Source organism: Pelobates fuscus, chromosome 4 (genome assembly GCF_036172605.1).
Source record: "Pelobates fuscus isolate aPelFus1 chromosome 4, aPelFus1.pri, whole genome shotgun sequence".
Taxonomy (NCBI): Eukaryota; Metazoa; Chordata; class Amphibia; order Anura; family Pelobatidae; genus Pelobates; species Pelobates fuscus.
In genome coordinates this window covers 178,827,389-178,899,477 of record NC_086320.1, presented here as the reverse complement: position 1 = coordinate 178,899,477, position 72,089 = coordinate 178,827,389, and the positions used below count along the sequence as shown (strand labels likewise).

Genomic DNA, 72,089 nt, shown 5'->3' with positions numbered 1-72,089 from the left:
AGGCTACTTGTGTGGTTGCATTTGTGGGATGTTGACACAACCGCATCGCCCTTATACACGCGACGGCCATTTATTACGCCTGTCGCTCGTTTTTTCCCGCCTTTCATTCAACGCAATTTATAGACGGACCTGTGGGCACAAATTCAGCTTTCCGTATTAGGTAAGCTTAATTCCTATTTACCAACTAAATCTTTAGGTTATCTGCCCATATCTCCTTTAGGAATTGCTGATTGCCTTATTTCTTCTCTTACAGATTGTTTGACGTTTTTTCAAAAGACCTGCCTGCTCATTAAGAGTTTGTTTGACTTGGGTGAACCCCCATTTCTTCTTCATTTAAGGTGTTTTTTCCACCTATACTGTGTTGATTTGTGGCTAACCCCACTTATTAAATTATACTTGTGTGGCCTACACCACATCTGTTTTATTCTGTGGGTGACCCCCACCTTATTATAAGATTATAAGATTATATTTTTGTGGCTATCACCACCTGTGGTATTTTCTGTGGGTGACCCCCACCTCATTATAAATTATTAGTTACACTCAGTGGCTAACACCACCTCTAGTTAGCTATTTGGGTGACCATCACTTTATGATTTACAGTGATTTTACCTCACTAACTGTATTGTGGGTGACCCCCACTGCTTACTTTCGTGTGGGTAACCCCACTGTTCTATTATTTTATCTGAGTTGCCCCATCTTAATTTCAATTACCAGTATTTTCTTGGTCATCACACTTGCCTTTTACCTTAAACTCACTAATTTACCTGCTACTGCAGTATTAATACCTATGATTCAAGTAATTGAGAATCTGTTCTCTCATTTATTATTTTCTATAATTTCTTGTAGACATTATGTCTGATCACCAGGACCCTGCTATTTCTGCAGAACTACAGGCATGGTTTTTCTCCACTATTGCGGAGTCCATACCCAAGGCTTTAGCGGCCTTTCACGAACAAGCTTCTACCGAAGCTCACCCTCCTGCACACCAACACCCTGATTTGGAGGATTCCCACCTTTCAGACCAAGAAGGCGCGCCGTGCAAAAAACCCTGGAGAGGGGATAGGGCTACTGCAGGCAAGGGAAAAGCTCCTGCAAAATTTTTAAAACTGTCCCTGCCACGCACTATGCAGAATTCCATAGACCCTCTAGAGGGTTCTACCTCTCGATTGGCTGGTCATATGATGAATGATTATGATGCTAACTATTCTGATGAGGATCCCCCGGTGAATGTGCCCCAGGATTCCTCAACATCAGAGTTTATTAAAGAGACCTTTATCACACCAGTGATGCTTAGGGTGATCCCCGATCTAAAGAGCCTTCTTCAGACATCCTCCTGAATGCTTCAGGTCTCCCATGTTTTTATCCAAGAGTAATTAGTCATCCACGATCTGCCGAATGGACCCCTCCTGATCATATTGCCAGTTTTTGTAAAATGTGGCTACGCAAGCCCTTAGAGAAGGAAATTAGAAATAAACTTTTTAGGCAAAGTTGCCTCCACACCAGAATTTGTTCCCATGCTAGTCACTTTCCTAACCAAATCTGGCAAATACCCTAGTAAGGGGTTACCCTAGTAAGGGGAACAAGGGTTGAAAGCTACCTAAGACAAACTTCTAGGTATTGCAGGTCCAAATTTTTTATTCTAGCAGATGAGGCACTCACTAGCGGTGATTTTGATCCGCACACTGTGCAAGAATGGGCTCAGAGAGCTTTATGCCTACTAGTCAATGCCAATGTGGCAATCTCTACTAAAAGACGAAAGGCGGCACTTTACAAAATCGATGCCAAACTAGAGATGCCAGCGATTGACAGCTGTATCCTCTCCTGTTTCACAACATTCACCTACTACGGGGACCCCTCACATTGGACCTTTTCGCGTCACATTTGAATCTTCAGCTGGCTCCCAGATCCCCTTTCCTTGGCAGTCGATGCGTTTCTGCAACCATGACCAAGATGAGACGCTTATGCGTTTCCTCGTTTCTCTATGATTCAACAGACCCTTCACCGGGTCAAAGTTCAGGGAGTCAGGATAGTGATAATAACTCCATTATGGAGAGTCCAGACTTGGTTCCCCACTCTACTGGAACTATCGGTGGATTATCCCATCCTGCTACCTTGATCAATCTATGTCCTCAGGGACCCAGTGGGCGATTTCCATCCACTCGCCCTACACGGCCATCTTCACCTTGTAGCTTGGACATTTTCAGGGGATCCTGGTGTGTCGCAGGACTTTCGCGCACAGCTCAAACACTCCTATGGGATTTATTGGCCCCGGGAACCAGACAAACCTATCTCTCCGAATGGTGGATTTGGATCAGCTGGTGTCTGGAAAGGGATATTGATCAATTTTTTCAATACCTCTTCCATCCATTTTAATTTTTTTATCCTCTCTCATTGATCAAGGCAAATCCTATCAATCAATTGATGTTTTTCGATCCACCAATTTGGTGACCCATGATACTATTGATAATTCATTAGTAGGGAAGCATCCTTCCATGTGCAGACTTCTACGGGATATTCGTTGATGTTTCTCGAGTTTTTACTGTTTCTCAAGATGTTTCTCGAGTTTTTACTCTGTTGGAATCCTGGCCTTCTAACAAGGTCTTATCCTTATGCCAACTTTCTGCTAAATTTGCCCTGCTTTTGTGCCTGGTGTCTTTCCGCAGAGTTTCAGACGTTCAGGCCTTCGACTTTCATGCTGTGGCCATCGCGCCAGACGGAGTTAGAATTACTATCACCAGACGTACAAAAACTAATTCCTCATCGTTTTTTTACCCACACTTCCCAGACAGACCGTCCTTCTGTGTTCCTGTTGTTACATTGAGAGCACAACCTCTCTTCGTTCCCCTACAGGGCCTCTTTTTGCTTCCTATGTCAGACCTTTAGAAACTGGTCTCTTCTCCCACGATTGCATGCTGGATAAGATGGCTGCTCACTCAAGCAGGAATTGACCAATCTTTTGAGGCTCATTCCGTCTTCGTGCAGGCAGCTCACTTTCGGATATCCTATCCTACACGGACTTGTCAAGAGAATCCACCTTTCCAATCTTTTATTTTAAACCTACACCCGCTGCTTTTTCTATTATAGAGGAGCGTTAAAATAGCAAATATGAAGCCTCCTGTCTTGCCATAAAATTAGGGATTATTCTAGTTTACAGTGAATGAATAATCTAAATTTTATTAAAGACAGGAGGCGAATATTTTCCCTCCCTTCGTACACTCTAATCCCACCCTTCAGGGTAAGTTTTCTTGACTAATCTTGCATTGTACACTCTCTCGCAGGTTGCTTGTTGTAATCATACAATTTTGCTTGCCTAGTGAATTAGTCCTACATCACCATTTTTTTCATTTATTATTATTTATACATTCCAATTTTAATATGTTAACTTAAAATTACTTATGAATACTTGTTTTTCTCTTGTCTAAGAGACCATACTTTCATGAAGTTTCTCTTCTTCTCTCCTAGTGTGAAAATATTGCATTGACATTGCGATGCTTTGGCACAGTCTACTTGATGACATGTTTACATTGTCAGGGTATTTATATCGGCAGACATTTTGTGCTATGATAGAAATTAAAAGTGTATATTCTGAAGTCACTCTGAACAGACCAGACTCCATTTTGTTATTTTCAAGTTAACAAAGAGACACAACATTTCTATCCTGTCTGTAAAACTAGCCACTTTCCCAGAGCTAAAGGAATGTATAGTATAAACAAACCAAGTGATAAGAGACTGTCTAAAATGCTAATGGAATAGAATAAATTCTAAACCCACACATAGGTGACAGAGAAGATTAAATAATTTAATTTTACTTTCTATATGTACAAGATTCCCATTGTATCGAAGGGGTCAGAAATAGTTTAAGAACTGTCATATTAGAAATTACAGTAGGAATTGGAGACACATAGTCTGAAGAAAATTCAAGAAAACGGTTTGATCTGACAAGTAAACTTAAATTATAGCAACATATAGATAAGCGAAAATGACGTCAAAATAGCCACCAGGAAAAGTTAACTCTTTCCTGGATAGGTATGTTTAGTGGGATGAGACTGCCATCTATAGTTCAAATACTAAAATGGTTATCTAGAAGGGAACCACACCCCAGTGTTCCTATTGGTCTATAGCCACTGACGAACAGAGAATCTGTCCCTTTAAAAACTTAAGACAAAGGGAAGAGAGGAGGCAATCAAAGATCAAGGCAGATGCAAGGAGGTATGCATTAATCAAGAAAATCAAGAGCAGAGAGAGCAGTCGGGGGCAAAAGAGTCGGAAGCAGGCTAAGAAAGAAAAGACAGAGAAACATTCCTTGACACTTAGCTACCTGAGAACATCTGGTGAGAATATTGATATATGACTGGATAAATCACAATCAGATTTTGATATTTAGAAATCTTAGTTAATAAGAAATACATTATTAAACTTTTTATTCTGCAGATAAAAACGAGAATTCTGTATTTATGTGACATATCACATGTTAGCATATCGTGATATTTATCCAGCTGTATTGATTTGCTCTAAAATAAGATTAAATATCTGTTTAGGCAAATTAAAAAAAATCAGCTTATAGAACATGTAGATTTCTTCTCATTGGATGGATCCAGGAAATGACTAATGACTGGTTTTAATGTAATTTTATTTAGAATTACATAAGAATAGATCTTAAATGCCTAGAAGAGGTCTAGCCAGCATTGAAAGGCTTATTTTAACCGTCAGCAAAGTTTTTACGACTTTACACTGCACTTTGAGGAATTCTGTTCTTTGTGTGAAACTTTCACTTTTTCTCTGTGAAGACAGTCATAAATCTTCTGGACAATTAAGACTGTGTTAGCCATTAGGAGATGCTTTTATATTACCATTTGCATTGCATACTCATGTTATACTGAATTTCCATTGATTATTATCACGCATGTTACTTATTATTATTATTATTTGAATAGAAAAATAAATTATCTATTTTTATAACAAATTGTGATTTTACTTATATGGTATACATTTCACTTACATGATAACGTTCTTTGGGATCTGAGAATTAAAATAGTGGGTAATTCTCAACTGTTTACTATTATTATCCCATAAATATCCCCACAACATGGTTTACTTAATTATGATTTAACTAAAGCTACGGTTCCTGATTCGTTAAAGTTCTTGTTTACATGGTTGACTCTACTGCTGATCGGCGTCATCAAGAAAGAGGAAGTGGGAGGAGTCTGGTGGCACTATGTACTTCTGTTATGTGTTCTGATCGGTTGAATTTTTACAATCTTTGTTAACTACATCTTTGCTGCTGGGCGTTTTCAGTATATAATAAAATTTAGATTATTCATTCACTGTAAACTAGAATAATCCATAATTCTGAAGTTTTAATGTGTCCATTGTGACATCTTTCAGACAGTACAAGTAGTTCACTAAGATTACAAAAGGAACACAGATCAGGTATAATTCAGTAAGGGTCACATTAACTACATTGGAAATATTCTCCAGTTCTGCTCTTTTTCCATTTGACCATTTTGGCCAATTATTTGCAATTTTAGCTCACATTCAATAAAATTAAAGGGGCAGTCTGAGCATCATACCCAATACAAGCTAATATAGTGATCATTTCAAACATTTTGATCAAAACCATGGATTCACTAGGCAGCTGTGAACTCTCATGTTCCACTTTGTTATATCAGTTTCATCAACATTTGAAAGCATTGATTGGCTAAGTGGGACAGCTGACAGCATCTGCACAGTGGTGTTGGTATTTAGATGCTCCTTTAACTGCTTAGTGAACATAGCCTTCTGTAATTAAAGGAACACTATAGTCACCTAAATTACTTTAGCTAAATAAAGCAGTTTTAGTGTATAGATCATTCCCCTGCAATTTCACTGCTCAATTCACTGCCATTTAGGAGTTAAATCACTTTGTTTCTGTTTATGCAGCCCTAGCCACACCTCCCCTGGCTATGATTGACAGAGCCTGCATGAAAAATAAAACTGGTATTACTTTTAAACAGATGTAATTTACCTTAAATAATTGTATCTCAATCTCTAAATTGAACTTTAATCACATACAGAAGGCTCGTGCAGGGTCTAGCAAGCTATTAACATACCAGGGGATATGAAAATCTTAATTAAACAGAACTTGCAATAAAGAAAGCCTAAATAGGGCTCTCTTTACAGGAAGTGTTTATGGAAGGCTGTGCAAGTCACATGCAGGGAGGTGTGACTAGGGTTCATAAACAAAGGGATTTAACTCCTTAATGGCAGAGGATTGAGCAGTGAGGCTACAGGGGCATGTTCTATACACCAAAACTGCTTCATTGAGCTAAAGTTGTTCAGGTGACTATAGTGTCCCTTTAAAAAGCTTATGGCTAGATGTTTCCACTTGTTAAAGTTGCAGTTTTTTTTTCTGAATTTGTTTACATCATCTTATTTTATTACCGTTTTTATTTTAACAATGAATGGGGTATATTATGGTTTCTGTGATTTGTGCTCACACACATGCAATAGTACAATTATGATAACAGCTCCTGGTAGATGGTATTGCCAGGAGCTGAAAATGTGTGGCGGCCACATGAAGTGGGCCAAGGAGGGACAGCCTAAGTTAAATATATATCCCTAAACTCCACCCCTCAGACACCTACGTACAAGACACGAAAAATGCAAAGAATTAAAAGACCCCAAAAGTTCTACTTAAGATAGCTACAAAACAAGGCTGGAAAAACAAAATACATGTATACAAATACGTTTACATATCTAATATCATAACATTTGTCACTTTATTTTATTTTTTCGTCGCACACCGTGAAGACCACACGCGAAACAATAATTTCTGTGTGTCAAATGACATCTGTAATTGATCATAGCTTTTCTCTAGGTTATTTTAATTATCTAAGCCAGTGGTTCTTTATCTTCTGGGTCAGGATGCAGAGAGCTGAATCCTTATGACAATGGTTCCTCTATGGTTGAAACAGACACATTATATTTATCAGGTGAAAGGCACCTACCTATAATCCATTAGTTACTGTAGCGATGCTGGTTTCCTAAGTGCAACAGAGACCACTCTGACCCTGGGAAGAAAGTAATTAAGATGTTCTGCATAATCGATTGAGTTATATTCTATATTACAGCTGAAGAATGAGTCTCTGATGTTAAAGAGACACTGTAGGCATCAAAGCAACATTAGCAAAATCAGATAGCTTGTAGCGCTCGCCATGCATGCATATTAGCTCCCATGTAGGATGACTTCAGAGGAGGCAGAGCACAGAGTGACATTGGTGCTGGAATCAAATAGATGACTAATGTTTTTTTATTAACCCTTTAGCTGCTGCCCCCCAGGAGGGTGTATGGGAGGATGTGACCAGAGTGCTCTACAGTGTAAGGAATACAACTTTGTATTCCTTACACTATAGAATCTTTTTAAAGGTTAAATCACTTTGTTTCTGTTTATGCAGTTCTAGCCACACCTCCCCTGGCTGCGACTGAGTTTCATTTTAAATCAACTGTTATCTAGTTGTAGATGTTTTGATTTTCTGCTCTGTAAATTGAACTTTAATCACACCCAGAAAGCTCCTCCAGAATCTAGAGGGCTTTTAAAAGAGCAGAATATAAGAAATTTGAAAGAAGACAGCATGTGAAATAAAGGAAGTTTAAACATTAGATCTCTCTTTATAGGAAGTGTTTAGGCAGGCTGTGTAAGTCAGACTGCAGCGGCATGATCTACACACCAAAACTGCTTTATTAGGCCAAGTTTGTTTTGGTGCCTATAGTGTCCATTTAAGCTAATGCCATATATGTAAACTGGGCTCCAGTTTTTAAATACAAATGTAAAACACATGGCCTAAGCTGTAGGTGTAATGTTGACTTTGACTGTACGTAACTGATGTCACCAGTGGGTTTTGCCTCTCCAGCCAATGTTTGCCTCGCCTATGCATATTTCATACAAATGACCTTTTTTAAGGAAAAATGTCCTGCCGCATTTCTTAATCTAAAAATTCCATTGTTTTCTTGGGATATTCTGCTGGAGATAAAATGTAAAACTGGAACACACAAAATTCTATGTACTGTAGCATAAAATTATCATAGTGTTTTCCTCTAGGGAATTTTTAGAACTGTGTATTTGTATTCAAGATGTAGAGTTCTTTAAAACTCTTCTGGGAACTACTCTTCTGGGAACTAATGCTCACATTCTTTAGTAACGGCTAAAAATGTGAATTTGATAAATATGCACTATTTGCAATGATTCAAATACATAAAGAAAATAGAAATATAAGAAACATAAATATGCTTTAATATTTATTTCCATAATGGAAAATTCAAATTACTGTTCAATGAAACATGCAGTAAAATCAAATATATAAAAAAAAAAATTATATATATTTTTTGGGGGGTTTTGTTTCTTTTTGTACATAACACATCATTATTTATAAACACATTAATACAGATCATCGTATCCATACATAACATTTCATGCTTTTAGTAACAGTAATGTCAGGGCCTATACAATAGTTCTAAACAACACACCTTGCTGGAAATGCATACGATGCTTCTAAACATCGGAACAGAAGGCGATCCATATTGTGGGCACTAGGTTACATTGCGTCCCTCATGATAGGCAATAAGCCCTTCTCATATTACTTATACCTTGTCTCCGTATGTGGTGTGTCACTCATCCCTTGCTAGGGAACGTCAGTGCAATCAGCGCAGTCAGCGCAGCATGTTTGTTGTCTCGACCATGAGAGCATGAGTGTAACCATGAAAATATAAAGGAAACATAACTAAAATTCTAAAATACTTAAATACCAAAATATTGATCAAAGTCACAACTTCCTACTCAGTATCTCAACTGTGTTACAGCTGTCTAATCCTGTGGTGTAATGTCCGCTAGCGACCCTGATCCATCGGACAGATGTCTTTATCTGGTGGGGTGTGGTTTGGGTCAGCTTATTGGGAGCCCTCGGCCCCTATCAATGTGTCTGAGCCCCAGGAGGGTTTAGTGTCCCTTTCATGAAGTTTGTCCATGGTTGCCATATGGTTGTGTATCTATAGTACATGTCTAGAGATCCCCATCTAAGTTCCTCCATTGTATGAAAGTATTTAATTTTCATGTACCAATCTTTCCTAGAGGGTTGTGTCATTGACTTCCAATAGCTCACTATGATTGACGTGGCTGCTTTCAGCATGAAGTATATGAGGGAGTATTTGAGTCATGTTTGCGGCAGTGTGAAATGGAAAAAGAGAATTGCCTCAGGGTTATGGGGGATATTCACTTTCGTCACTATATTAACGGTATTCGATACTTCTTTCCTGAAGTTCGATACCAATCTGCATATCCACCATATGTGTTGGAAAGTAAATTTATTTATTCCACATCTCCAACAGTTGGAGGTTGTGGTGGGGACCATGGGCGTCTGCAGGAATTTTTTAAGGGGGGGCATAATTGTAATGACATCCATGTTTGGTCCATTTTTGACAGTGTCATGAAAGGGAAGGGGCATAGTCATTATCACATACTGTAAAGCCAGGGTGAATAGCGTTTTCACAACTATGGTGTCAGGAATACATGTTTGTATTAAATTAAAGGAACATTCTGGTCACCATAAAAACTTTATCTAAATGAAAATGTTATGATGCCAGGAAGCCCCTGTGTGCTCTCTTTCCTTTAAGATGTTAAACCACTCTCCAATGGTTTAACCCCAAAGGCTTCCTCCAGCTCCAGATCTCCAGGTCGCTCAGTGGTATTCGGCTTCTGAAACGGAGTGTCAGGAAGTGCAGATTGACTAGAGTGGTCAGTTGACACTTTAAGCCAATCGCTAGTTCCCAGTTTATAAAAATGTTTTACTTTTTTATGAATGGGGAGCTACTTAGAGTGCCAGCTGACCGCTCTAGCCAATCAGTGACACCCCTACCTAGCGGCACTCTGTGCTTCCTGACACTCAGTAAATAAAAGTGAACATATTAACACTGATATTTGTCTTTTTTACATGGGGAGATGAGAAGGTCCAAAGTGATCCACTATATACAGGTAGCATCCTAACATGTAACAACATAAAGCCATACCATTATAAAATGTGGTTGATTATTATACTTTGCAGACAAGCTCTGATCATCAAGTGTATTTGTGCACATTTCCAATACACATTGATATAACTTTATCTAGTTATGTTGGCACCACATGTACTCAAAACACGTCTAGATAAGCCAATATATCAGATTATCAATAGCCAGAATCAAGAAATAAATTAAATAAATGACCAAGTAAAATAGAATGTTTAAACATGAAGCCAGTTGCCAAGAGGTAAAGCTTCACATTTTAAGTGAGACTTTAACAGCCCCTACATATGTCACCTAAATGTGAGTAATGTTGCTACCAACTAGGTGGATTTGGCTATGGAGCCTGTGTAGTGCCCTCTGTTCGTAGCAACAGCATTATGCACTACCTGAATAGCAAAGCTAGTTAATTTGCATATTCAGGTAGATTTGCATATTTCAAATTATGCAGGCAGGAGAGATCTTTTGCGCTGGTTATTGTCTTCCCCATCGCTTTATATGTTAATATGCTATTATAATTTTCTGTATATTTTGTGACATGTTTTGTTATTTGAATGGTATTATGTTTGTCACAGCAATGTATATGTAATGAGCATATGGGCTAGTCCAAAGTAAAACAAAGTTTTGTATGTTAGTTCCTTTTGGAATTTGTGTCCTGTGTGGATTTGTTGGGATCCCAGAGTCTTTGAACCCATTTGCTGGTTGCAGGATTCCTCTAGCCCTGGGATAAAGCAAGAGAGCTAGGCCCGAGAGCCTTGTGTGCCTTTGTAAAGGCAATAACTATAATCACAGTAAGCAGAGCTGCAGAGGAGATGATACCTGCCTGGAAGGAAATGCTGCAGAGGAATAGACAGAAGGGATGATCTCTGCCTGGATGGAGGGCTGCAGCGGAATAGGCAGAGGCGATGATACCTGCCAGGAAAGAAAATTGCAGCCTGGCCGGAAAGAAGAGATGTGGAGAGAGCCAAGTGAAGCTTTGGTGAAAGGGGCTGAAGAGTTCCAGGGTCCTTGCAACCGGCTAGGAAGTGGACTGGGCAGAGGTACTCGAAGGAACAGGAGCTCCATCACACACTGACACCCATATAGGATACACAGATAAACACAGACACACATACTTATACACAGATACAAACATTGACATACATACAGATACAGACACACACAAAGATACACATAAATATAAAGAGACACACAATGTTTAAACATGAAGCCAGTTGCTAAGAGGTAAAGCTTCACATTTTAAGTGAGACTTTAACAGTCCCTACATATGTCACCTAAATGTGAGAAATGTTTGCAGATTAGAATATCAGAATAACTGAAAGCTGATTAGAGCAGGGACTTCTTCACCTCTTGTCTCTGGTAGTTGTTGTATGGCAATTACTTGTCAAATATCCATTCTATAATTGTAAAGTACTTTAGAATATATTGGCACTATATAAATGCCAATAATAATTAAAAACTGCAAGGTGCATGGATTGGATTGAGAGTCTATATAAATTCAGAGGTGCCAAAAAAAATACTATAGGCATTAAGGTCGCTCTGGGGGGCCGGCCGCCCGGGCCCCATGTGTAGTGGCGAAACTGCCGCCAGTGTAGCTGCACCAGGGCCTGCCTGCTAATAGGGCCCATCGGGTGGCCCAGGCTTTAGGGCCACCCGATGGGCCCTATATCTTCAGGGGCCTTGTCTGTCATAGCACGACCGGGCCCCTTTAAAAAGGTCAGCTGCAAGTACTGCTGGGAGGAACTGATGGCCCGTCACTTTCTCCCAGCTCACTCTGCGCAGGAAGGAGGAGAAACAGCCAGGCCATGAAAAGGGAGGGCCCACACCGACTCCCATCAGCCCCATCCACCCTCCTGCAACGAAAAAGGTAAGAAACAGTATGTATGTAGGTATGTCAATATGTATGTTAGTATGTATGTCAGTATATATGTCAGTATGTATGTCTGTCAGTATATATATCTGTCAGTATGTGTGTGTCTGTTTGCATGTTTGTGTCTGTATGTATGTCAGTATGTATGTGTGTCAGCATGTATGTGTATGTGTGTGTATGTATGTCCTTATGCATGTGTGTGTATGTTAGTATGTGTCTGTGTGTCACTATGTATGTCTGTGTGTCTGTATATGTATGTATGTATGTCTTTCAGTATGTTTGCCTGTATGTGTGTCTGTCTGTTTCAGTATGTGTCTGTTAATATATGTGTGTGTGTGTCAGTATGTGTGTATCTTTGTGTGTGTCTGTGTCATTTTGTATCAGTGCATGTGTCTGTGTTTGTGTCTGCTGTGTCACTGTTTCAGTGTCATTTATATATGTGTCTGTGTGGGTATATATGTGTGTGAGTGTGCATGTGTGTGTCAGTGTGTGTACCTTGTGTCTGTGTATTTGTATGTGTGTCAGTGTATGTGTCTGAGTATCAGTGTGTATAGAAGTGTATACACTACACAGAAATGAACACCTGCATTCAAGCACCAACATTCACACACATACACCATACAAAGACGCAGTGGTGTATCCTGGTTTTGTGCTGCCCTAGGCATGACAAAAATCAGGCACCCCCGCCCTTCCCCCCTGCCCCGCCTTCTAAATACACACACACATTCACTGACAGACACGCATACACTAGCTAACAGACATACACACTCACTAGCAGACACACACCCTAACAGACACACTACCTCACATACACACACACACACACTAACAGACAAACATACACACACACACGCTAACAAACACACACACTAACAGACAAACACACACACTCACTAACAGACAGACACACACACACTAACAGACATTCCGGCTCCCGTCATCACCCTGCGGCGCGCGAGGGAGCTGAGCATAGAGCTCAGGGGAAAGTGCTCCCTCGCCAGCGCCGCCCGCATGGATTTTTAGCCGGATAACCGCCTGCCTGGATTGTTGGCCACCAGGCTAACAAGGCATTAGCCTTGGCATTTGGGGGCGGCATTTTTTGCCGCCCCCCTGGAAATTGCCGTCCAAGGCAAATGCCTGGTTTGCCTCGCGGCTAATACGTCCCTGCAAAAACATGTATATGTGTGTGTATATTTATTATATATATACACACACACACACACACACACACACACACAGACACATTGCATCCACTACACATGTACAAACACACACTGCAGCCAATACACAAACACACACTGCATCCACAAAACACACACCCTGTATCCACTCTACAAACACTGCTTCCCTGTGGGTGGATTTGGAGGCAGGTCCTGTGACTGTGATTTGGAGGCAGACCCTGGGCAGGCTTGGAGGCAGGCTCCTGGGGGGACTTTGAGCTGTATTACGGGCCCCAAAATGTCTGATGGCAGCCCTGATAGGCATCAAAACAAATGTATCCTAATGAAGCAGTTTTGGTGTTTACATTATGCCACTGCAGTCTCGCTGTTCAATTCTCTTGCTCTAGAAGTTTAGAATGTACTGATCTGTAAATTGGACTTTAATCACACACAGGAGGCTCTTGCAGGGGCTAGAAGGCTATTAATAGAGTAGGAGATAAGAAACTCCAAATTAAACATAATGTGCAATAAATTAAGTTTAGGCATTAGATCACTCTATAAAAGGAAGTTTTTAGGAAGGCTGTGTAAATCACATGCAGGAAGGTGTGACTAGGGCTGTAATAATTAAGTGTTTTAACTCATAAATGTCAGAGAATTGAGCAATGACACTGTAGAGGCATGATCTTTACAACAAAACCACTCCATTAATCTAAAGTTGTTTTGTTGCCTATAGTGTCCATCAATGCTAAATGGACTGATGAATTACAGCACAGCTGAATCCTCCCATAGCATATTGCTTGACAGAGACGATATAACCATGCAATGTGTGCTTGTGCCATACAAACCATAATAATAATGGATAATGAAGAAGTGAAATTTACTCGTTATAACATAACTAGCTGGGGGTAGAATCTGGGTGCTAAGGAATGCTCCAGCTTTGTTTTCCTAGAACAAGAGAGCCTGTATCCAAAGATGCAAGCACTTTAACCAATAAAATAATCTGCAGTGGTCATGGCACATGGCATGCCTTTTTAAATATCATCATATGATTGCATTTGAAGCAAAATGCACTATATAAATTTGCTAGGATGTAAAAAACAAACCTGGCCTGTTATTGGAAATATGCACAAGGAGAATCAATGTAAAAATGATTCATGTCTGCGTACGACATCTTAGTAACATGGCAGGAAATTATCTGGAAGTGGAGATGTGTTTCTACTTACCTTTACTGCATACCTCGTCCCAATAAATATTTTGTTCGTTCTCATTTGAGTGGATAAAAATGAGCTAGCCAGCCAAAAAGTGCCAGTTCCTCCTTATGAAATAAATTGTGCTTTTCCGATTTCTAAGGAAATGTGTTACATGATGGACAATCTTAGAAACGTCTGAAACAACACATATGCTGGCTAGGCATTGATACAAACTTTATTTCACACAAATTTGAAACATTTCAATTGTAATTAAAATTGATCAATGTGCATATTTACACATCATTCTCATAAACATATAGACATGTATACATTTTGCTTGGAACACAGGTGATAAAATAACTGGTATCCTAACTGAGCATGTTTATTTGTAGACATTTTAAATTTTTTGTTAAATATAGAAAAGTAAGTAGAATTATGTTCTAGGAATTCAATAATGTATGTTGATTATCAAAAAAAAAACAAAAAAACAACAAATCATTATTAATGACTTCGAGCTTGAAAACATGACATTTGGATTATGAAAATAATAGACACCTTCATTGGGTTTATTACATTGTACACCATTAGTAATATGGCCTGTGAGGGGTCACAGTGCTGTCAAACTTCTAACAGTCATATACACGTTGTAAGAGAAGATTGTGTGCTCAGATGCAATATTTGTCTCCTCTATATTGTAATATTACAGAATCTGCCTTGTAACTATCAGTCCATAAACTATACATATTTGAACATTATAGGGATGGATTATGCCTTGGCTGTCATAAATGTAAATCATTGCCACAACATTACATTTGTTTTGCAGTGCAAAGTAGGAAAACACAGCCCTCTTCAGCTGCACCAATGCAAAACACAAAAAGCAAACAATTGAAAAACACAAGGGTCCGTTGTGATTATTGGTTCAATGGAAACTTCATTAAAGATTTCTTTAGAAATATAGTATCCTTCAAGGTTTGCAAACTAATAACACTAAAGAGTCAGCATTTACCAATGTACACCATTAATATTATAGATGTACAAATGCATCTATAACCTTGGATTTTCCCAAGGCGATACACTCATGGTACTGAGCTAGAGAGAGTTAATTATTCTTTCAATAATTATGTAGGCAGATTTTAATTTTTCATGATGTGATGTGTAATTATTTTTTTAAGAATTATTTTATCTGGCAGAAGATGAGGAAGTGGATATGGCATAACAATGTCACGTAGGCTAAATTGATGTTTTTTAAAGACTACAATGTGGATTTTAAGTATGAGTGTTATTCTTTTTTTCTGTACTGATAGGAAACCAGTCTCCACTTAATTCGAACATGAAATACATAGGCAGGAAGAGTTTTTTTAAAAAAATTTTTTTTCTTATTTCTACGAATGGGGACCCCTGTCACAAATGGCAGCGGGCACTACAGACACCTACATATATTAAGTGCAATGGGTAGGCTAATATAATTCTTTATGATGAATGGTTATTTTAATTTTATTTTTTTTAATAATAAGTAATTTTGCTTAGTGGGATTACTCTTTCTGCTCCTCCTTCCAAACTTACAATGTTCATTTTCCTCCAAAATATTGATGTACAATATGATGTTAGAAAGCCAGCAACTGAACAACAACTCAAAAAATGCTGTCTATTGAATTAGCTGAATTACAGAAAGAGTTAAGAGAGAAGAGTCATCTGTCAGTTTGTTGAGAGCTCACTGCAGAATATATAATACACATTTTGCTATGTATGTGTTAAAGGATCTTGTGGCTCGAACCTCTATATGGAAGCTGAGAAATGGGCATCCCCTGTTGCATTAATATATTGACTAAGGGGTTTGATAACAAACTAGCTCACAAATGAATTACCATGATTTCTCCAATCACGTGGATAGGGTGCACTTATAATTTTCCAAAAGTTTCCAGAAGACGAGGGTGACCTAACCATTTGATAGCTTCCTCTTCTTCTGAAGAATATACACAGTTTTTATATTTGTTTTATTTTATTGTGGGACAACTGATAGCAGAGGCTATATATACAGCTTTTTCCATTGTCGTTTTTGTTGGCCTTCTGCATAATATTTAGAACAAGACAGACCAATCATTGATTAAATATATCAGAACTATATTCAAAATCGTAACATGCATTAGTGATTCCATTTCCCAATAAAAATAAAAAATTAAAATTTAGTTTGGCAAACGTGAATAGAAGGATTATGGGTAGTCAGAGGTATGCAAAAAGATTGCAATTGTAGACCCCACAAAACCCCTACCAGCTCTTCCTACTAGTTCTTACAACATGGGAAATGTGAGCACCAAGAACAAGTGCAATTAACATACTCTAAATACAGAAATACGTTTAGAAAACATGAAGGCAGCTTACATTTCCTACATATCAAGATTATTCTCACATCATTGTCTGAGCTCATTACAAAAAAATATTTTTTTTACCTAAGCAAATGAAATTATTCATTTTTTTCTTCAATTGTGACATTAAGAGGTTTAATTTCACTAAAATTATTACATACTCTTAACGTGGCAAAACAAAATGTCTAGGAGGATATGGAGATTAGATGCTAATTTCAAGCATGCTTGAATCAGTCTCACCAGACACAGCAGACTGAAAAGGTTTCAAAAAGTCAAAATGTTTATACGGTTATGTCCTCAAAATATTTTTATGCTTGACACTTTGTCTAAGCTCCAGGAAAGTGTGTTCACATGCTTTGAACAAAATAATAATAAAAGTAAAGTATTTGCATCTAAACTAAAACAAAAAAGAAAGTGCTTTTTTTTCATAAATATGGAGTATCGGACATCAGGCCCCAAGTCTTGCAGTTGGCAAAGTATAATTGGAATTTTATTTGAAATATAAATGGGGAGAGCCACCGTTTAACACTCCTGTAGTAAGCAATAAAAGGCCTAAAATGGTACGTGTCTAATATTTTATATAATTCACAAGTTCTTTTACTAATTATGTTCTAAATTTTTGGTGCACCTTTATAAAAAAATTATAATAATATTGACCTTATTAATTAGAACTTCAAATCACAGAATTATGGTACGCATGAAATGTCACAAAACAGATTTACATATTAACTTTAATTGTTGCCCAGCATTATAGAGCATTATATTTAAATAAGTTTAACCCCTTAAGGACCAAACTTCTGGAATAAAAGGGAATCATGACATGTCACACATGTCATGTGTCCTCAAGGGGTTAAAAAACAGAGGAATGTGTTCACGTTAAATGTCGGGTTTCATATTTTATAACTAAACAAAGAAATAACATCCCTATTCAATATGTTGCACATAACCCGAGCCATACAGTTGTTGGTCCAGATTCATTCATGAAGGCAACTTTATGACTTAAGGACACTGACAGGTACCTTGAAAGCAAAAAAAAAAATACAAAATAAAATAAAAAGTTTTTGAAGCCTTGGTTCATATGTATAAAAAGTGATAATTAGCTACCATAATAATTTTTTAAAAGTGCATTCTTTGGCCTCGGGTTATCAGTCATATTGAAGGAAATATTTTAATTCCTTATATTAAAACATTAATATCTATTAAATATTTAGCAATTTTCTACATCGTTTTAAACCCTCAACCACTAAATAGCACTTCTACACACTTACATTTCATTTAAAAAAAAATTATCTTCATAGACTTTGGTTTTAAATCGTAATTTGTCTGCACTCAACTATTTAATGCTGTGAATTTATTTTATTAACCATAAAACAAAAAACCCCAAGACATCCATTAACAATGTATTTTATTATATAGCTTATGATTATTACACCATGTTTTAGAACAAGGTTTTTGAAGTATGTAGGATATAAATGGTTTGCAGTTGGGTAAGTTCATAAATTATATATATTTTACAACACAATGTTGGTGTAATAAACATCATTATGATCCCTTCTCGTTAACTATTCAAGTTTGAGGCCACAGAACATAATTTTGTGTATAATAGACAGACAGTTAGAATAATTAATTTTTAACAAGATCAGTATTTTCCAATTTTTCAGGAAGGCCATGTGCTTTATTTTACGATACACCTAGACGGGAACGCAAATATAGGAACTGTGTTGCAAATAGGAGTGATTTATTTTTTTCTCTCAGAGGTTACTAATCTGATGTACAGAGCATGTTTTTTTTTGTTTTTTTTTAAAGATGGAAAATACTACAAACTGTGAGATGACATCATAGACTGTATGATTTTGAAACATTCCATCTCACCTCTTTAATAGGCACCTTAAACATATAATATAGTCTGGACATTTGAGACAATCCATCTATTGCAAGATAATTCCCAATGTATCACTAATAAAGATTACCATCATAAGAGGAATATGTTAATCATCAGTAGAAGACCTGAGATGTAGCAAGATACATTTGGCTGCATGTAACTTAACAATTTCTTTTTTTTTTTTGTTATAATTGCCTCTGCAATTTGAAATATGATGAATTACTTCTTCCCCCTTTTCTTAAAATGTCAGGGTTATTGTTTGTATTCCTCTAAATTCAAGGTAGGTACGTAAAATATTTTAAGGTTCAACGAAAACATTACTTGGTCAAGATGCCCGATGTATATGGCCATAGCACAATGAGCTAAGAAGAAAAAGTCTTACTACCCTACGCTCAAAAATACCTCACAAGTCCAGTTTGTGAAGAAATTATGGCTGTGCATGCAATCTTCATTAATTCGAACCATACTGTTAGGCATGGACAGCCCTCTCATAGGGCTTATTACTTATTATATATAAGTTAACAAGTCCCCACCCTGCTTTGAGTTGGTATTTTTCCCAGTTTACAATGCTGCTGTGTAAGTTTGCTCTATTTTGAACTTGCCCTATGTTGAGAAAACCAAAAGATGACATATAAGGTAAGTTGAGTCTGTTTCAGCCACAGGAAATCACAGTAAAACGCTTTGAAATGCAAGACATGTTGTGGAGGACAATTCCAAGAAGGAAGACCAATACACATGCTACCAAAATCACAGTGCAAACGCCAGACCATGTAGAACTTTTAACGACCCCTCTTCTTTCATGCTCTTCTTCTACAATATCCTGTTGAATGCTACCTTGTAAAGGATGTTGTTCCATTGGCATAGCCACAACAGTGACTGGTTTCTGTTGGTTTCCTGGTAGAAGACGGCATCCAATATCACCTGGCAATAATGCCCGTTCCTTGTTAACAGGCATTGGCCACATGTAGCACCCATTACTAGGCAGCTTAATAAAGACAGGTGTGTTCTCTGAAGTATGCGGAATTGCAATGACAGCAATTACATCTGGGTCATCGGGAAGCTGAGATACAGAATAACCAGGTGGCAATTTTGTAACACCTCTGCACCAGGGGCATCTAAGGTCTTTTTGGCTGGCTCTCATTTGCTGCAAGCAGATGGAGCAGCAGGTATGTTTACAATCAAGTAACTTCGGTCTCCTCCGAGGGCTATAATAGTTAAAGCATATTTGGCACTCCATTAGAGAATCTTGTGAGAGAGTTTCCATAATCACCGTTGTCAAAGTCTCCAAGCACACAAGGATAGTAATATAGATGGTCCAAACTGTTGCACAATATTGTCCTTTCCAACTGGTTTGGCGTTGGGGTCAATAATACAGATGGGAAATCAATCCAATTATATCTGCAAAATAAAGCAATACATAATTATACAAATGTTATACAAACGTAGCCTTAATGTAGATATTCTGTATAATTTACTGATCATCTTTTAATAGAAATTAAGCAATATTCATCTCAAACTAATGCATGTTTCTTAACAAAAATAGCTAACTTAACCATACACTATTAAACACTAAGGATCACTACATCTATGACGATGAAAACAAAATGTGAAGTTATCTGTAGATACAAATGTAATGGATGTTTGTGATATATACATACATAGATATAGATCGATCAATAAATATGTATGTCTTTCTAAACAGAGTGTTTTTTACTCACTCAGGAGTAACATGCAGTTATATTATTGTTAATATCCTGGCATGTCATTATTACAAAAGGGATTAATACATTAGTTTCAGAGAAGAAGTTACTCCCACATTTTTTTTTTAATGAAACACAAGTTTTTTTATTTATCATAAAAAACAGTTTCACATATTGAAACATTAAAAATGAAAAATAGCTCAACATTCAAGAACTTTAACAATTTCCATTTTTTTATGGTCATTGACCATGCCACAATACTCCTTCAGTTAATTAGTTGGTTGAAAGAATATATAGCCCAAAGGTTTCTCAAAACAATTGCAATTCTGTATACTTAGCATTCCAAAACTGAATTAGAAAATAGATTGTACGAAGAGCAGAAAATATTTCACTGACTAAAAATGCAACACAAAGATCATGTAAAAATAAAAATAGCAAATATTTAGAATATATTTGAAAAACTTACTTTTTGTTATTTAAAAACAATACATACCGGGGCGGAGCCTAACCGTGAGCCAGGACGGTCGCATGCCTGAAGAGCTCCGTACGAAGACACCGAAAAACGGCTAAAATTGGGGAGAAAGCCATCACCTACCCTCACAAAAACAGTCCCCTGGCTGAGAGTTCGGACATGGGTCGAAAAAATAAAAAGCCCAAGCCTGATAAAAGCCCGATGAACCGGGATATCGCCGATCTCTTCCGCAACTCCCAGAGGGCCGCGTGGGACAACATGGCGCTCGCGGACGAGGGCTCCTCTTACTCATCGGAGGACATGGCCGAGGCCCCGATGGTGAGTGCCTTACCTACCACTAAAAAAGCACGGGCCCCATCGGCGACGGACCGGGACCCCATCACAGCAACCCAACTCAAAGCAATGTTGGCAGAACTTCGAGAGAACATAGCGGGAGACCTTGCCCCATTCAAAAAGGCCATCGAAAGTGCAACTACCAAAATGGTCCAACTTGAGGCCACCCAGAGCACCCACGAAGGCCGGCTCACAGAGGTGGAGAGAGGCCTGGCTAACCTGACCCAATACCAACAACAAATTGACACCAGATTAGATGCCATGGAAGACCAACGGCGCAGATATAACCTAAAACTAAGGGGAGTGCCCGAGACAGTGGGACTGCAGGACTTACCTCATTTCCTCAGGCGGCTCTTTGCAGCCCTCCTACAGCCGAAACAGGCCAAAACCATGAGACTCGATGGCATGTTCCGTCTAACAAAGCCACCCAATGCACCGCCGACAGCGACCCCGGACCTTATCCTCCGTTTTGGCTCCATGCGGGACAAGGCCCTACTACAAGAAGCAGTGAGGGGAAAAATCCCCATCACCTTTGAGGGCGCCACACTGCACTTCTTTCCAGACATGTCAAGGGGCACTCTCCTATGGCGCCGATCCCTGCAACCACTACTCCAACTGCTCCGAGCCAAGGAGGTACCGTACCGCTGGGGCCCGAATCGCACAGTACTAATTACAGCCGGAGACACCGCTCTACGGGCAAGCACCGACAAGGAACTAGAAGACCAACTGCGGACACTTGGAATAACTCTGCCATCACCAATTGCAGGTGGGGACCTGTCACGGGTGGATTTGGCGAAAGTCAGGGATTTTACACCGCGAACCACGAAACCCACTTCCTCCACGGGAACGGGGACCTGAGGGGAAAAGAGCGGGCTCAAGGGTCTGCTGCGCCCTTATCCAGGACTCTCTTATCACCCATGGACTGGCCTACGGCCATCATTTCGGGGACTTAAGAATGCCATAACTGCTTTCTCCCCCCCCCCCCCCTTGTTGAAATTGTTTTATTGGTTTATTATGTTAATGTTTATCCACTCTTGCTGCACCTCACGTGAACGCAAAGTTAATCGAGAAACGACCAACGTGTGAGTTACTATAACCAGTAGTTTAAAGTTGCAGTCAGTTTTTAGCACTAGCCGGTGGTACTCACTTGAATATTTACACATGTATAATCTATGATGTCAATAGATCAGTGAATACGCACACTAAGACTAGGCCTAAGACTTCACTTTATACTTCTTATCTATGTGTATTATTGTTCTTATTTTTTATTAATTTACCAGTGAACGTTACTAGCTAGCTACATGTCAGACACACACAGGACCGCCTCACATCAGGTTCTGTAGCGGTATGTTTAATCTCTAACAAAACACAGCAAATGTGATGCTCTGCCTGTTATCAAAGTTAAGCGAATGTGTTACTCGTTATTAGTTTGAATCTAGCGAGGGTCAACCTGCATTACTTCTTGGCTTCCTTAATGCACTGAGCGTATCCTTTACCTTATTACGTATATTTACAGGGTGAGATAGTCTATCATAGTGTATCATAAAATCTAAAATTGTGCATAATGCCCACCTGTAACAATATATGCTGGAAGATTTACACTACCTTCCCATAACCTACTAATCGACCCACTATCTACTCATAGTCCCTAAAAAGCTATGATTCATAGATGCTACCAGCAAGTAGTTTAGTTAACACATGCATAATCTGTTTAATTTTTCGGCTCACAGCTAGTTTATCCAATGCCATAACGTGTTATCCAACCTGGATTGTGTTCCTTTACTTCATTTGTCTGTAAACTAATTGTACGCAACCCTAGCTAACCATATCATAGGAACGCTACCTTGCATAGACTAAACCTTGTCTAGATGGCATGTTGGGTTCCCCGATAAACCTGTTTATTTCTTATGTTTAAACGAACAAAAAAAAAAAAAAAAAGCGCAACAAATCCTCTTTACCACTATGTCATTGCATCAACTCCTGTTAACTGTCATAATTGCTCACTGTATCTGGCATTGCGCTTCAAAAATAAAGAATTCAAAAAAAAAAAAAACAATACATACCATTGAATAAGGAAATAATTGTATTAAGGGTGCCTAGAGACAATAGAAACCATAAATCCATTAAAACAGAATTTACCTTTTTTTTTTTTTCTTTCTTTTTTACGGAAACGGTCCTTTAAACATACAATAAAAATAATCACCTAGAACTTTAATGGTCTATTTTCTTTTAAATTTATATGAATATTTACCAAATTACATCATAATTCACTTCAGACAAGTCAGAACGCACATTGTGAATCAGGAGGAGAAATAAAAACAGTGTTTAAATTCTCTTCTTTTCCGTATGCTTCTTTACGCTGTCAACTGAAAAGAACAGCGTTTGTAACAATGATTGCGCTAAGATGGATGCACCATCTGCAGGATAAAGAGGTGTAGATTTAATTTAAAGTGTATCTTTCAAGTCCTACAAATACATATTTATTAAACATAGGGATAAGTAAACATACAGGATTATTCACTAAACACCAGATTTTGTCTGAATGGAAAAAATCCAGTGAAAATTACCGAATTACGACTGCAATGGCAATTTGCAGATTTATTAAAAAACAAAAATACAGTCAGTCGGTCCTCATGCGACCCAATATAAAGCACAGAATTGGACATTTAGCAATGACTGCAATGTGAACGCATATAAAACAGAATGCATACGTGAGAATGCACATTTGCAAATTATCCATCACTTGCTTTTTGCAAGTGCATGTATTACTTCAGCGCTATCAGCCAGTGGGCAAATAGTTTAAAAAAAACCTTGGTGGCATGGGTGTTAATTATGTGGTGGCTGGCCAGCGCCTGTTAACCAGTCTTCACATTAAAAATGGCAAAAGAAAAATTATAATAATAAAATAGAAAGCAAATGGGGGTCAATAAGGCTCTAAAATTACTATAATAGAGGTATTGTACCTCCATATGCCCCCAACCTGCTGCATGGCAGACTAGAAGTCTTCTCTCAAGACTTGGATGTCAAAGCGTTATGATTGTTTGCCTTTGAAGGTGTGACGAAAGCACCTTTGTCACTGGGATTTGGAGAGGCCTATCTTGCCAGCCTCTTGCCCTGTGACTATGGCCCCTGGGATGTATGGCCCTTTAAAACCCCGATTTGGGCTCATGGACTTTTAAAAGACTGTTTCTAGCCCTTTAAATACTTTGGGAAAAGATTGGTACTTTTTATATGGCACTTCGGATACAGCTGAAGTGCCGAAGTAGTCGAATTCAGTCGAACGCGGTCAGGTGTTTTGCCGTCAAACTCATGGAACTCAAAACGGCACGAACACCGCTGAAGTTTTACCTTCCCTGGAACTAATTGATTCGACAATTCGAACGCCATTCGACAATTCTGGGGATTGCTATAATCACTATACTTCCCAGCGTATAATCACTAAGCTCTGCTAAGAGCTTGTTCCTGTTCCTGTTCCTGCTCTCTGGAATTTGGAGAGGTCTACCTACTGGAAGCTGGACTCTGGTCTTGGGGCCAGAGTGGGTGGAGACGGCGAGTCCCCAACCAAGCTGCGGTGGTTCGTGGGGTCTGCAGTGGTTTTGGTGTCTGGCGGAGTGCTTGGAGTCCTCGGGAAGCACTAGGAGCATCCGTCAACGGAAGGTACACGGTCGGGGTGCAAGCGGTTCCGTTACAGAAGGTATGAAGAATTAGAAGAGAGAAGACTTTTATTAGTAAGTAGAATTTTTTTTTAAGTTTTTTTTAAAGTTTAATTATTAGGTTTAATTGTTGCATGGTAGGTTGGGGAATATGTAGGTACCATACCTCCATTATACATTATGTGCTTTATGAGAAGCATATTCTGATTATAAAAATAAAAATCACCAACTTTGATGACTTCACCAAATAAAGGTCAGACACCATTGTGTATACCAGGGGTAGTCAACCTTTTAATACCATCAGCACACTTTGTATCTTTGTTGATGGTAAGATTTCCTAACCGCCCACCAGTGTTGCAGTAACTAATTATGTACTTAAAATAATCTATTTTTTTCCTTTTTTTTTTTCTTATTTTCTATTCTACTTTATGTGTGTCTGTGAGGTGCTGTGTGTAAGGGGTGCTGTATGCATGTGAGGGGTGCTGTCTGTGGGTGAAGGGTGCAGTGTGTGTGAGGGGGGCAGTGTGTCTGTGAGAGTTGTAGTATGTTTGTGTGTGAAGGGTGCATAGGGTCTTTGCTGTGTGTTGGTGGGTGAGATGTGAAAATCTATCTTAATGTCTCTCCCTCCCTTCTTCTTACTTTTTACCAGGGAGGGGGACATAATGCTGCACTCTTCATCAGCCCGAGAGGGTTTACAGCAAGGTTGGCTCTGCATGGGTCCACAGCTATCAAGGCCCAGTGGGCGTTTTCTGCAGAATCGCCCACCCAAAATCCCAAACCGTCCACTAGTGGGCGGTAGGGACCAGGTTGACAACCACTGGTATATACTGTTCTAGCACTGGAATAAAAACACATTTTGTGGCTTTCAAATTGTATTTTTTTAAATAATGTACTAAAAAATGGAGGGCCCATGAAGCTAAAATACTTAAACTATTCAATTCTATTTCTCTAATGGAAAAAGTTAGCAAGGACATTAATGCATGTAGATTTGACAGTTGCAGGTTATGAGTGTAGATTATATATTTTTTAACATACACATATACCCCAGTGATCGAAAATAGATATGGTCCTTCCAATATCTTTAGAATACATGGATATTGATATAGAATATAACAATGCATACATTTTCTTCTCAGCCTAAGTGTCTGTGTCACTTGGCTATGAAGAAATAAAAGGTACATATGTTTCATTATTCTACCAGGACTTGAGGCTTTTTTAACTTGGCATTAACTAGACACATGGAGGGGTCTGATCATTGTAATATAGTGTATATTTGGGAGGTATATGGGATATATATATATATAAATGTATATACTTGAAACCTACAACATTTTTTTCTTAGGCTATATTCACATGCCAATGTTTATGCCGTGGAGAAATGAACCTCTTTAAAAACAACTGTCATAAAGTGTTCATCTGCGCACAATATGTTTAAAATGTGTCTACATTCCTCGGTTTAGGTTTCAAATGAGAAAAGAACTCAAGCAGTCATAAAATGTTTTATTCATGCTGTTACTAAAGTAGATTCACCAACGTCGTATCCCGAGAACCAGGGCACTGGTGGGACAGGCCATTTACATGATCAAGTCATTGGTTCTCCCAAAAGGGGATAGGTCTGCCCAAATTACTGGCAGATCAAGAAGGCCAGCCTACTATGGGTGCACCATATGGGAGCACTGTCTCAGTGTTCTCTGCCTTGAGTGTCTAATGATGAGTGTCGTAGTATGGTTTTTAGGGACCGTACCCTGGTGTGTGTGTCCCCTCCCCATTTATTTAAGAGTTACAATAATTCTACATTTAAAAAAGTCCCTTATTGGAGCTACTAATGGAATTACCCTAATCATAATAAAAAAAAAAAAAAAAAAATCAGCCTCACATACTACATGTTTTCTTCTCTTTAGAGTTGCAAAACTGCCCATTTTTTTAAAAGCAAAACATAAATTCTTTGCCTCCAGCTGTGGATTGATAATTTCCAGGCCAACCATAAGTCATCAGCTAATGCACTAAATTCTAAAATGCGGTTATATATGTTTAAAACCCCTCAACCCCTTAAGGACTGGACAGTTTTTGCGATGTTGTACATTTGCGACCAGACCTCTTTTTACACTTTTGTGGTGTTTGTGTTTAGCTGTAATTTTCCGCTCTCTCATTTACTGTTCCTATAAAAATTATATATTGTTTTTATCAGGACAAAAAAAGGCTTTCTTTACATAGCATTATTTATATAATCTCATGTAATTTAATTTAAAAAAAACAAACAAATATGATGAAAAATAAAAAAAAAAACATGTTTGTTTGACTTTTACTTGAAAAATCTTTTACTCATCTACAAAAGCGAATAAAAAAAACCTGCTAAATAGATTAAAAATATTGTCCTGAGTTTTAAAATACCCAGTGTTTACATGCTTTTTTTTGCAAGTTATAGGGTTATAGGTACAAGTAGGATATTGCGATTTCAAAACATATATTTTTTCAAATTTATCAATAGTGACATTGTAACACTATTATCTGTCACAAGTCTCTGAATAACACCCCACATGTACATATTTTTTTAAAGTAGACAAACCAGGGTATTCAATATAGGGTATGTCCAGTCTTTTTTAGTAGCCACCTAGTCGCAAACACTGGCCAAAGTTAGCGTTCATATTTGTTTTCTGTGTGAAAAAACTAAAAAACTAACTTGAACGCTAATTTTGGCCAGTGTTTGTGACTAAGTGGCTACTAAAAAAGACTGGACATACCCTATTTGCAATACCTTTTGTTGTCTTCTTTTGCAAATGGTATGCCATCATGGGGGTAATTCTCATTCCTGGGCTACCATATGCTCTCAAAGGCAACATAACCAACCTGGCCATTTTCAATGTAAAAATATTTGACCCATATATTTGACCCTGTAACTTTCAAAAACGCTATAAAATATGTACATGGGGGGTACTGTTATACTCGGGGGACTTTCTTGAACACAAATATTAGTGTTTCAAAACAGGAAAACATATCACAACAATTATATCATCAGTAAAAGTGCTGTTTGTGTGTGAAAAATGCAAAACAAAGTCACTTTCACCGACAATATCATCACTGTGATAGGTTTTACTGTTTTGAATCACAAATATTTGTGTTCAGTGAAGTCTCCTGAGTAAAACGGTACCCCCCATGTACAGGTTTTAGGGTGTCATAGAAAGTTACAGGGTAAAATACAGTGCTAGCAAATTAAATTCTCTGGAATTTCGGCCTGGGTTGGCAGGCAGGTCCCTCAAATTGCAATTAATAAAATTACTTAATTATGTAAAAATATTACATAAATATGCACGTAGAATTTAAATATATATGCATATTTATATATTTGAAGTCTACGTGTATATTTGTATAATTATTTATGTAATTTTGTATATGGACATATGTATATTTCGTATTATTTTTATTTATTTATATATACATATACAATTTCATTCTAAGTGTATTTTGATATAAATATATATATTTTAATATCAAAATACAGTTAGAATAAAATTTCATATAGATAATTTTTTTAAAAAATTTTATTCTTATTTTTAATTTAATTTAATTTACCGTATATACTCGAGTATAAGCCGACCCGAATATAAGCCGAGGCCCCTAATTTTACCCCAAAAAACTGGGAAAACTTATTGACTCGAGTATAAGACTAGGGTGGGAAATGCAGCAGCTACTGGTAAATTTCTAAATAAAATTAGATCCTAAAAAAAAATATATTAATTGAATATTTATTTACAGTGTGTGTATAATGAATGCAGTGTGTGTATAATGAATGCAGTGTGTGTGTATATGAATGCAGTGTGTGTATGAGTGCAGCGTGTGTGTATGAGTGCAGCGTGTGTGTGTATGAGTGCAGTGTGTGTGTGTATGAGTGCAGTGTGTGTGTGTGTGTGTATATGAGTGCAGTGTGTGTGTGTGTGTATATGAGTGCAGTGTGTGTGTGTGTGTATATGAGTGCAGTGTGTGTGTATATGAGTGCAGTGTGTGTGTGTGTGTATATGAGTGCAGTGTGTGTGTGTGTGTGTATATGAGTGCAGTGTGTGTGTGTGTATGAGTGCAGTGTGTGTGTGTGTGTGTGCAGTGTGTGTGTGTGTTGCAGTGGTGGGGGGGTGGACAATTTTATTATTTTATTTATTATTATTTTTTATTATTTTAATATATGTTTTTTCATTATTATTTATTCTTATTATTTTTTATTTAATTATTATTTTTATTTCTGTCCCCCCTCCCTGCTTGATACATGGCAGGGAGGGGGGCGCCTTCCCTGGTGGTCCAGCATTGGCAGTTCAGTGGGGGGGGGGGAGGGGGCTGGCAGAGATCTCACTTACCTGTCCTGCAGCTCCTGTCAGCTCTCTCCTCCTCCGTGCCGTCCGTTCAGCTCTCGCAAGATTTAAACTGGGAGCTGACCGAGGTGCTGAACGGACGGCGCAGAGGAGGAGAGAGCTGACAGGAGCTACAGGACGGGTAAGTAAGATCTCTGCCAGCCCCCTCTCCCTCAGTCTGTATTATGGCAATGCAAATTGCCATAATACAGACTATTGACTCGAGTATAAGCAGAGTTCCGGTTTTTCAGCACAAAAAAATGTGCTGAAAAACTCGGCTTATACTCGAGTATATACGGTACTTATTATTTGTATTTTATAATAATATATATACTATATATAGTTATTATATATATATTATATATATATGCACGTGTGTAATTTAATTATATGTGTATTTTTATATTAATATATGTACATGTTAATATAAAAATACACTTAGTATGATATTATCTATATGATATATAGACATATATTATATAAATATAATATATGTCTATATATCATATATATACACACATATATAATAATTTTTATTTTTATTAACATGTACCTGTGGCAAACCTAGCCACTTCTGGACTATTCATGTCAAAAGGTTGTCTGCATTCTATGCTGTATTCTGTATATAACTTTGCTTGTCTTCTGTGGCCATTGGGATTCGTGTGTTAGCAGCCGTAAGCAGCTAGCATCCAGATACTTTGTTTCATGAACAACGAATATCCGGGCTGTTCGTGAAACAAATACGGACCCCCCTGATAGCCCACCCATTAAGGGACGTGTGGCGCTTGTAATTAAAGGCTTTCCTAGGTTGCCGCCGTTCGACTACCGACCATGCGGCGGTCGGCCATCTTGGATCCTTTGTCTCTTCAGCGGTGTTTGGTCGTCGAGTGCCTGGAACTGAAAACGGCTACTCGATGACACAAACACTGCTGGACTTCCAGAGCGTTCGGGAGTTCCGCTCGCACCGCATTGTGTTCCCCATCGGTGTTCGGTAGTTTCAAACCGAACTCGATGGTTAAGTGTATTTCGTGCGGCGTTCGGTTGGTTTAGCTGGGATCTGAGCGGTATTCTCACAAAATTTACCCGCAGACCGTGTAAAAGAGATGAATATTGTACAAATGACAGATTTTTATGTGAATTGTCGGTTTTGCTGCACGAGGGGATAATCCACTTAACCGTCCATTTTAGTGGGAGTATCCCTCTCGTGCAGCAATGCCTGCTGGGAGAAATGCAATGTCTGATGGGAGAAATCCCCTGAAATATCTGTAAGGAAGCCCCTTGCATGGGGAACTGTATAAATATGGAAGCCTGTGAATAAAGCCAGTTAGTTGACTCCCAGACTGTGTTTCGTCCGGTTATTGGGAGGATTGGGGATATTGCCTTACTTTTCAGCGCTGACTGTGGATTTACCTGTTATTCCAGTGGAGATCGTGGATTCTAATATTGCACTCCGCTACAGTACCTTTATTTATTTTTTCTGATTTTACACTAGCAGGGAGACTGCCTGTCAGCACAGACAGTCCCCCTGCAGGCAGACAGATGGACACCTATTGTGACCATGTGGTCGCCCTGTTGAGCGATCACATGGCCCCAGGGGTCCTAATCCGCCATGGGGAGACTGTCTGGGCTGCAGGCAGTCTCCCCACACCGGGACCAACGCCGATTGCCGCCGAGGGAACGATGGCGATCGGGTAAGTACATTGCACCGTTAGGACGGTTCAGGACAGTCATCGGTCGGCAATGCAAAAATGCCGATGACTGTCATGAACCGTCCTCGGTCGCTAAGGGGTTAAGGACCAAACTTCTGGAATAAAAGGGAATCATGACATGTCACACATGTCATGTGTCCTTAAGGGGTTAAAGGAGGACAATCAATTCCTAATATTTTTAATAGTATGTTTGCTTATCCCTGTATTAAACAAGTACCGTATTTATCGGCATATAACACACACTTTTTCTCCCTGAAAATAAGGGGAAAATTATGGGTGCGTGTTATACGCCGATATACCATAATTACTCACCTGTCTTGAAGCGTGGGCCGGTGTTCAGCACGCACCGCGGTACTGGAACTTCAATTTCAGGTTCCGGTTTTTCTGGCGGGACTGAAGGGAAGTGTGCACACTATTGTGTGCACATTTCCTTTCAGTCCCGACGGAAACCGGAACCTGAAATTGAAGTTCCAGTACCGCGAAGCGCGCTGTGAAGCCGGCCTACGCTTCAAGACAGGTAAGTAATTATGGGACAAGAGGGAAAGTGCACTAGGGGACACTATGGGAGGGGTGGGACACTATGGGAGGGGGGGGGGACACTATGGGAGGGGGTGGAGAATACTATGGGATGAGGGGGGGACACTATGGGAGGAGGTGGAGAATACTATGGAAAGGGGGGGAAGACCAGGGCTCGAGTCCTGCAGGAACGCGTGAGAACATTTTTCACAGGAGGAACGCCGTTCCCCCTGCAGGCACTCAGGGGGCGGCAAAAAATGCCGCCCCCAAATGCCCTGTGTTCCCCCAGTCATGGGGGGGCCACCTGATTGCCCCTCGGCGGGGGCTGCTCTCTCCCTGTCACACGCGGCGAGGGAGCTATGTCCTCTCTGCTCCCTCTCGCCGCGCGCCGTTTTCTGATGCAGGGAGCCGGAATATGACATCATATTCCGGCTCCCTGCATCAGCAGACCACCCACGCGGTGAGAGGAGAGGGAGCAGAGAGGACACAGCTCCCTCGCCGCGTGTGACAGGGAGAGTTTTTTTTTGTTTTGTTTTTTTTTTGGGGGGGGGGGGGGGAGTTCCCACACTTTTTTCCCCAGGACTTGACCCTGGGGAACACTATAGGATGGGGGGGGGGGGGACACTATGGGAGGGGTTGGAGAATACTATGGAAAGGGGGGGGACACTATGGGATGAGGGGGGGGAACACTATGGGAGGGGTGGAGAATACTATGGGAGGGGGTGGAGAATACTATGGGAGGGGGTGGAGATTACTATGGAAAGGGGGGGGGAATACTATGGGAGGGGGGTAAATTTCCTGGAATTTCCTTCTGAAAATGAGGTGCGTGTTATACGACGGTGCGTGTTATACGCCGATAAATAAGGTATATATTGTTAAAGTGTTAAAAATAAAACGTAGAATGTTAACCTGAGGGCACCTCTATCTTAGCTTACTGCCAATCATTGTTATGAGCTCTGTCGTTTGCATCTGGAACTCAACATAGATGAGAAGAATAGAAATGAAACAATGTTCTGTATCTACCCTTCATTTGCAATGTGTGCCCTGCCTTTGATTTGTCTGAACTGAATGTTTTTGTACTTATTTTTCACTTATAAATTCAAGAAAGCATTTTGAAGGTACGCCCCAATTTTATCCAAGTATGTTGATGTTTCATATGTTTTTACTGCCTCATGTTATTTTTGCTTTCAAAAGATATGTAGAGAAGCAAAATCTGTCTGAATGTAAGGGATCACTATTCAAAGCAACCTACAGTAGCTGTGAAATGATCAAAGTCTTCTTAAAGTTGCAAATGTGTCTTTATTACAAACCCCCAAGGTGAGCAAATGTGTCTTTATTACAAACCACCAAGGTGAGCAAATGTGTCTTTATTACAAACCACCAAGGTGACTTTGCAACATTTTGACTCAAAAGTGAGCCTCTGTCAAGCTCAGTTTTGTCAGGGTTTGACAAAGACTCATTTTTGAATCTTCACATTGCCAGGTCACCCCTAGGTGGCAGTAATAAAGGCACATTTGCAACTTTACAGGGTTACTCTAAGCAAGCTAGAGCGAGTGATGTCAGCGGAGGAGAATCGAGCTGAGGGGGGAACTTGTCCTCTGCACTGGAATAAAGGGAATTTATTTATTTATTAACTTTCCAGTACCGCGAAGCGCGCTGTGAAGCCGGCCCACGCTTCAAGACAGGTAAGTAATTATGGGACAAGAGGGAAAGTGCACTAGGGGACACTATGGGAGGGGTGGGACACTATGGGAGGGGGGGGGGACACTATGGGAGGGGGTGGAGAATACTATGGGATGAGGGGGGGACACTATGGGAGGAGGTGGAGAATACTATGGAAAGGGGGGGAAGACCAGGGCTCGAGTCCTGCAGGAACGCGTGAGAACATTTTTCACAGGAGGAACGCCGTTCCCCCTGCAGGCACTCAGGGGGCGGCAAAAAATGCCGCCCCCAAATGCCCTGTGTTCCCCCAGTCATGGGGGGGCCACCTGATTGCCCCTCGGCGGGGGCTGCTCTCTCCCTGTCACACGCGGCGAGGGAGCTATGTCCTCTCTGCTCCCTCTCGCCGCGCGCCGTTTTCTGATGCAGGGAGCCGGAATATGACATCATATTCCGGCTCCCTGCATCAGCAGACCACCCACGCGGTGAGAGGAGAGGGAGCAGAGAGGACACAGCTCCCTCGCCGCGTGTGACAGGGAGAGTTTTTTTTTGTTTTGTTTTTTTTTGGGGGGGGGGGGGGGGAGTTCCCACACTTTTTTCCCCAGGACTTGACCCTGGGGAACACTATAGGATGAGGGGGGGGGGGGACACTATGGGAGGGGGTGGAGAATACTATGGAAAGGGGGGGGACACTATGGGATGAGGGGGGGGAACACTATGGGAGGGGTGGAGAATACTATGGGAGGGGGTGGAGAATACTATGGGAGGGGGTGGAGATTACTATGGAAAGGGGGGGGGAATACTATGGGAGGGGGGTAAATTTCCTGGAATTTCCTTCTGAAAATGAGGTGCGTGTTATACGACGGTGCGTGTTATACGCCGATAAATAAGGTATATATTGTTAAAGTGTTAAAAATAAAACGTAGAATGTTAACCTGAGGGCACCTCTATCTTAGCTTACTGCCAATCATTGTTATGAGCTCTGTCCTTTGCATCTGGAACTCAACATAGATGAGAAGAATAGAAATGAAACAATGTTCTGTATCTACCCTTCATTTGCAATGTGTGCCCTGCCTTTGATTTGTCTGAACTGAATGTTTTTGTACTTATTTTTCACTTATAAATTCAAGAAAGCATTTTGAAGGTACGCCCCAATTTTATCCAAGTATGTTGATGTTTCATATGTTTTTACTGCCTCATGTTATTTTTGCTTTCAAAAGATATGTAGAGAAGCAAAATCTGTCTGAATGTAAGGGATCACTATTCAAAGCAACCTACAGTAGCTGTGAAATGATCAAAGTCTTCTTAAAGTTGCAAATGTGTCTTTATTACAAACCCCCAAGGTGAGCAAATGTGTCTTTATTACAAACCACCAAGGTGAGCAAATGTGTCTTTATTACAAACCACCAAGGTGACTTTGCAACATTTTGACTCAAAAGTGAGCCTCTGTCAAGCTCAGTTTTGTCAGGGTTTGACAAAGACTCATTTTTGAATCTTCACATTGCCAGGTCACCCCTAGGTGGCAGTAATAAAGGCACATTTGCAACTTTACAGGGTTACTCTAAGCAAGCTAGAGCGAGTGATGTCAGCGGAGGAGAATCGAGCTGAGGGGGGAACTTGTCCTCTGCACTGGAATAAAGGGAATTTATTTATTTATTAACTTTGACAAGCACAACAAGAGTTACTCTACCAAAACCAGGGTTTTTCATTAAGACAACTTTAAATAATTTTTCAACATTTTATGGTATTTTGTTATTTTGTGTATGCTGCACATGGGGACACTCAAGGATGGACCTAACTCTCTTGTTTGTAATAGATTATGTAGAAATTGCACAATAAACCATTTCAGCTTCTGCTGTAAGTTCTCCTTAGAACAGAGGGTAGCTGAAAATGCTGCAGGCAATGCTGTTGCAGGCATTGTTTTCAAGGGAACATGAATATCTCATAAACCAATGCACAGCAAGGATTTATAAAACACACTTCAGATGTCAGCTTTCTAATGGAAGCTGTAAAAATGCTGCAAACCAGTTAGTTTAATTTATTGAAAAAAAATATATATATACATATATATATATATATATATATATATATATATATATATATATATATATATATATATATTTTTTTTTTTTTTTTTTTTTTTTTTTTAACTTTTTTTAAAGAAAGGAAAATTGTGAATCAAATATATTCACTTAAGGCCAAAAACACAAACAGGGTTATTCACTAATGCAAGTTAACCATGAATCAAAAGTAGCCAGGTCTCCACTACCCCTGAAATCCTAAAAAAGCAGCATTTTACACAATGTCTTTGTTGTCTTGGCGTTGTGAGGGATGGTCAGTGATGTCTTCATCCACAAGGTCTGACTAAGTTGGTGCTGCATGCTAACTATCCCTTTACCAGGAGACCTGCCATTATTCTTAACACGTGAAGCCAGGGTGTGATCTACACTTAAGGCATATACACATAGCTGGCTGTCCCCTGCACACAGTATTGTCTGTTTAACATTCCCTTTTGTCTGTATGCTTCCATATGAACAGTGCATGTTGCAATGGATCCTTTTTAAAATATATTATGGACAGCAGGAGATCACATCATAGACTATCTCAATTAATCATATTGCTAAAATACTCCAATATCACTTAAACACACTGTATATAGTATATTGTAATTCTGAGCTGCAATGACAGATATTTGTAAACTACAAGACAAAATGTTTTCTAAAACTACAAATCTTAACCCCTTAAGGACCGGACTGTTTTTGCGATGTTGTACATTTGCGACCAGGCATCTTTTTACACTTTTGTGGTGTTTGTGCTTAGCTGTAATTTTCCGCTCTCTCATTTACTGTTCCCATACAAATTATATATTTTTTTTTCAGGACAAAAGGGGCTTTCTTTACATACCATTATTTATATAATCTCATGTAATTTAATTTTAAAAAAAAGAAAAAATATGATGAAAAATTGAAAAAAATACATGTTTTTTGACTTTTATGTGAAAAATCTTTTACTCATCTACATAAGTGAATGAAAAAAACTGCGAAATAGATTCAAAATTGTGTCCTGAGTTTAAAAATACCCAGTGTTTACATGCTTTTTGCTATTTTTTGCATGTTATAGGGCTATAAGTACAAGTAGGATATTGCGGTTTCAAAACATATATTTTTAAAATGTATCAATAGTGACATTGTAACACTATTATCTGTCATAAATCGCTGAATAACACCCCACATGTACATATTTTGTTTAAAGTAGACAACCCAGGGTATTCAATATGGGGCATGTCCAGACTTTTTTAGTAGCCAGTTAGTCGCAAACACTGGCCAAAGTTAGCGTTCATATTTGTTTGTGTGTGAAAAAAGTAAAAAACTAAATTGAACGCTAATTTTGGCCAGTGTTTGTGACTAAGTGGTTACTAAAAAAGACTGGACATACCCCATTTGCAATACCTTTGGTTGTCTTCTTTTGCAAATGGTATGCCATCATGGGGGTAATTCTCATTCCTGGACTACCATACGCTCTCAAAGGCAACGTAACCAACCTGGCCATTTTCAATGTAAAAATATTTGACCCATATATTTGACCCTGTAACTTTCCAAAACGCTATAAAACCTGTACATGGGGGGTACTGTTATACTCAGTAGACTTTGCTGAACACAAATATTAGTGTTTCAAAACTGGAAAATGTATCACAACAATTATATCATCAGTAAAAGTGCTGTTTTTGTGTGAAAAATGCAAAAAAAAGTCACTTTCATTGACAATATCATCGCTGTGATATGTTTTACTGTTTTGAATCACTAATATTTGTGTTCAGCGAAGTCTCCCGAGTAAAACAGTACCCCCCATGTACAGGTTTTAGGGTGTCATAGAACGTTACAGGGTAAAATACAGTGATAGCAAATTAAATTCTCTGGAATTTCGGCATGGGTTGGCAGGCAGGTCCCTTAAATTGCAATCAATAAAATAACTTAATTATGTAAAAATATTACATAAATACGCACGAAGAATTTAAATATATATGCATATTTATATATTTGAAGTCTACGAGTATATTTATATAATTATTTATGTAATTTTGTATATGGACATATGAATAGTTTGTATTCTTTTTATTTATTTATATATACATAGATATATATACACAATTTCATTCTAAGTGTATTTTGATATAAATATATATATTAATATCAAAATACAGTTAGAATAACATTTCGTATAGATATAATTTTTTTTACATTTTTATTATTATTTTTACATGTTTAATTTAATTTAAATTACTTATTATTTGTATTTTATATTAATATATATATACAATATATATAGTTATTATATATATTATATATATATGTGTGTAATTTAATTATAAGTGTATTTTTATATTAATATATGTACATATTAATAAAAAAATACACTTAGCATGACATTATATATATGATATATAGACATATTATATAGGTATAATATATGTCTATATATCATATATATATATATATATATATATATATATATATATATATATATATATATATACACACATATATAATAAGATTTTTTTTTATTAACTTTAACTTTATTTTTTTTTAATGATTTTACACATGCAGGGAGACTGCCTGTCAGCACAGACCATTTTGTCTGTGACCATGTGGTCGCCCTTTTGAGCGATCACATGGCCACAGGGGTCCTAATTCGCCACGGGGAGACTGTCTGGGCTGCAGGCAGTCTCCCCACAACGGGAGCACCGCCGATCGCCGCCGGGGGAACGACGGCGATCGGGTAAGTAAATCTTAAAGTTAGGACGGTTCAGGACTGTCATCGGTCGGCAATGGAAAAATGCCGATGACGGTCCTGAACCGTCGTCCGTCCTTAAGGGGTTAAACAGTGAAATGTTGCAAAACAACAGCAACAAATACAAAACATGAACATATAAAGACTTTTAAAAGGCTTCACAATCTCTCTTGAACTTCAATTGGCATTTTTAATTTGTTACTTTTATTAATTCCTTCTGTCACTCAGACTAGGTAGTTTGAGAAAATGTACATCGCTCACTGTTGTCTTAGTAAGAGCAAATGAAGGGTTGTAAATTCTGCAATATCAAGATATAAGGTAAATGCATTGTAACGGATCCCAGTACTCCATCTGGGTACATCTGTAAAGAATCTGCCAAGTCCCAAGCACAGTAGTGATTAGTTGTGAATATATCTCCCAATCCCCCAAACATTAGCCTAGACTTAATGAAGGGGTAATATGACCTCTTTAATCCAGGCTCAATTGCCTGCTTTTATACAATGCAGGGACACAGAAAACATACCCACGACTCTCCCATAAACACACCCACAAAATGTTCCCAAAATGCCATGTCACCATGACTAAGCATAAAATGACAAATTATAGAAAACACACAAAATTTCCAACCTAGGAACCCCCATAGTTTATACATCCCCGAATAGCCTGGATCTGAGCGCCCAACATATCCAAAAATAGCTCAGATCCCAGTAACACAGCTGAAATGCCAGCAGGGTAAAATTCAGACCGGCCGCACACATGGTCCTATGCCCAAAACAGTTCCAGGGCGTTTCGTGCTTTTGCCAGTCAACTTCGGGAGTTCCATGCGGAAGAAATACCGAATATTTAGTAGTGTTTGTTCGTATGGTTCATACGAACAAACCTACCGAATGGCGCTCTCCTGACATGTGTGGAAAGGAAGCAGGTGTTCGTCAAAGTTCAGCGGTGTTCAGTTTCCGTGTCCAAATTTAGTTCCTTGCGACAACGCCCAAATACTGCATTCCCACGAACAAGGTGGCCGTCAACCCAGTTCCCACGTGTTCGTGTATACGAACTGCGGCCACCCAGCTGCCCAATTAGAACACGCAATAATTGAAGTGTTAGGAGAGGTTACCAGGGGTTAACAAGCCCAGAGGTGGTCCGTAGTTCGTGTGTTTGTTCGGTAACAGTAAAAATAAATCCCACGAACCAAGTCTTTTTACTAGCCTTTTCTATGGCCCATAGTTAGTGGGCAGGAGGCTAGCCTCCACACTCCTCCAGGAGCCTGTAACGAACGTCCAGGCAAGGGGGCGTTCGTCACATGCATATATTCATATTGTTACTGTCAACATTTGTATACATTAGCAATCAAAGGCATCAAGTAAAATAAACGTATGCAGTCTTATACATTTCTTCATTAAAACATATTTTACTTTTTAGATATTGTGGGTATTTCTTTGTGACCTTCAGTTAGCATTATGTATAACTTCAACTAATGATTCAGGAACCTAGAAAATTAATTGTGGCTATCCTTATCAAAGGTTTTTCTATCCCCAAGTGATTCTTGTTGTATGTTCTGTAGAATCCTATGATCTAGTAAAAATCTAGCATATGTGCAGCCAACAATGTATTTCTCTGAACTGAGAAAAAGTGTTGCTGTTTTCAAACCCAAATAGATTAATACAGCTGGGAGGGACCAAAAACTGTTTATCTCAAACAGTAATGAAAGAGACTAAGCTAACAGTTTTTTTTTCTGTTTTTTTTTTTTTTTTTTTTCTGTGGCATTAGGAGATAGCAAGGAGGGCAGCAGTGAGTCATATCTCAAAATAATGCATATATGGTAGGTGGACCTATATTTAAATAATGTAAAACAAAAGCAATAAAGCAGCCAAAAAACTTATGGTTTAGGCACTTATTTATTTACTGGCACTTATATCTGTTAAACAACAACTTGGAGGGTTAATTATTGATCATAACATTGTATAATGCGCAAGATAATGTTTTGGAATTCGGTCAAATTATGTAATATGATCCTTCATCCCTACCATTTTAGTTCACTAAAGTGGGAATTGTTGGGAATTCTGAATTAATTTCAAATTCAAGACCAAAATAGCTGAACTTAAAAAATCTCAAGTCGCCTATGCATTCTGTTTGGCTATTTTGGCCTTAAATTTCAAATTGACTTTGAATTCACAACTAATTCCTGACATTTCTCACTTTAGTGAATACACTGTTAGGGTTATACTTCATTTTTGTTTTCTTTCTTAACATGTTTGAAGGCATTAGGTTTGTTTTCATAGACAACCTTAATATTGAAATGTTATGCAACAATCCCTATTCTGGAGTAAATACCTGTACTCTTAAGAGGGCATCAAGCATGATATGTTCATTAAAGGAACACAAAACGTGTATTTCTAACATTATAGTGTTAAAAAAATACCCCACCCAATCGCCCTTAAATAAGTAGAAAAAAATACCTTTATTTCAGCGACGTGCGTATGTGCCCGCACTGCCCCACCCCGATTTGCCTCAGACGGGAAGCATCGGATTGGCTGAGGTTGTTAATTCTGATGATCTCCCCAAGGAGGTAAGGCAGGGGCGGAACCAAATGCCTCACTGGCCAGTCAGCATCTCATGATAGAAATGCATTGACTCACTGCAACTATATGGGGGAAATTCCTCACCTCCATGCAGAGCATGGAGATGCTGAACGTCAGTGCTGCACGTTGTATGCACTGACCCAAGAAGCATCTCTATTGGCTGTCTGAGTAACTGCCACTGGAGCTGTCTCTAGGCAGCAATGTAAACACTGCCTTTTCTATGAAGAATTTGCACTCTTATCTGGTCCTGGTGCCTCCAGAGCTGGGGCTGGCTAACCCCACTATAATGGTAAAACAATAAATGTAGGCCATGCTTGAAAAAGATCTCAGTTGAGATCGAAATGTTACGTATTTTTCCTGGATTTCCAAAACAAACTGCTGTATAAAAGATCCTGAGTGCCTGGGCTACATTTATACTGAACTACAACTCCCATGATTCTCATCCTATCTATTTAATTCATAGAATCATGGGAGTTGTAGTTCAGCCACATCTGGAGGGCCGGAGTTTGGGGAAGCCTGCTTTAAACACTTAAGTTATGGCCCTACTAAATCTAAATTTACATCAAGTGTCCTGCCCAATGACTGTTTGTATGGTAGGAATCTTCGAAATGAAAATATATAGGTGTATATTATTCTTTTACCATACCATAGTGTTGAGCTTAAAATATACAGGTGTCACAAATAGAGATCTGCAGATCGCTATCTATGGGAAAGAACCAAACGATATATCCATGGGCCTGTTTGAAGTGGCTCAGGGAAATGTGAGTGCATTACTTTTGGAAATTTTTAATATGGCACTTAATACTACACATATTTCCTGCTTTTTTGAAACATCTGTACGAATGTCCATCACTTTCTCCTCTGTGGCCCCTGTAACATGCTGAATGTCCATTTTAATCACTGTTTGTTGCCAGCAGCTTTTGTATGTCAGGCAAGAGAGTTTGGATGTCCTGTTTGGTTGCAAGAGTTCCCGTCAGGGAGTCAAGGTGAGTAGAGATTGCAAGAGCTTGCTCTAGGAAATGAGTGTCCCACTGAATTCTAAAGGGTTTTAGGGGGTCAACATGCCTATAATCTCCTCGGCCCCCATCTTGGGTTGTGTTTGCTTCCGTAGCATGGTGCTTTTATCCTGTGATTCAGTCACTGCTCCAGGTGGAGGTTTCTGTGACTTACGCCCCATGGTTGACATGGGGGCTGTGAATGTCAGCAGGAGTTGGTCTGCAGAGTCTGTCACTGTGGAGGATCTTCTGAGTAGTGATTCCCAGTTAGGAAAGGTTGGTGCTTTGTAGGCCTCAGACCTGCATCAAAGTTAGGGACTGTTAGGGTTGGATGGCCCTAGTAGTGGGCGATTTTAATCAGATTAGCCTGAAGCTTTTGGGAACTGAAGGAGATGGTGTCTGCTCAGGTTCGCTGGCAAGTTCCACCCCCTAAATTATGAATCGTATTCCACTTATGACGGAATCTCAAAAATATATTTATAAAAATTGCTATGCGGGCTAAAGTGTTAATGGATGTAGAGAATAAGTCACTAAACATTCATGTGTCTACTAAATAATATTTATTCATTCGTGCCTGTAAACGGGGGTGGGAGGGATACTACTCATTCTTACTTTACATTCTGAATGTTTGCATTCCATTTCATAAACAGCCAGAGGGAGCCTTCAGAAAAATCTGCTCTAGAGAAAAGTGTCTGAAATGTGACTCTCAGGTGACCTGCTAAACTCCTGCATGTAATAATCTATTCAGCAATCTGGAAATCATGGATGGCCTGACTCTATGGCAAAAATTGTTCCTTCTTGAAATAGTTCTAATTATTTTAGCAGTTATAAATTCTGATATTAAGTTACAAAATTACACAATATTTACAGGGACTTTACAAACAAATTAAAGCAGAACTCCTAATTACCTTTGCCTTTAATACTGCAAATGGAAGAACAAGAGCCAGCTACACATCAATTTAAAGGAACACTTTAAGCACCAGAACCACCACAGCACTACCCCTTACTAACTAGCACTTTTAACACCATTACAGCCATCTCTCCTTAACTGGGCTTTAAAGCCATTGAGGCAGCATAGAACGCCGTAACGGCTTTGAGCCCATGGAGGTCCTGTTACTTACCTTCACCACGATCCACATTCGGGAGGACTGCTTTACAGCCCAGGCAGCCCTCCCACGGCAAATCAGACCCCAGGGGCCATGCGATCGCTCTCAAGAGCAATCATCTGGCAGGCATAGCTGCCTGGACATCTGTCTGCAGGGGGACGGGACTACCTAGATTGTCAGGGACAGGGACGTATTTGCCGCGAGGCAAACAAAGCATTTGCCTTCGGCAGCACTTTCCAGGGGGCGGCAAACTAATAATTCAGGCGGGCGGGCGGCACTGGCGAGGGAGCACTGATTTATGAGCTCTCTGCTCAGCTCCCTCACGTGCCGCAGAGTGATGCCAGGAGCCGGAATATGACGTCATATTCCAGCTTTACTCTGCAGCGCACGAGGGAGCTGAGCAGAGACAGCTCACTAATCAGTGCTCCCTCGCCAGTGCCGCCCACCCGCCTGCATTTTTAGATAGCCGCACAACCACCTGCATGCCTGCCTCCCTCCCTGCAAGAAGACCCACTGGACCCCAGGTAAAAAATAATCCACCTAGCACTCCCAAAGGTAGGGAGGCTGGGTGGATTTAAACTAAAATAGAAAAAGTCAGTGTGTGTATGTCTGAGTGATTGTGTGTGTGTGTCTGGCTGTCAGTGTGTGTATGTCTGTCAGTGTGTGTGTGTGTGTGTGTGTCTGGCTGTCAGTGAGTGTATGTGAGTGAGTGATTGTGTGTATGTCTGTCAGTGTGTATCTGAATGATTGTGTGTATGTCTGTCAGTGTGTCTGTCACTGTGTGGCTGTCTATCAGTGAGTGTGAGTGTGTGTGTATCTGTCAGTGAATATGTGTTTGTTTCTGAGTGATTGTGACTGTGAGGGCGCCTGTGTGTCTGAGTGATTGTGTGTATGTCTGTGAGTGTCTGTCAGTGAATGTGTGTGTGTTTCTGAGTGATTGTGTATGTCTGTCAGTGTGTGTGTCTGCATCATCGTGTGTGTATGTCAGTGATTGTGTGTATGTCATAGAGTCAGTGATTGTTTGTGTCAAATCAGTGTATCTGAGAGTGTGTCTGTCAGTCGTTTAACAGGAAGAGGTGTGGCATTGTGCACATAGATAGGGGAAAATCTGCTAAATATAAGTACAATGAAAAAACATAGCGTTTAACTGTGTGGGGATTGGCACTGTTTTATAGTTACAATTGGTCACTCACAGATTTGCAGAATTTTAAAAGCCTTGAGTGATATCTTTCAGTGTCCAGTATGTTGTCCCTCCTCACAGGTTCCTCACAGAGCAGAATGTATGTATATATCAGTATAAAATAAACGGCTTGTCACCATGCACGTCCTACGCGTTTCGTCCTGGATATGGACTTCCTCAGGGACTTAGTGCAGTAAAGTGCAGAAGTAAAAATAGCAGCAGGTGTGGCATTGACAGGAAGGGGTGGGGCAAATGTAAATTAGGGGGTGCCCGACTTCCGTCATGCTAAGGGCAGCACAGATACTAAATACATCACTGATAACAAATATATATTATTATGTACACATAATATATATATATATATATATTATCTTATATAAACTGAACAAAATTATAAACGTAACACTTTTGTTTTTGCCCCCATTTTCATGAGCTGAACTCAAAGATCTGAGACTTTTTCTATGTACACAAAGGGGCTATTTCTCTCAAATATTGTTCACAAATCTGTCTAAATCTGTGTTAGTGAGCATTTCTCCTTTGCCAAGATAATCCATCCACCTCATAGGTGTGGCGTATCAAGATGCTGATTAGACAGCATGATTATTGCACACGTGTGCCTTAGGCTGGCCACATTAAAAGACCACTCTAAAATGTGTTTTCTTACACAGCACAAGGCCACAGATGTTGCAAGTTTTGAGGGAGCGTGCAATTGGCATGCTGACTGCTGGAGTGTCCACCAGAGCTGTTGCCCGTGAATTGATGTTAATTTCTCTACCATAAGCCATCTCCACACCAGCCCAAGACCTCCAGCATCTTCACCTCCAAGATCGTCTGAGAATAGCCACCCGGACAGCTGCTGCAACAATTGGTTTGCATAACCAAAGAATTTCTGCACAAACTGTCAGTAACCGTCTCAGAGAATCTCATCTGCATGCTCGTTGTCCTCATCGGGGTCTCGACCTGACTGCAGTTCGTCGATGTAACCGACTTGAATGGGCAAATGCTCACATTCAATGGTGTCTGGCACTTTGGAGAGATGTTCTCTTCACGGATGAATCCTGGTGCATTTTATTGATACTTTGATGAGATCCTGAGGCCCATGGGTGTGCCATTCATCCACAACTAGGGGGCTGGATTTCACCAGTGGTTGCAAGGATATGTACACAATTCCTGGAGCATGGCTAGCATACTCACCAGACAATATCCATCAACTTTGCACAGCCATTGAAGAGGAGTGTACCAAGATTCCACAGGCCTCATCAACAACCTGTTTAAGTCGAAGGAGATGTGTTGCATGAGGCAAACGGTCTCCGATACTGACTGGTATACTGACTAGACCCCCGGAGGCCCCCAATACAGTAAAAACTACACATTTTAGAGTGGCTTTTTATTGTGGCCAGCTTAAGGCACACCTGTGCAATTGTCACGGTTCTCGCTGTGACATCCAGACGGCCAGGCGTGGTCACCCCAGAGGTGTCCAGCAGAGGATTTGAACCTGAGGCCTTATGCATCCCAAGCCTACGTTCCTGCCTCTAAGCCACTATTTCACCAGTGGCTCTCACCTGCCTATCCAAGCCCACCTGAATCAGATCTGTATTAGCTGGGTATTTAAGCACTGCCTCGTCCTGGGAACTTTGTCAGTTTGTTGTTTCCTGTATCCGGTTTCCTAAGACTGACTTTGCTTGTGACCTCTGCTTTTGGATTATTTTATTATTGCCTGTTCCTTGCCTGCCCTGACTTTTGGAACCATGTCTGACTATTCTCCTGGATTAGCCCTTGTCTGTTTCCACAAACCCGGTTACTGTTCCTGCCTCAGCCCCCGTGCACATGTTTACAGTCCTGGTGGTTTCTAACCTTATCACCTTGGACTGTGTAAATCTGCAAGGGTGAGGAAAAATCTCTGCCTACCGGACTCCCAACTAAGGTAAGCCGTAACAGCAATAATCACGCTGTCTAATCTAATCTACCTTGATATATGCCAAACCTGTGAGGTGGATGGATTATCTCGGGAAAGGAGAAGTGTTCAGTAACACAGATTTAGACAGATTTGTGAACAATATTTGAGAGAAATAGGCCTTTTGTGTACATAGAAAAAGTCTTAGATCTTTAAGTTCAGCTCATGCAAAATGGGGGCAAAAACAAAAGTGTTGCGTTTATAATTTTGTTCAGTGTATATATATATATATATATATCTCATGATATATACACATTAAACATAAATATATATATATATATGATATATCTATATACATATAATTACAATAATAAATGAAATAAAATATTAAAATAATTTTAAAAATGTAAATAAATTATATATACATATGTACTTTCATTCTAACCGTATTTTGATTTATATATATATATATATATGAACACATCTTACAACCTTTCATCGTGACATCCTGGTTGGGCTTTGCTTCTTTTTGCCACCTCAAACTATCATACAACACAATCAAACCATATCTGACAGGCATCCAACATCACATGCTAACTTTACAACCAGACAAATCAAGTGTCCTCCTACCAATTAAGAACATCCTTAGGGGTATTCAGAGATCCGAACCCCCACGTACGGCCCAGAGGCTACCCATAGATTTCCATATTTTTAAAGACTTATAAAATTCACTAGATTTAAACCCTTTGCCAACAACACAAACCTCATCGTTAAAACCGCCATATACGTAGCCTTGTTTGTGGTTTCTTGAGACCAAGAGAATTTACCGCCATCAGGACAACACAGTCCACTCACATCCTACTTCATTCACACTTAACAAAACACATGGACTATTATATCTTGACTCTGCCTCACTCGAAAACCAGTCAACATGCACTTTCAGTAGAGGTTAAGTACTATCCTACTCACAACAGGTGGAGCCCCGTCAAACTACTGGACTCATATACCCAGCATAACAACGAACCACCATCTCAACCACTTTCAGTCTACAAGGTTCGGTACTCACTACCACCACCTTTACTTACACAGCTGGGCCTCAAATCAGCTAACTATTCGGGCCACTCCTTCCGCATAGGAGCGGCCTCCACAGCATCCAGTGCAAACATTCCAGTTCATGTTATCAAGTCACTAGGGCGCTGGAAATCATCGGCTTACTCTAGATACATACCTAACCCGGTACAAGAAGTAAGAAATACCTTTCAAGACATGTCTGGTTAAAGTATGTATATTGCTGGTATGTAATAAATTTGATTTTCTACTTTTGCCCTCTTTATTTACAGGCCTACCTCATCGTCGGTTCCGGCACACCACAACCGACTTGCTCTTTTAATACCATCCTACACTTATCAGTGTTTGTATCTTCTGTACTATCATGAGCCCTTAACACAAGTATTAAGGCCTTTTGGCCTGTAATTGTGGGAGGGGCGTATGACACACCTCTTCCCTACTTAAGGGACACCCCTTACCTGGCTCCATATCGTTCGAGGTCAGCGCTGCATCACCCTCCACCCACTCCTCATTATTAACTCCTTTTCTCTTTACATTTCTTCTTGGTGGGCCCTCTTTTTATTTACAGGCCTACCTCATCGTCGGTTCCGGCACACCACAACCGACTTGCTCTTTTAATACCATCCTACACTTATCAGTGTTTGTATCTTCTGTACTATCATGAGCCCTTAACACAAATATATATATATATATATATATATATATATATATATATATATATACACACACACATACACACACACACACACACACACACACACATGTAAAAAAAACACTTAGAATGACATTTTATACATATCTATACATAAATACAAATAAATATATATATATATATATATATATTTAAATGTTTACATAAGTATACAAGTAGAATTTAAATACATATATGCACATTAGAATTCTACATGTATATTTATGTATTCTTTTAACATAACTATGTGATTTTATAATTTAAAATTTGAGGTACATGCCTGACAACCCAGGCAGAAAGTCCAGAGAATTTAATTAGCAAGCACTATATTTAACCCTGTAACTTTCCAAGACACCATAAAACCTGTACATGGGGGGTACTGTTTTACTCGGGGGACCTTGCGGAACACAAATATTTGTGTTTTAAAATGGTAAATTGTATTACAACTATGATATTGTCAACAAAAGTGAAGTTTTTTGCATTTTTCACACACAAATGGCACTTTCACTGACAATATAGTATTGTTGGAATACGTCTTACTGTTTTGAAATATTAATATTTGTGTTCAGTGATGTCTGCCAAGTAGAACAGTGCCCCCCATGTACCAGTTTTATGGTGTTTTGGAATGTTAGAGAGTCAAATATAAGGCTTGCATTTCAGTTTTTTCATATTCAAATTTGCCAGATTGGTAATGTTGCTTTTGAGACTGCATGGTAGCCTAGGAATAAGAATTACCCCTATGATGGCATACCATTTGCAAAAGTAGACAACCCAAGGTATTGCAAGTGGGGTATGTTCAGTCTTTTTTAGTAGCCACTTAGTCACAAACACTGGCCAACATTGGTGTTCATATTTGTTTTTGTGTGAAAAATGCAAAAAACTATTATGAACGCTAACTTTGGCCAGTGTTTGTGATAAGTGACTACTAAAAAGACTGGAAATACCCCATATTCAATAACCTGGGTTGTCTACTTTTGCAAATGGTATGCCATCATGGGGATTATTCTTATATGATTTTTAGCCAATCCAGTGCATACCCATAGGGGCCAAATGCAATTTTGGCAAATCAGCACCTCCGCATAGAGATGCATTGAATCAATGCATATATATGAGAAAATGTCAGCGTCTCCATGAAGAGTGTGCAGACCCTGAATGGCAGTGCTGCATACTGTGCATCTGAGGAGTCCAGAGGGGGCAATGTAAACACTGCCTTTTCTCTCAAAAGGCAGCGTTTGCATGAAAATGCCTGCCAGTAATGATTATACTCACCAGAACAAATACAATAATAATACAACAAAGGAATGATATCACCCAGTGGAACTTCCTGTCTGTAAGCAGCCTGTAAGCAGACATTTTTCGCACACTTGCAGGCATGTAAGGGACACTAGAGTCAGCAGAACAACAATTTAATGTAGTTGTTCTTGTAGGTATTTCAATGTAAACACTGACCATAAAGACCTTTTTCTACATCCACAACACAAAAAGAGACAACATCCACTACGCACACATATTGCATTCACTACACACAATACACACACTGCGTCCACTACACAAACAGACATTGCATTTACCACACACTGCATAACATAATGGATGTTGATGTGCTTTTGGTGCGGGGGGCGGTGGCAGCATTTCATCTTTGGACTCAGGCAGCACAATGTCTTGGGCTGGCCCTGCCAGAATGTAATGCAGGCACCAAACAGACATTAGAGCAACCCACAGCACTAAGCAGGAAACAAGAAAAGCATGTAATCTCATCACAAGCAAATGCACACATTACATTGTAATAGTTATCTGCAGCTGACCTTTCAATACACATTTTGCACATGATGTTTCTACTTTACAGTTTCTAAATTGCCAAAATAGTTATCTTGTGCTAAGAGGTGAGCAAGATTTCAGAATTATTATTGGTCATATATATTCTACACAAAATAACTAAAAGGAAGTAGCTACACGGCTTAATAGAGGCTACGAATCCAGTCCCATTGACCTCTTTTAACATATAGGGAAACATTGGGAGGCTAGTACGCATGCGCGTCAAAATGCCAAATGTGCATATCAAATACTATCTATGACAGTCATTTGATCAAATGACAGAATTTCACTCAGTTATAGAAGTTGGAGCACTTCTAGTAGCTGTCTGGAAGACAGTCATTACAGATGTGTTAACCCTACAATGTAAGCATTGCAGTTTGTACAATATTGCAATGTTTTAGTATGCAGGGTTAAAACTACAAGGCCACTGCACCCAGACCCTTTTCAATGAGATGAAGTGGTCTTGGTGCCTATATTAGTCCTTGAATTATTGGTAGGGAGGAAAATGTCATCTAGAAAGTAAGACAGCATTTTTAGTGAATTATTTTGCAGCAGACAGCATACCTGTTCTTTTAAAGTGCACCTAACATGAGCAGCATGATTTGGCATTAGGGTAAAGAGAAGAAACTGTAATTTATACATTGATGGCCAAAGCTCTATCAAATGTATATATAAAAAGTTATTTCGCTACGCACCATTTTGACCTTCTCAAACACTGTCGCTGCTGCAGCTTGTGATAAGTATATATTTTATTCTAAACATTTGCTGATGGTTTCCCAGCACATTGTACTGGAATTAAATATATTTTATTTCTGAATGTAAACTTATCACCCATGGAAGACATGTTTACAATTTATAAATGAGAATTTAATGATCACATTACAAACAATATATTTATTGTTAAAGCCAAATCACTGGCAAAATAGAAAAAAGAAAATATTAAACAGTCATGGATGGAATGCATTGTAGCTGATTTTACCTTTATCACTTTTGTTCTAAGTACTTTGCAATTTTTAAACGTTCATAAAAAAAAGTTTTGTTTTTTTTAAAGGACTCCCAACACATGGTTCTCTGACGCCAGAGGTAATCATGAACACGTGGTAAAGTATGCTTATATAAGTGCATCATGAACCATATGTACATACATATACAAATGATACATTGTATGTTCTATGCATGCTATCGTAAATCGCTGTGGTTATATAGTTTCTAGCGCTGGCTTAGTAGTATAGGGTAACTGATGTCACTCTGTTTTTAAATGCAATCTGGCAATAAAGCCGGAGTGTTGGCAACAAGGAGGAGGGTTGCCCTGCTTAGGAAATTCCCCATGCAAATTAAAATCACACAGCTGGCAGGACACAGTTGGCACTGGAGGTGGGCGTTACAGTGTAACACCCCCAGAACTGTGAGTATGGTAGTACTGGACTGGAGGTATGTAGCGTTAGTATCTAAAAACCTCACATATTAATATATTGTTTATTTCATGTTAGATTATATATTTGGTGCCTATGATGGGGATTTCAGTTAAAGGACCACTTTATCCCAATAAAGTTATCTGTGTGCAGTGGTCCTTTAGTTTTAACCCTGCAATATAAAGCATTGTAGTTTAGTAGATGCGTAGTAGATAGTGGCTGTCTACCTGGCAGCAGTTGTGTATTTAGGATTTGTGCTGCCCTAGGCAGAACTGTGCTCGGGCAACCCCCCCAATTTAAATTTTCCCCACCCCTTCCTGTCAAGGCCATACTTTGACTGACAGACGCTCACTCACTGACAGATGCACACTCACTGACAGATGCACACTCACTGACAGACGCACACTCATATACACTGACAAACAATGACATACACAAACTCACTGATTTGACACACTGATAGACAGACATACACTATTACTCGGACACACACTGACAGACTCACTGACAGACGCACACTCTTACTGACAGACGCACGCACTCACTGACAGACCGACACACACTCACTCAAAATTCACTGACACGCACTCACTCAAATTCACTGACACACACACACACTCACTCAAATTCACTGACACACACTCACTCACATTCACTGACACTCACTCACTCACACACACTCACTCACTCACTCACTCACATTCACTGACACACACACATTTCCCCCACTCACAATTACTATTTTTTTTAAAATATGAAATCCACCCAGCCTTTTGGGATAGCTGGGTGGATTTCTCACCTGGGGTCCAGTGGGGCTGCAGGGCAGGGAGGCGGCCGGACGTGCAGGCTGGCGGGCGGCGAAGGAGCACTTTCCCCTGAGCTCTCATATCTTACGTCATATTCCAGCTCCCGGCATTACTGCTGGTCGCGCGAGGGAGCTGAGCAGAGAGAGCTCAGGGGAAAGTGCGCCCTCGCCGCTTGCCCGGGGGAGCCCAAAGGTGGCTAGCCAGCCAGCTCTTGGGCTCCCATAAAATGAGGCAAACAAGGTATTTGGGGGCAGCGTTTTTGCCGCCCCCTGGAAACTGCCTTGTTTGCCTCGCGGTAGACACATGCCTGCCTTGCAGCCATTAGTGGTGCTTCCACTGTGAAAGCTCTGTTCTCACAGCTAACCTTCAATCAGAGCCAAGCGCTGTCATGCAAACACTTTTTACCTCCAATGCTCTTCTATGAGGAGCACTGGATGACGCATTTAGAACTGTCTGCGTGACGTTGCAAGAGGCAAGTTAAACGTCTAAAGGGACTCACTCTCGAAGCTGGCAAAAGACTTAAGATTTGGGTAGCTGAATATATATTAGGAGGAGAACACTATAGGGTTCCTTTAAAATTAACACTTATGACAGGTTAATTCAAAAACTATAAACACAATACATAATATATATACTGGACTAATACGGCTAATTTTATATATATATATATATATATATATATATATATATATATATATATATATATATATATATATATATATATATATATATATATATATATATATTAATTATACACACACACACACACACAAGAATAACATATCAAGTAAAAATGTATGCAGAAGAAAATTACAAATTGTATTTAGAATTTCTGATATGCTGCCAACACATCCTGCACCACTATTACAAAATAAGTTGGCATTATATGTGAGAAGGCCATACATTAGGGCCAATTTTGGGTATTGTTTAAAATTGCCAACAGGATGAAATTTTATCTTTAGGCTATTTACTGTATGTTTTTTTAGTTATTGCCTCTGCTGTTAACCGCCTGAATATATGACTATTGTGAGATCAAACTCTACCATAGGCCTACTTATACATTAAATTGGTGTTTAAAAACAATGGTGAGATAATGGTTAATGAGTTATTAAGATCGGTCTCCATTATTGCTAATTATAGGACCATCACATTTCCAAACTAGAATAAAATTTAAAGAAAACATATCTGCGAGCACACCGCCACAGATGACTTTGCAAATATAGTTACATTTTCTCAAACATTTTAAGACACTAACAAAATAAGCCATGTGCCAATTAGGTATCACTGGAAATGAAAACTGTATCCTACTCCTTTAAAGAAGAAGGGGGAAAATAGATGATGTCACAGTCACTACTCTGCAGCACCCATATCACCTATAACTAAAATGCTTAATTAATGGGTATATTTCAAAATGTATTATTAATAACCTGTAAAATCTGATTTGAAAAGCTGTGTAAAGAATGAATCAATACTGTAACTAGAGTAAACATACAGTAACATAGTTAATGTGTCAGGATATCAACATCTTGTAACAAAGCTTTTTTTCCTCAACTGCAAGACAAAAGGCACGCCACCTTAAGTAATAATAGTTAATATGCAAATGATAGTTTTGTGCTGGGAAACGGAGTATTATAGAATATATTTTTAAAACCATACTCACTGCAGCTGTTAACCACAAACAAATAGTATATATTATAAGATGCATTCCAGTATACAATAATGGGTATATGTTATATGGTCATTTAAACCAAGCAAGTCAACTAATCTTTTCCAAAGGGCATCATTTACTCTAATTTCTAGACTGTATACCCTAAAACTATGAATCCAGTTATTGATATATTTAAAGAGCCTCACTAAAGTCACTATCTCTGGAAGAATGACTGCATAAGTCACACAATAGGATAGGCATGAAATGAGACATAAAGAATTCAGGAGCCTCAAAAATGCAACACTATGATTGCCACAGAGGTGAAAACCACATGGTGAATGGTTTTCGCTCCCATGAAGTACATGGACCTAATCTATGTCCAAATGTCACATACACAATTATAAAAAAGAAAAAAGAAAATCAATTAAATTGGACATATCTACCCTAACCAAACAGTGCTTAATATCAATATGGCTACGGCATAGGACTGCATATTTTAACTAACCCAGCCAAAATTATGAATTCTTCAGCCATTAGATCACAGACATTCCTTTATTTATGTATAATGAATCCCACATGAAAACAATGTCAAACTAGCACCAATTGACAGCATCCAATATGCATGCATAAATAAATCATTGCACATAGTGGAAGTCTGAATACTTGAAACCCCAAAAAGGATTATGGGTGACCCAGTAATATATAGTTGGAATTAATAATAACAACAACAAAGCAGCCTGCAATTCTAGCAGTTCCACAGCGGAGGCTGCCTTCTTGTTTCTGATTCCCACTTGATTTATAGCAAGCATTACCTAGCACAGTCAGTAGCTCCTTGGTGCCTGCATGATCCTATCAGTTGCCAATGCTTAGGGTTTTGTTGGAGCCAAGGCTGGAGAGTAGCATTCGCTTTGTTCTGCCTGCAGTGAATCCCAGGCAGCAGACAGCAAACCCAATCACAACATCCTCCTCTTAACAAGCCCTCCTTCCAGCTTCACTGAGAAAAAAAAAAAAAAAGTAAACCATCTCCCTCCAGAGACATGCAGAACCAGACCACCCCCTGGAACAGCTGCGGTCCACCCAACGACACCGAAGAGCTGGTAGAAGAAGTTCCCATTATTTTGTAGCCCTTCCAGCAAGCTGCTGTGTATACCTCCCAGGCTGAAAGGGTTAAAAGCAATACAAGTCTCCTATGTAAATTTTAAAGCAACAGCTCCATCTGACTCAACCCTTCACGTTAGCAGCCCGCAATGTGCAGGATTCCAAGATAGAATGTAAACAAGAATGTGTATCTGTAATGCACAGAAAGCTTGATAGACATGTTTGGGTCTGCCAGTGTTATTATTATTAGCACCTATAGACTGGGTATAGGGGGAGACAGGAAGCAGTGGTTAAGTAACAATGCAGTAACTGCCATCTCAGACAGCAATGCTTACATTTCCTGGACTTTGGCAAGTATTTGCTTCACTTACTGAGATGGCATCCTGGAACACAAACCTTAAGTGTCTGCTGTGGAGTCCAATCCCCACAATGCTCAGGCTGCTCATGGTAGGCGTTCCTGTCAATAGGAAGTCTATTTCTGTCCCAAAACAGGGGTGCTACCATAAACACAGCTCACTTCACCGGGGGAGCACAGTGTGAAAAGCAGGGCTGAGTGTGAGAGTATAGAAAGGCACAGCGCTGCAGGTATAGGCTAAGCTCACTCAGACCTTCCCTGGCTCTGAGCACCGGCAGGATGCACTAAGCAAGGCACAGCAAGTCTCTGCAGCACACAAGCCTCCACCAGTCTGCCTTATTATATAAACAGTACATTGGCTTCAACACCCAGCCAAGCCCTGCAGTTCTCACTTCCCATCCCCAGACCAGGGAAGCGTTCACGAGCAAATCCATGGTGTGAAGAAACCAATGTTGGTCACAGTGCTGGCTGACAGTTCATGTGCTTAGAGCCAGATCGTTAATCAGGCAGAATACAGTAATAAGAAATGGGACTCACCAGATCTGAGGCTTGCTGCTTGTATTGCTTTTATCCAGTCCTGTGTAATTTGTGATAGCAGTATGTATTGCCCCTCTCCAACCCTGTGCAGATACAGGAGGCTCTCACAATGCCTGATAGCAGTCTGTATTGCCCCTCTCCAGCCCCGTGTAGGTACAGGAGGCTCTAACTATGTCTGATAGTCTGTATTGCCCCTCTCCAGTCCTGTGCAGGTACAGGAGCCTCTCACAGTGCCTGATAGCAGTCTGTATTGCCCCTCTCCAGTCCTGTGCAGGTACAGGAGCCTCTCACAGTGCCTGATAGTCTGTATTGCCCCTTCCAGCCCTGTGTAGGTACAGGAGGCTCTAACTATGTCTGATAGTCTGTATTGCCCCTCTCCAGTCCTGTGCATGTACAGGAGGCTCTAACTATGTCTGATAGTCTGTATTGCCCCTCTCCAGCCCTGTGCAGGTACAGGAGGCTCTCACTATGTCTGATAGTCTGTATTGCCCCTCTCCAGCCCTGTGCAGGTACAGGATGCTCTCACTATGTCTGCTAGTCTGTATTGCCCCTCTCCAGCCCAGTGCAGGTACAGGAGGCTCTCACATAATGCCTACTAACAGAGTATTTAGTTGTGTATGGGCTGGTCCTTTGACTTTTCTCGCTCGAGTTAAGGCAGAGGAAAGAGGGTGTTGCCCTTTTTGTTTATGTTTTAAAACTTAGCAGCGAAGCCAATAAAGGAGAAGTAAATCATGACGTGATCATGTCTCAATAACTAGCCACAGTTGGGTACTTTTGTGTATTTTGTTTAATGCCCACTTTAAACAGTGTTTACATTCCCTCCACAGATATAGCCATGGAGGAATTATATTTAACTCTTGCAGAACTCCTCAGTTTAAACAGTAAAAGGTTAACCCAATACAAAGGGTGTATATATTGCATATTTTCGCACAAAATAAACTAATGTTGCCATCTAAAGATACTTTGTTACCTACCATGTACTTATTTTATAGTTAGTCACTGAGATTAGACAGGGGCCATAGAACCTTAAATTGGTCCCATTAAAGGAACAGTGCAGCATTAGGAATACATATCTGTAGCCCCGTTTCTCCTTGTAATTTAGGTTCCCCTGTAAATATAAAACCAAAATAAATAAAATGAACTAATTACTCACCCTTTCCCCAGATTCGAGTTTCCCTTGGTGTTGCCGCAACCTTCTCTTTGGAGTGATGTCCAATCCAATGCTCTTCATCTCTTGGGCACCTTAGGGACATGCGCGGTGCTCGTGTCAATGCGCCTAAGATTCTGCCATAGCGAATCATAGAATATAATAATTCACTATGGCTGACCACATTGCATGCGTGCATGATATCACGGTATGTTACAGTATGAGAACCAGAAAGTAAGATTCTTTCTCTCATACCCACAGGACTTGGAGGCATGACTTGAAGCTGTGCTTCCAAACCCTCTAAATATTTTATTACATGTTTTTTTGGGGGGTAGGTGGCCAGGTATAGAACAGGGCATTGGGGGCTAATGGCACATTTTAGACTTGGGGTCTCCTCCTCCCTGGCGACGCCAATGGTGCCCTCTTTCTGTCTCAGTTTCCTAGCATTGGCGCTGTGCACCCTTTGCACCTGCCAAGGATCGCCCCTGAAGCATCCCTATTTGAAGAATGAAAGAGGGGTCCCAAACTGGTAACCTGCCTAGGGCCTTGTGGAGTCTTTTAATCCCTCTCTGTTATTATGTAATAAACAAATGGGTGTACCGATCTTGTATGCTGCCCTGCCCCTCTTCTGTGTATTACCATTACAATCCTGTACTGCTTTCCAGGTATTTGGGTGTGTTCTGAATTGTTCCTATAAGTTGGTTCACTGTGTATATGAATGCATATAAAGCGACATAACAGGTTTATTTGTTTATTTTTTTTAATGTCTACTTCTGTGATTGAAAGTGATAATCTATGCATCAAAACCATTTTATTGCATTGAAGTAGTTATGGTGCCTGGAGACCCCTGATGCCAACTCACTGTTCAATGTAAACTGATTTGATTGGTCCAACTCAAAGGTTGCCCCAAGTGAGTGTCCCCAAGCACATTAGCCAAATTATAGTACCGATAGGCATTGATGGGGGTGTCTAAAGCCCCAGATGTAGGGCTCTTTAGCCCTGAATCTATACAGTTGGTGGCGAGGGATAACATTAGTGCTTGGTTCTTTTTTTTTATGTCAGGCAGGAGCTTTTCAAAGCAACCAATTATTATAAAAAGAAAGATCAGTAGGATAGCACAGCATGGAACTGCTTGGGGGAGGGTGTGCCAGGTGACTGTCGGTAGGGCATATTGCGGACAGAACATTGCTGTACATAGTTAGTAATGTGCGATTACATTACATCTAATACCTGGCTGTGCAGCATATGCTTGTTTCTGGCGGTGAGATCCTGGAGACCAAACGCAGCACGCTACTCGTAGTTAGAGATGACTGGGAAAAACATGAAAAGTCATGGTATGTCCCCACCTCTGTCAGTTTAGGGGTCATTAAGCTTTCCTATGTGCCCAAATCCAAGGTGTTTCTAGAATCTAGCAAAACCTGTGATACTAGGCTAGCATTGCGAGGAAATGATAGACAGAGAGCCTTCTGCTGATGTTTTCAGCTAGTATCAGTGCTGACCATTGCTGCTTGAGCTGATGCTTTTTTTTGTTTGTTGCTTTTAATAACATTGTTTTCCGTCAAATTGCTGAATTTTCCTTCTTTACACTGCCAGCCATGTGACATCTTATGCCAGGATGTGGGCACGCAATGCTTCATGTGGCCAGCAGCCAATCAGCTGGAACTGTCACAGCAACTGTCTGCACTGGTTAGCCAATAAAGTTGTATCACTTTTGTCTCAGCAACAGAGCTTAGTTTACATATGAATTTAATACTAGAGGGCCTAATTTAGGGTCTCATCTATCAATTCATGTAAAAACAAGTCTTCTACTTACACATAGCTACGAGTAAATGCCAAAAGACAGCTCATCCCATGAGGATTATAATGGCATATATTTAAAAAGCAAATGTTTTTCCAAGATTATGTCCCTTAACTTTCTACTTTTCATTCTATCAAAAGTAGTTTGTTTATTGACATATAAGAGCATTTCCCGAAGAAATAGAATAAGAATACATCATTTAAAGTAAGATGAAGGGGAATTTAACTGACTAAGTCTGTATGTAGACCTATTAGTATCATTCATTCTTACCAGTCAAGCTGTGACTGTGGGGAGGCTGGGGACATGAAAAGGTTAATAGCCTGCAGTATTACAGGGTTATTTACTAAAGTGAGACTTCAAAGTGAATTTCAAATTAGGCTGAATGGAAATTTCTGTAGCTGACTGACAAGCAAAGCGGACTTAGAGAAGTTTCCCCGTGTGGCTCTTATGGCTTTAAAGGTACACAATAGTGTTAGGAATATAACAATATAATCCTTACACTATAAGTTTAAAAGCACATTTTAGGTCCCCAGCCCCCTTCTCCTTACTTTAAAAAGGTAGTTCACTTACCATTTTTCCAGCGCCGTGCCAGTCCACTCCTTGGATAAAATCATCAGATTTGACAATCTCAGGCAATCCAATGCTTTTCCATATTTCCCATAGGGGAGCATTCAGTGTCTCCGTGCAGAGTGTGGACACGCTGAACGTCAGTATTGCACACTGTGCAGCACTGGCTCAGGAAGCACTGCTAGTGGCCATCTGAATGACTGCCAGTAGAAGTATTACTAGGCAGTAATATAAACACTGCCTTTTCTTTAAAAAGGCAGTGTTTACAATAAAAAGTCTGTGGGGTGTGGGTGGGAGTGGGGCGGACAGCCATGCTGTGTGGATGCATGAACAAGCAGCTCTAGCAACTTTTCTACTTTTAAGTTCACCAAATCAGATAACTTACCTATAAGACACCTGGAAACCATGGTCTAAAAGGAGGAGCAGTGCTGGTCCCGTATATTACCTCTGTCCCCATGGCTGAGGCTTACTCCGGTGGTGAGTGGAGTGGACGGCCGCCACTCTACTATCCTGTCCAATTACTTTGGGATAGATCCTCAGCTCCACGAGTTGCTGGCCCTTTCCACCCTCCCTCTTTGGACCAGTGGGGGTGATCCCGGTCCTCACCTTGGGGGGGGCCCTGCCGATAAACCTCATGCTGACTTTCCCTTCTAAAGCACCATGGGCTATGCAGTTCTTTGGGACAAACTAATCCAACACCTCAGCCTGCCTTCTAGTGGTGAGCAGAAAGACCACTTACCCAATGACTTACCAGCAGGATCCAACGAACAGCCACAGCTCCAGTCCTGAAGCACGCCTGAGCGGGAGGAAGGCATCGGGAACAACCCAGTGGTGCTGTTGTGGTGCATGGCACACCTAGGAGCCCTCACCCTGCATCTACCCAGAAGGCCAGTACCCTGTTGAGGAAATCGCTGCCCTTATCAAGCCCTCTCCACCACACCATCTGGATGACACACCTGACAATACTGGCAGTAAAATTGTAGCAGGACTTTGCAATAACATTGGAGGGCATTGACTGACTCACGCTGACTTTCAGTCACTCACTACCAAGGCTTACATGCTAAGCAATATTTATGTTTATTATTGTTTTTGTTTCTGAGCAGATCTTAGTTTAATACTGTGCATCCCCATTACTTAAGTTCTGGGCATTTCTTAGCACTTACTTTAGACCCCCAAGGTGATAAAGATCTCAGCATGTAACCAAAGCTACTTGACTTCTGTTAATCAATCTTTGATACGCCTTCACAGTGCCTATACTCTTCTTAGCTACTTGTATTCCTTTCTTAAGTCTAGCACTGTTTTGTTTTACTCTAAAAAAAATATTTTTTAAATGTGCAGTTTCCTGTATCTACATTGACTACCATATATTGCTTATCAATGCTTAATTACCAATGTATGTGCCATTTTTCTGACTATGCTATGCACATCAAAAATAAAGAATATAAAAAAAAAAGCCTGCAGGGACAGACTGTAGTCAACAGAATATCAACATTAAGCTGTATTCCAATAACTATAGTGTCCCTTTAAATGTAAATTTCACTTGGAATTTCTCTTTACTTACCTTATCCTAGTGCCAATGTCCCTCGGCGCTGGGCCTACGCTCCCCTCTGCCGCGCGCGCTTTAGACCTCCCCATAGGAAAGCATCCAATGAATGCTTCAAGTGGTTTCCCTGAATTCAACTGAAAATGCAACTTACAATGACTCCTCCAGTCTCAAAATTATTCAACCCCTTGAATAGAATCCCTCACAACAACACAAATAAGCAAAACGTGTTGTCTCAAGCACATATGGTGTTCTGAAGTTGGCAAGAGGAAACAGAAGAGTATATAAGAGGGAATAATAACAATAGTATGAAGAGCTCTGAAACTGGAAAAATAGGATTTCACCTAATCCTTTAAATACTGAAAAAATGTAAAACACTCTGAGGTGTGGGTATCCAGGAGCTACGTGATATTACAGAATTAGTGATGTCGCGAACATAACATTTTCCGTTCGCAAACGGCGAACGCGAACTTCCGCAAATGAACCGGGCGAACCGCCATAGACTTCAATAGGCAGGCAAATTTTAAAACCCACAGGGACTCTTTCTGGCCACAATAGTGATGGAAAATTTGTTTCAAGGGGACTAACACCTGGACTGTGGCATGCCGGAGGGGGATCCATGGCAAAACTCCCATGGAAAATTACAGAGTCTGGTTTTAATCCTTAAAGGGCATACATCACCTAACATTCCTAAATTGTTTGGAATAACGTACTTTAAAACATCAGGTATGATGTTGTATCGATCAGGTAGTGTAAGGGTTACGCCCGCTTCACAGTGACAGACCAAACTTCCCGTTTAACGCACCGCAAACAACCGCAATTTGCAGAAGGTTGGATACCGATCGATGGTTCGATATTCTGAGCCCTCTCTGATTTACTGTACGCGACTATTCGATATTCCCACAAATTTGATATAGCATTTATGTTTGTTTGAGACCACCTTAAAAATATTGGAAATCGCTAAAAATCATGATCACTATATACTTTCTCTACAAACCTCTAAAACGAACCAAACTACTCATCCATCCACTATACCACTTTATCCCACCTAGAACTAGTGCCCAGTTTAACCCCTTAAGGACACATGACATGTGTGACATGTCATGATTCCCTTTTATTCCAGAAGTTTGGTCCTTAAGGGGTTAAATACTTGACTCTTACTTACCCACACTCAGTCATGCCACACTCATTTAACCACTACTCTCACTGAATCCCTCTGACTACGGCTAAATTAATCTTCTACATCAGAACACTACTCCTAAGATTGGGTTGTATCCATGTCTCAGGTCTTTCATTTAGAATAGGGGCAGCTTTGGTCTCCTTCAACACTGACACTCCAGTGCATATTATTAAAAGATTGGGCAGATGGAAATCCTCAGTCTACAACCGATATATTCCTCATCCCGAGAAAGAAATGAAGAAAGCTTTTAAAAGCTTTTAAAAGTTTGGCTTTGTAAATTTGATGCAATAAGTGTGTTTTTCTTTAATACCTTTTCACCCTCTTTGCATGAACCCGATTTACATATATTACTAATATGTTTCTGAACATATATATTATATTATTCACTCACTCACTCACTCACTCTCTGGGCCGGCCTAAGACATCAGGCTGCCTAGGTCCAACGATAAATGACTATGGGGGATAATGTATAATAAACACAGGTTACTGGCTATGGGAGGATAATGTATAATAAACACAGGTTACTGGCTATGGGAGGATAATGTATAATATTCTCAAATCAACAGCACATGGAGAGACAAAACAATATAAAAACAGCCAGGTGCAAACCATATAAGCACTCCCTCAAGTGCTTTAAATATTCAAATGTATATAGGATATAGAATGCACACCATAACAATCTCAAAAAAATATTTAAATTTTATTATGTACAAAAAAGTACCAGAATGTAAACATATAAGAAAAAATAAATATAAACAAAGTAACAGAAGTAAAGGCAGATACAATAAAATAATAGTAATAAATTACCACAAAAATCCTTACAAGCCTCAGACAGAAACACGAGTCACCAAACCCCCCCAACGTTTCGGCACCAACTGGCCAGGTACCCTTGATAAAGGCAGCCAGTTGGTGCCGAAACGTTGGGGGGGTTTGGTGACTCGTGTTTCTGTCTGAGGCTTGTAAGGATTTTTGTGGTAATTTATTACTATTATTTTATTGTATCTGCCTTTACTTCTGTTACTTTGTTTATATTTATTTTTTCTTATATGTTTACATTCTGGTACTTTTTTGTACATAATAAAATTTAAATATTTTTTTGAGATTGTTATGGTGTGCATTCTATATCCTATATACATTAGGATAATGTATAATAAACACAGGTTACTGGCTATGGGGGGGATAATGTATAATAAACACAGGTTACTGGCTATGGGAGGGATAATGTATAATAAACACAGGTTACTGGCTATGGGGGGGATAATGTATAATAAACACAGGTTACTGGCTATGGGAGGATAATGTATAATAAACACAGGTTACTGGCTATGGGTGGATAATGTATAATAAACACAGGTTACTGGCTATGGGGAGGATAATGTATAATAAACACAGGTTACTGGCTATGGGAGGATAATGTATAATAAACACAGGTTACTGGCTATGGGGGATACTGTATAATAAACACAGGTTACTGGCTATGGGGGATAATGTTTAATAAACACAGGTTACTGGCTATGGGGGATAATGTATAATAAACACAGGTTACTGGCTATGGAGGATAATGTATAATAAACACAAACACAAAAAAAATGAATGCAGCTTCAGAATTAATCTAAATTGTATGCTGTCTAGGAGGTGGGAGGGTCTGCTGCTGATTGGCTGGAATGTATCTGCTGACTGTGAGGTACAGGGTCAAAGTTTACTCAATGATGACGAATAGGGGGCGGACCGAACATCGCATATGTTCGCCATCCGTGGTGAACGCGAACAAGCTATGTTCGCCAGGAACTATTCGCCAGCGAACCGTTCGGGACATCACTATACAGAATATATGAGAAATTAGGTAAGTATAACCTTAAGTGCACAACCTTAAGTGCACATCCTACATTACAAGGTTGTGCACTTAAGGTTATACTTACCTAATTTCTCATATATTCTATAATATCACGTAGCTCCTGGATACCCACACCTCAGAGTGTTTTACGTTGTCTCAAGCACACCTGATGCAAATAATCAAGGGCTTCATTATTTGCACCAGGTGTGCTTGAGCTGGAACACTTGAAGTACCTGAACTGTTTAGGGGTTTGTTGACTGTCACATTTGTCTGATGTTAGAAATATAGCTAAGTAAAAAGAATGGTCCACAAAGTTAAGAGAAGAGATCATCACCCTCCACAAACAAGTAAAAGGATACAAAAAGATAGTGAAGGCACTGAATGTTCCTAGAGACACTGTTGGAAGCAAAGTTTGCAAGTTCAGATTAAAAGGAACAGTGGTTATACTACCTAAGCGTGAGAAAAAGGAGGAGAAAGCAGGTTGTGAAAAATCCTGCAAAAGACCTGCAGTAAGATTTGGTGGCAACAGGCACTGAGGTTTGAGTGAGCACAGTAAGGTGCGTACTAAAAGCAGAAGGTTTCTATACCCCAATACGTACACCACTACTGACCCAAAAGCACAATGAAAGTCGGCTCCAGTATTGTCAGGATTACAGTATGATCCAGCACGTAGAATTGTATAACACAGAGGACTGATAGGTAACGTATACCCGACCTTAGAATGGCCAGACTAACGTACCAAAAAATAGTCAGGAATGGTAATGGGATACAGAAAGAGACACAACGATAAGGAAAAGCGAGGAGTCAGGGATGCCAGAAAACAGGGAAGTCAAAAACAATGCCAAAGTCAAATAACCAGAATTACCAGAATAAATAACATGCTCTCAGACAACCACAAGGGAAACCACGACAGGGCACTGAGCAGGATGAGAACTGGACCTAAATACCTCTAGATCTGATAGGCTGTAATCGGCCTCTGACCCCAAAGGCAGTTACTAGGTTCCCATTTGCATAATGCTGCTCAGCACAAACCTTCCTGTTGATTTGATTGCTGCTTGGCACAACTTTTCCTGTCAGGACAGTACTATTGTTCGGCACAACTTTTCCTGTCTGAACAGTAAATTCCATTAATCACATTTTTATAAGCGGATGAATACGTGACAAGTATGCTCAAAATCATAAATATGCCACAGAAGTTTGGGGATTCGGTTCTGTGGAGAGATGAAACAAAACTGGAACTTTTTGGCCCAATGGATCAGCTGTATGTCTGGAAGAAGAAGAAAAAAGCATATGCTGAAAAGAACCCTCTGCCTAAGCATGGTGCTGCCTTGGTGATGCTCTGGGGCTGCATTTGTTGTGTGGAGCTATTTCAATTGCTTTTGTTTGATTTGTTCATTGCGAACAGCTGAAAGTCTGTTAGTTTTGTCAATAAACCTGATTTTGAACGGGGGCTGGATAATTTTGATTACAACTGTACTTTTACTGTAACTAAACCTTTAACAATTTAGTAAATCAGGGAATTTGTGAATCCACATGCTCCAACATAGATCTTGGCGTGGAACAAGAAGCAATACAAGCACTGCAACATACTGTAGCGGTAATGTTGTATAGAGTTCCATGGTGACATCCACTGCTTTAATATCAAACTGTTTAGAAATGGTTCAACATAAACTGGGGCTTCTGAATGCTCAGGGACCACACTGATCTTAGCACATTGCTAATACAGTATGTAGTTTACACTTACATGCGTGGGTTCATACATAGGAAATAAGAGCACCCATGACAAAATATTTTACAGAGGGAAATGTACTTCTAAGCTTATTTCTTCAAATGTTTGAATTTAAATAATTAATATAAAGAAATCCACAATGTTTTAAGTTAGGAATTCAGCTCATTTCTGCATCTGGCAGAACTAAGTCTTTTGAAATGCCAGTGTCCTGTATTGTCCTACAATTTTAAAGTGGGCTTCCTGTCATATAAATAGACTTCCTGTGTAACGATCCTCAACTCATTTTGCTAGCCCTTTTCTTCACTTTGAAAAAGTAGCACTCCGTATCCCAGCTTGGAATAAGGCTTTAAAAAAGAGCAACAAGGGTTACCCAAAGTACCATGACCACTTTTAGTAATTTCAAGTAGTCATGGTGTTTGGAGTCCGTAGGTGTAGAATTTCGCTTTTGAAAAAAGGACATACAGAGTTTAACCCCTCTGCTGCTGCATCATTGGGGTGTCATTAGCCAATTTGGATGAAGAGATTCTGGGTTGTTTCATATCAATTCTGTGCTTATTTAACCCCTTAAGGACACATGACATGTGTGACATGTCATGATTCCCTTTTATTCCAGAAGTTTGGTCTTTAAGGGGTTAAATGCACAGAATTGCCTTCATTGGATTAATGGAGATGGTCTTGGCGATACACGTCATTAGAGCCGGAAGGATCCATATTATCCAGCAGAGATCCAGGTTAGAGGGCAATTTGTTGCAAAACGGTTTGCCCTATTGCCAGGAAACAGGGCTAGAGTACGCTTTACATGGTAAGCACTATAGTGGGCTTTAGTGGTTAAGATGCTTGTAGTAATCCTTTAACTCTTGAGAGTCTGAAATTACTAAACTTGATGCCTCCCTGTTTTAAAATGGCTTACAGAGGGATTAGCCGTAAACTTATATAGTATTAATTATGTATTGTTAATAACATCATTTAAATTCACACTCTCCCTGTTGTGATAAACCATTACCATAACATAACATGAAGCCTAGGGATGGGGAAATATTCGGTTCGAGATTCTGAAATTCGGGACTTCGGGTAAGTGTAGGGTTAGGGAAGGGTTAGGGTTGAGGTAGGGGTAGGATTAAGGAGTAGGGTTAGAGGTAGGTTTAGGGGTTAGGGTTAGGGTTACGCTAACCCTACTCCAACCACTAACCCAACCCCTAACCCTACCCCAACCCTTAACCCTACCCCTACTCCAACCACTAACCTTAACCCTACTCCAACCACTAACCCTACCCCTAACCCTAACCATACTGCAACCACTAACCCTACCCCAACCCTTAACCCTAACCCTTGCCTTAACCCTAAACCTATCCCTACCCCAACCACTAACCCTACCCCAACCCTCTCCTGCTTTGCCACTTTTCAGAAATCCGAAGCACTGTGGCAATTCGGTCCGGTCGGTTCGGCATTCCGAAATTCGGAACTTCAAAAATTAGGCAGGTAGACACTTCGGCACTTCTGACTTTCTGAAGCATCCGAATGTCTGAATTTCCGAAATTCGTACAAATTTGCATTCGGAACAAAACTAATTGCACATGTCTAATGAAGCCTGTCTGTCTTGTCCTGGCTGGTAAAATTACTGATAAAATAGAAGACTCCACCTTTGTAATTTGCTCTTGTTACCTACAACTCTCTCTACCAAGCGTAAAAGGAAACTATTCCCTAAGAAAGTGGCATATGCAATATGCAGGGGTATAAAAAGAGTGCCTAATGAGAGCCCCATCTCTAACTCAATGAATTATTATTATATTAGATCATTTGCAAGCGCTAATTAGAGGTTCCATCGGGAAACCTGTCTTGCTGAGTCCTTGTAAATTATAGCATTTTACTTAAGTGTCTTTTAATTGTTGTTATGCACTTGTATTATTTAACTGTCAGTATATTTTATGTTTAATTGCTAGTTTTTACATTATTGGGGTTCAGTCACCTTCAGGGCTCATTTGATATTTTGCAAAGACCCCATGGATGACATTCCCAATCTGGGTGGGCGGGTGTATGGGAGCAGTGGAAGGTTCATATACTTACCTCAAGTTATCACCCATGGGATTTGTCCTCTTCTTTCTTGAGCTCCTGGTACTTTATCCACCAGGAACCATGTCATTGCTGAGTGCAACATTGATGTCTATGGAAGATCCTGTGAAGCCTTTGCATCCTTCATAGTCCAAATCTCCATAGACAATCCTCTATAGACCATTGGCTGGCTAGCTTACCATTACACTGTCCATTAAGAGAAATGCATTAGCAAGGTGCATTTCGATAACATTTCTCTCAGTGGTAGTCAGTGATAGGCTCAGTGCAATAGATGAGATTTTTTTTATCTGGTACTTGTTATTGTTGGAGTTTGTTTTATTTAAATTATTGCAAATGCCTGAATTTAAAGCAACTGAGAGACACATATAAACATATTACTCTAACTGTGAAAGTTTATGCTGAAGATTGTTGGGCTTTAGTTTTCAACATGTGTTGCTAGGTGGAGGGTATGTTGGATTGTTTAGTGAATATTTACAACATAATGGAACATGATGCAGAGGGCAGTGGTGTTGTTGACCCCATCTGGACTCAAGCACGGGATAGTTCTGACTGGCTTTCCCCCCTTTACACGCCTCCCACCGGAATCGCTCTTCTCTGGCCAGCTGAGTCAGATGTTATTATGTATAAAGTACACACAGTTCCAGGGAAACTAGTATACACCGCTGCAGGAAAAATAGGTGGCTGCAGCCGATTTAACATACTTCCCAACAATTAAAATGGACAAAAAGGGACACTGTAATTTTAGAGGTGTGAATGTGGGTGTGGCCATGGGCAGGCCTGTTCTGAGAGATTTTAGGTGACTTACGAATAACAATGTATGCAACTAAAATGTATTAGAACAAAAACAATGTATCTTATTTACACACACTGATTTCTGAGCCCATTTATTGTAGTTTGCTGTGGAGCTCTGTGTATAAATTCTGGAAAAAAACAAACAAAAGACTGCCGATTTCCTACAAAAGAGGAACAGTTAAAAAGGAAAGAGGGACAGATGGATTTGGGTCCAAAATAGGGACTGCCCCTCCTAAATAGGAACACTTGGTAGGTATAGGTTTAATACAAAGTCCATGTACAGCTCAGAAACTGTGGCTGCTCAGCTTTGCATTAACTCCACCCCTAGGTATAATATGTAATTCACTCAACCTAAAAATACTAGTCTAATTCATCTAAGCAAGCTTTAGTATGTTTGTCTGGAATTACCACTTGGAGATCTGTCAATGGTTCACTGTGGAATCAGCTACCTTAGAACTGAATTACAATTTTGAAATCACCAGTGACTGAAAATGTACAGAAAAACAAGCCTGTAACGTTACATTAGAAGCAACCTATGTAATTAATAGTGACTCTCATCTTCAGAACTCTCTGATTGTGCTCTGTGTCCAAACCACCCAGTTAGCAGAAAAACTTTTGTTCATATACCAAAAAATGGCAGCAACAGTCCTGCATTAAATGTATTATAATATAAAAGAAAAATGTATTGAAAAAAAATTGTACGGAGTTCTGATTGTAAAGATGATCTTGTTTCTCTAATTGTTTCCATCCCAACTTTGGTAAAGTGGGTTAAATGATTGTTAACCGTAGTGGGCATTTATAAGTCTCGTGTTGGAGCCCAATCCATTACTTAGCCAATTAAGTACAACTTTAAAACCCATTCTTTTATGCTATTGATCCAAAAGATGGCAAAACAAAACAAGAAGGAAACAAATCCTTCTTGAGTCCATAATGGCAGTTAAAATTCTCCTTGGACCAAAAACCTGTTAACACACATCAATTATATCCTTGAATATTGTGTTTATGCAAAAAGGCATCCACGGCTTTTTGGTTTTATCTATATAATCTGATAACACAACCTCCTAAGGCAGATAATTTCACATCTTATTGTTCTTACAATAAAGAACCCTTTCAAATGATCTAAGCAAAAACACCTTTCTTCCAGTCTTAATGGCTGACCTCTTGTCTGTTATATATTCCTGCTAATTGCTCATTGCGCTTTGTACTGAGTGACCTGTATATATTTGTACAGTGCTATCATATCCCCTCTGAGGGACCTTTTTTCTATGGTAAACAAATTTTGTTTTTCTAGCCTTTCCTTATAAATAATGTTTTCCATCTCCCTTACTAAGTTAGAACAGATATGGCTACAAAGCTTTTCAGGTTAATTCTAGGTTTTAAAATAGTATGTAAGCTGGATACTGGTTCAGGAATTCTGCATTTAACTATTTTATTTTAAGCCTGTTTCGTGAGGGAAAGTCATAATTTTAATAAAGACACAAAGTTAAAAAATGATCCCTCCTATTAATTCAGTTTCTTTTCTACCCACTTGGTAGTGTCTACAATCAGGACTTAAAATGTCAAGCCCTCCACTACTTGTCAGGCATTAAAAGTTACTTAGCACCACAAGCCTGACGAGTAAATGGCACACTCACCATGGTAAACCTACTCTCCAGGGTTAAATTTCTATTTGCCAGTGGAATTTCTTGAGTCTCAATCATCATAATTTAGTTCAAGGTTAAATTATAATGACAATAGTGGTTGAGGGCATAGGAAGATTGACATATTATTTAAGTATACAAATGCATCCAAGACAAACCAATACATGTGCACTTCTCTACTCTTACAGCTGTTTCCATCAAGGAACTGGAAATGTCAGAGGAAATAGGCGAGTACATCAGCAGCATTTCTGAATAACATGATGCACATAACTCGGAATCCCTAGGTAATAAAACAATACCCAATTAGTTTCACTGCTTTCAAAGATAAAATAAGATCTGTTTGACTGATTTTTAAATATAAGTGCCTACATGACGCCACGCTGCTTATTATTATTATTACTACTTATTACTACTAAGACGCCAACAAATTCTGCAGTGCTGTACAATAGGCAGACTTATAGACAAGTATTTGTTAGAAGATGAGTTGGTCTCACAGGAACATAGGTTGTAGAGGGCTCTGTTCAAATAAGCTTACATTCTAGAGTGAGTGGGAAAAGGTAGGATGTATTTCATGTATGGGAAAAAGTAGATTACTAAAATAGTTTAAAATGAAGGCTTAGTTTTTTTTGATGTGTCAGTTGCAGCAGAGGTCTGTTACCTAGATGTAGTTAGGGAAAGCTATTAACAGATTAATTGATATGCTTTCCTCAAGACATGAGTTTTTAATGATCTTTTAAAGGAACCGAGACTGGGGTAGAGTCTAACAGAGCAGGGAAGGAAGTTACATAGGATGTGCGCAGCCCTAGTAAAATCCTGAGGGTTGGCATCGCTTGTTACGAGTGGAAGTTGCGAATAAGAACAGAGGATAGATGCAGATCTTTGTCAAAGCGTAGGGCCAAGAGATGATGTGTTAGATAAGGGCGAATGCGAGTTGTGTTTTTGAGATTGAAGCAACAGTATTTGGTGAGTGGCTGGGCATGAGTGTTACCTTTCAACATTTCAAATGTACTAGTGGGGACACTAACATTTTAACCCCTTAAGGACACATGACATGTGTGACATGTCATGATTCCCTTTTATTCCAGAAGTTTGGTCCTTAAGGGGTTAAGGGTGCGGCCAGTGGTGGGGCTGTTCTGAGAAATGTAAGGTGCCATAATTTCTGCCACTTCCATCTCAAAAATATTGCCCGCACCTCCCACGCCTCACCCTCTGTCAGTCCCTACACTGTATTATTGTAAGATATAGGACTCAATTTAAAATTCTGGTACTTATTACAAATCTCTACATAATGCTGCTCTTACCTATCCTCACTATCCAAGTATATCCTTTCGCGGCCTCTATGCTCTACCGTTGACCTGCGTCTCTTCCCCATTCATACTCGCACCTCTGATGGTCACCTTCAAGACTTCTCAAAGACTTCCCTTCTCAGTTAGACTCTCACGCATTCTTCCTTCTTTCAAAAAATCTTTGGAATCTTACTTCTTAGGGAAAGCATATCAATTAAACAGTTAATAGGTTTCCCTCTGTCACACATTGGTAACTCAAGTTGCTTCCTCTCCTGCAACTCTGTTATCCTAAAAACTAAGCCTTCATTGTAAACTATTCTATCAACCTACTTTTCCTGTAGATGAAATCTATCCTACCCCCTTACCTCTTGTTTCAATTTACCTCACTCCTTTAGTTCCTGTGCAGCCAACTCAACTTGTTACAAATACTTGTCTGTTAGTCCTCCCATTGTACAGGGCTGCAGAATTTGTTGGCGTTTTATTAATAATAATTAAATAATAATAGTTACTGTTAGTATTATTGCTCTGTAGCTCTGTTATACACTCAAACACCAGCAATATGGATCCCCTAGAAAATAATATTTTGATAGTAAAGAGGAACAGGGGTATAAGGGCTCAAAATAGGTACTGTCGCTGTAGGATTTATAGTTTTTAAAATACGACCGTTTGAAGATGGCAACCACCAAAATACTCTGACCTGTGCCAGGCTTGAGCAGCAAGTGATGTCATAGACAGAGCCTTTTGTACACCTGCTAATGTTTTTATAACTGTATGTTTTAATGAAACTGTGAAGCACTTTGGGCAACAACATTGCAATTAAATGTGCTATATAAATAAATAATAACAGTTACTCCGCCCACTCCAGTTCTAGACTACTGGTGGAGGCAAGAACACTTCACACAATTTCCCCAGAAATTGTAGCTTTTCTAGTTTATAGCTGCTGTGGTAGTGAAAAACAAAAATAAAAAAATAAAAAATAAAACACCTTTTCAATTAATATTTCTATACCCAAACTCAAATCATAAATTTACCAGCACAATGGATATATGAAGGTGTTTGTAGGGTGGGTCTCACAAGTTCAAAGGCAAATATAAAAATTAAAAACAGCATAAACATGATCAGGATTGTTTACTGGAGTTGTAATTCAAAGTGAATTTCATATGTAATACCAGAGAAGCCAAACTTGAAGCATGGTTGACTTAGAAATGTTTCCAGTTTAGCAATGTTGACCTCAAATTTTAAATTCCTTTTCAATTTACATTGCATTGCTGACAGTTCTCACCTTAATTAATAAAGTGTTAGATGCAAATTGCCCATATTTACTTTACTATTAAGGCTCTGAATGGTAAAATGCATATTTTTAGGAAAATGGTTGCCCCTCACACAAACAGCTTTTAGCAATTCCATAATTTTGAGGGATTTGTAGAACTTCTGGCATCTATAATGGGGCTGTGTGAATTTCCCTGTATACATATAGATAGGTAGATAGATAGAATATATCATGTAAATGGGAATTATGTATTGGAAATGTACATGAGCTGCTAAAATGATATAAAATTAAACATAGGCTCATCATCAACTTTGGAAAAAAATATGAAATTAGTGTCTTTCAAAAACTTTCCCTTTCAACACCACCATGTACCCTGGGTTGTTGAAAGGGA

The 72,089-nt window shown here is 39.6% G+C and overlaps 1 protein-coding gene across 2 annotated transcripts; it reads right to left on the bottom strand.

Moving 5' to 3' along the window:
• Nucleotides 1-18,521: 18,521 nt before the first annotated feature.
• On the bottom strand, nucleotides 18,522-55,153 carry RNF152 (ring finger protein 152). Of its 2 annotated transcripts, none has more exons than XM_063451822.1 (2): nucleotides 54,843-55,153; nucleotides 18,522-19,892 (listed from the first exon to the last, which is right to left on the bottom strand). In XM_063451822.1, exon 2 carries the CDS (start codon nucleotides 19,756-19,758, stop codon nucleotides 19,147-19,149), a length of 612 nt encoding a protein of 203 aa, XP_063307892.1. In that variant the 5' UTR covers nucleotides 19,759-19,892; nucleotides 54,843-55,153; the 3' UTR covers nucleotides 18,522-19,146. The 2 variants fall into 2 exon arrangements, with proteins under 2 accessions (XP_063307892.1, XP_063307893.1); XM_063451823.1 differs by lacking the exon at nucleotides 54,843-55,153 and adding an exon at nucleotides 53,665-54,119.
• Between the last annotated feature and the right edge of the window lie 16,936 nt (nucleotides 55,154-72,089).

Coding starts and splice junctions, on each gene's coding strand:
- RNF152 (XM_063451822.1), bottom strand. CDS start 19,758: ATGGAAACTCTCTCACAAGATTCTCTAATGGAGTGCCAAATATGCTTT.